Source organism: Cheilinus undulatus, linkage group 13 (genome assembly GCF_018320785.1).
Source record: "Cheilinus undulatus linkage group 13, ASM1832078v1, whole genome shotgun sequence".
In the NCBI taxonomy this organism is placed as follows: Eukaryota; Metazoa; Chordata; class Actinopteri; order Labriformes; family Labridae; genus Cheilinus; species Cheilinus undulatus.
In genome coordinates this window covers 33841961-33914049 of record NC_054877.1, presented here as the reverse complement: position 1 = coordinate 33914049, position 72089 = coordinate 33841961, and the positions used below count along the sequence as shown (strand labels likewise).

At 39.2% G+C, this 72089-nt stretch overlaps 2 protein-coding genes across 3 annotated transcripts; both read right to left on the bottom strand.

Moving 5' to 3' along the window:
• Positions 1–48: 48 nt before the first annotated feature.
• On the bottom strand, positions 49–22737 carry mfsd8l2 (major facilitator superfamily domain containing 8-like 2). Its single transcript, XM_041802362.1, has 11 exons — positions 22662–22737; positions 22253–22438; positions 19559–19621; positions 19326–19445; positions 19003–19082; positions 18236–18518; positions 11286–11359; positions 5569–5782; positions 4511–4633; positions 4198–4328; positions 49–129 (listed from the first exon to the last, which is right to left on the bottom strand). The coding sequence occupies exons 1-11, from the start codon at positions 22735–22737 to the stop codon at positions 49–51; spliced, it is 1431 nt and encodes a 476-aa protein (XP_041658296.1).
• Positions 22738–43766: 21029 nt separating this feature from the next.
• LOC121519829 (phosphatidylinositol 4,5-bisphosphate 3-kinase catalytic subunit alpha isoform) lies at positions 43767–70676 on the bottom strand. Of its 2 annotated transcripts, XM_041802838.1 has the most exons (22): positions 70326–70676; positions 68414–68829; positions 67964–68173; positions 67615–67865; positions 67052–67297; positions 66282–66367; positions 66071–66176; positions 62197–62349; positions 61559–61693; positions 61333–61457; positions 58753–58834; positions 56398–56562; positions 56149–56252; positions 55818–55989; positions 52347–52355; positions 51410–51516; positions 48765–48886; positions 48352–48430; positions 47996–48166; positions 44646–44763; positions 44370–44521; positions 43767–44184 (listed from the first exon to the last, which is right to left on the bottom strand). In XM_041802838.1, the coding sequence occupies exons 2-22, from the start codon at positions 68763–68765 to the stop codon at positions 43914–43916; spliced, it is 3216 nt and encodes a 1071-aa protein (XP_041658772.1). In that variant the 5' UTR covers positions 68766–68829; positions 70326–70676; the 3' UTR covers positions 43767–43913. The 2 variants fall into 2 exon arrangements, with proteins under 2 accessions (XP_041658772.1, XP_041658773.1); XM_041802839.1 differs by lacking the exon at positions 52347–52355 and having other exon boundaries at positions 70326–70675.
• Positions 70677–72089: the final 1413 nt, after the last annotated feature.

Here is a 72089-nt window from a genome sequence, read left to right as displayed (position 1 = left end):
CCAGTCCCTTCTGTTGGTCTTTAGTGTCTCCTCAGACAGACAGCAGCTCTACCCTGCACTGTCACAGCTCTGGGCACTCTGCACAGCCCTGGGCTCAGTCAGGCGCTCGTAGGACAGAGCTGTCATAACCTGTGAAAATATACATCATGACATGCCTTAGGAAAATACAGAAAACCAGGAAAAAAAAGTCGGTGAAAGATATGCTGAGGTAAGGAGGAGGAGGAGGGAAAAAAAGGAGGCAGAGTGTGTGTCTTGAGCCAAGGCTTTGACTAGTTTCTAATGAGGAAGGTACACACAGACATGGAGGGAAAAAAGAAGCACTGGGAATAAGAAGCATTAACTATGTATGTCAATTCCTGCTCCCAGAGAGCAAGAAATTGGAGCAGTAGTAGTAAAACATTTTGGGTTATCCTCTCAGTTGCATTCTTGCCAAGAGTTAGATAAGAGGATTTATCAAATTCTTGGCAGAGAAACTATTCTACTCATATTTCTAATATGATCAGCTGGTTATCTTTGCTTAACACGCAGGAAGTGACTTAGCATATAACTCCTTGTCAATGCAGACACTTTCCCTTTTAAAACTTTAATATTTTTTATGGACAGAATTAAAGAACTTAACATCTGACTGTGTGAAATTTAGCAGTGATGACTGGTGTAGCTGGGCTACCAGGGCTTATTCAGTGCAAATCAGCCTGTCCTGATTTCTTATATTTAAGTGTTATATTTCTTATGACACTTAAATGTTTTTTTTTTATTTTTTTATATAAGACGAAGATAACCTGGGTAAACACAAAGGGCACTTTTAATATGAGGATTACATCTATGAAGGGAAAAAGCCATCCAAACCTTAAAGGCTCCATGTGAAAAAGTCAAACTCCCCTAAACCTAATAGCTAGTTGTTCCATCCATGGCAGCAACAACTGCAATAACTGGCAATGAGTTTTTAACATCAGAATGGAGGAATTTTGGTCCCATTAGAGTACTCAATTTCAGCCAGATTTTTGCCCAGTTGCACCACAGTTTAATGTCAAACCTTGTTTATGAGAAAAAACTTGTGTAGTGTGACATAATAACAATGCATCCAAGACGCCCCACAACAGCGACTCAACAAGACTGGCATATCATAATTTTTCTTGCATCGTTGTCTAGTTTGACACGCTGTCCTGACATCGATGACGTATATCCTGACACCTACCAATAGTAGAGAATTTTTTCTCTCCCAAGGATCTATGTGTATTAGGACATGCTATCACATTAGTACCTTAACTTCTATTCGGAGCTGTTTCTAAAGGAGAGTAGGTACCAGATGTGTCCTGGCTCACAGATCTGTCCTAGGGCCTTTCCCCTACGATGACGTGTCGCATTATTATTGGCTGAAAGCTTACGTGGTGGGAGCTTTCTGAAGCTTTCACAAAGCTAACATTAGCGTTGTAACGTTAAAAATACTGTGACTTTCTCTTTACCTCCAAGTCATCCTCTTTCAACCCTCCTTATTTTTAGGTGATTTTGAGGGTGTGATAAACATCATTATAATAAAATAGTTTATTTCTATGACATTTACAGTGTCTTACATGGCCATGACCCCCTGTTTGCTCTTGCCATATATCAGATGGATAGATGTCTTAAAATATATTTCAACAAATGATAAAGCAATAAAATAATCTTTAAAATTGAGCAGATCTTTTGCACTGATGTGTCCCTCTTTTGCTTTATTAACCAATATTTTTAAAAACAAGCATCTTTCTAATGTGGAAAAAAGAAAGAATGGAAGAAAGTTCAAAATTCTGTATTGACAGTAAAAAGGAAATATGATCTTTTTTAAATCCGTCACTTTTAATGTAAAACATTAACAATACCTATCTTAAACTGAATGATTGAAATATCAATCCATCAACATGGCTGCATTGTGGTTTGTCAACATGTGTGAGGCCATCAGTGCAGGACCCCGGACAGTTTTGTCAGCCCAGACACATCTGGTACCTACACCGGTCCATGCTGTCCTCCTCTTGATATATCAGGAGGAGTCCATAATTGTTCATTGTTTGTTTTTGGTTTTTTTTTCTCTTTTCAAAGAAAAAGACTGCTAGCATCACATAGAGCACCTCTGTTGTGGCAGAAGTCTGACCCACTCTCTATGACCCGCACCTCAGATGAGCTTGGATCACGCTTGTTCTGTGGCCAGGCTGTCAGTCAAGACGGGTCAAGATTTTGGTTGCAAAGTCTGACATGGTGCCGTCATGACCAAAAAAAAAATCGCATAGTCTGAGTGGGCCTTTCAAGCCTGCCAATTTAAGATAAAACAGATGTCACAATGTCTGTCACACCTCAGCCTGCTTGGGCGCCGATAGTGGCATGATACTTACTGAATGTCAGTGCTAAACAAGTACGCTCATCCAAGAGTTCCCATTATGGTAATCTGTGTAGTGCACATTTTCTGAACGGAAAGTTAAGAAATCTTTAGATGTCAGTATGAGATCCCTGCAAATTATGAAGTGTATAAAGTAAATCCAAACAGAAGCACTTACTGGACACAAACGCTCTAGCAACCACTGATGTCATGATCCTCTTTACTGGTGACTTTCTAAACTGAATGAGATGTTATGAACAGCGAGGCTGCTTGTAAACGCCTCTTTGCGTCGTTTTCCATCATATACATTCCTGATTAGGATATTTTGACTTTCTAATGAAAATCTAAGCAGAGATATTTTCAAGAACAGTTATGTAGGCATCAAAGCTTTTGTTCACTTTAAATCACTGCCTCTGTATGGAGAATCACTTCATTCAGTCCAGCTTTCACAAGTTTCTCTGAGTGTCCTTGAAGTGACTCAGCTCATTCAACTCTGACGTTTGTGTTCAGTAGGCCTCTTCTGTTATGTAACTTTCTCTTTCATGGCTCACCAATATACTTCGAACCTATGTTAACACTGATAAATCAGTCTTTGACTGCAGTAAGTGATGGCATGATCTGCATGTGTGAACAAGTTATAGTCAAGTCCAACCAACTAAATATTTTAACTGGTAAATGTGTGGTGTTCGACGCTGAATACATGGTTTCATCAGTTAGGGCAAGCTGTTTAGGTCCTGAAGCAGCAAAGCAGCCCCATACCACTGCTTGGGTTTTGACTCTGATGAGGACGCAGTGCGCATCAAAACGTTCCCTGCACCTTGCAGAAAAGGACTCCAGTTTCTTCTTTGGATTTTTCTGTGAGAGAGGATCCATTGAAACATCTTTTGTATGTTACTGGTCCTTTCTGTGAGCACATACTTCCACCTTTAGAGGAGCAGAAACGCAAGAAATGCCTTCTTTATCATCAAACCATGTCTTTATAGTCCTACCTTTGTACTCTGGGGCACAGTCATGTTGGAATAGAAAAGAGCCTCCACCAAACTGTTGCCACAAAGTTGGAGCATTTCATGAATCTCCTGCCATTAATGGCAGTGGAAGTTCAGAAATCTTCTAATGACTGAGTGTTGGTGACTTTTACACACCATGAGCCTGAGCAGATGTTGACCCCAATTTGTGATTTTAGGTGGTCTTCTGCTTCATGGCTGAGTGTCTGTTGTTCCTAAACACCCCCACTCTCTAAAATCACTTCAGTTGACTGTAGAATATCTAGCAGGGATGAAATTTTATGAACCGTCTTATTGCAAAGGTGGCATCCTTTACAGTGCCAAGCTTGAAGTCATTAAGGTCTTCAGGACGACCCATGCTGTATCACAAATGTTTGCAAATTCAGACTACGTGGCTAGGTGCTTGATTGTGTACATCTGTGGCAATGGGTCTGATTGAAACACCTGAGTACAATCATTACCAAGAGAGGCCAAATACTTTTTTCCATTTAGTTTATATCCTAGGTTCCAGTATTCATGCTAAGCAAAGCTAACCTCAGGAGAAAAGCTTCATATTTAGCATCAAACATTTGAGAGGTGTCAATCTTCTTAAACACTCCCAAAAATCTAGAACTCAATTTTTTTAAAAGTAGAGCTCAGAGGAGAAAAAAGTCCTTTCCTGTCAGTAGTAAAGTGAAGCTGATCAGCTCCTGATGTTAGTTACATATGTGGTGAAAAAAGTGGTGAAAACTGTCTAATGCCACTTGTTTTTAGAAAGCACATGTGCTGTAGTCATAAGTCACTGTTGTTGTGTATAGAGTTGTAAAAAGTTTTCCATCAGGTGTTTCCAGTGTTGTTGCTACTTACTGAGATCATTAAGAGGAGAGCTAGCATCATGCCGAGCATAATGTACAAATTATTGGTCAATCCTCCCGCCCACAAAGGGCCCAAGATGGTTGCAAGGCCCCCCACTGAGCGTCTGACACCTTGGCTGAATCCTTTTGGTGAATCATTAAAAAAAAGGAAAATAAAGGTTACTTTTTCATCTAGAAACATTGAAATATGGCTCAGTAACACAGCATGTATAAACAGTTTATTTGCTTCACATATGCTGAGCAGCAATCTGTTGTTTGAATATGTTGAGCCGAGCAAACAGGGTGGCAGAGTAAAATGAGCCAACCTTGTGTTTTCTCTGCCGTCACTTTGGAGAAGAGCGACACCTGAGACACGGCCACGAAGGGAAGGCCCAGCAGCTGCAGAAACACCCCGATGATGAAGGCAGACAGCTCCCATCCATAACCACCTGGCAGGGGTGGAAAGATGAAACCCTGAATTACTAGATTACAGTTATTCGCTTCAAATTATGATTAATGATACATATCATTTGACAAATACATTTACAGCCTGTAATAATCTGAAATACACAAGATTACACCCATGAGTTATAGGTGTGCTAAAGCTACGGTAAAATGCTTCTTAATCCTGATCTATAGAGATTCTGATTCAAAGTGTGCAACAGATCCTACTTCAGTTATCCATCCCTCCTTCTGACGGTTTCTAAGATCTTTCCACAAATGGTTTGGCAGCACCAGAGATAGCTCTATCTGAAAATGAAACCACTGCCAAACTGGCAGTCACCACATTTTTGTTCTCTGCTGCTTTGCATCATGCACACAGACACGCACGTTTGAGTGAATGTGAGCCCACTCAAACTGTTGGATGGTCCTGAAAGCTGAAAGTCTTTAATCTTACCATCAAAACGCAATTTTACCAATCAAACATGTTTCTTTAGTGGACCAAGAGAAAACATATTTTTCCACAGGTATCTCCTTTCCTTTGAGGGTCTGCTTTAACGCTGACTGTAATGAATAGCAAACAAACACAGGATATGCCTTAACAAATAGCATTTTTGTCTAATTAGATTACAGTAATCCTGTTATATATACCCGGCTCCCCCCAGCTCCAGCACCTGTCACATGTAATGAGGGCGATAAACGTGACAAGCTGCAACAGACGCAGGCCAACATGAACATACAGGATCCAGAGAGCCTGTGTGATGTCCTGCTGGCCTGAGTGATATCATTTACAGAGCACGTTCAGCCTGTGTGTAACCCAATATGGCTGCCCTGGGCTTCCACACAGACGCAGAGAGCAATTTGGCTAAAGAACATGAGGCATTTTTAGGCCAGTGTGCATCTTTATGTGCGTCCTTGTATGTTTTCCCGGACAGGTTAGCACCTCGGGGGTTGCAGAGGAAGACGAGGCACCAGATACAGGCGGCACAGCAGATGACCAGGCCCACGGCCAACACGGCGCGGTCCGCCACCTTCTTACTCAACCAGCGCACGAAGAAGAAGCCCAGGATGACCTCCACCCCGCACAGGCTGTACATCAGGCTGTTGCCCAGCTCGCTGAAGCTGAAGTAGCGCTGCGTCAGAGGAGTCACCATCGTCTGGAGGATAGGGAGGGGCAGTTTTAGGAATTCACTAGCCAGTATTCAAATACAAGTTGAATCTGAAACAATGGCAATCTATGCACTGCATTAATGTCAACTCCGATATACCACTCACAGGTCACATCTCAAATCCATCATCTACAGCATTTGGAGATGTGGTATGTATTAAAGAGGACAGAGCATGGACATTTTGGAACAGGTTGTGTCTATTATTGAGTCAGGGAGCAAGTATGATTCATGTTAAGTCTTCTCTTCCTCTGTGAATCATCCGTACATTCACTGTGCTGTGGTGTGATAAACTTTCATGAACGATATGTGACATGACCTTCACTGCCTTCTTAATCACCAAAAGAAAGCCTTAGACCCATCACTTCTATTTGGATTTTATGTTCATGCCACGATGAGGAGATTTATGACAGGCTAGTCTAGATTTAGAGCAGAGCTGACAGTCACGACCGAAGATCTTTGATGCGATGAGATCATTACAGAACGCCACTGGCAATGGCTGCAGACTGCAGATCTGACGCCCCCTCTTGCAGACCACTTCTGTGGGATGCCACCTCAGTCAGACAAGAAGTGCCGTACACCAAGTGCCAGTGCAATGTAATGTTTTTAATTCAACTTAATTCATAAACAAGTTCTGGGCAGTTATGTTCATGAAAAACCACATTCAGACTGAGAAATATTTCATAAATGAAAATGAAAAAAGGTTAGAGGTGTAAACCTGTATTAAATTAATACATTAAATTAAATAAATAGGCCTGTTTTAGAAGTAGTTATGCAATTGATGGCTCACTCTAGCTTCATTAAAGCTAACATCAATCAATCAAACTTGATCTATATAGCCCTTTTCATACAAGAAAATGTAGCACAAAGTGCTTTACACACAGACAGATTAAAGGTACAATGTGTAGAATTTGGCATGTTCGCGACATCTAGCGTTCAGATTTTAGAATGAGCCGATCTGTTACCAAAACGTCACATCACTAAGCGACAAGAGCCTGTGAAGACCAAAAAGGATCGTGAGCCGGACATCATTTACAGCAGTGATGAGGTGAGGGTTTATTCATACATTTTTGTAACCATCATTTTTATAGATTATAGGTCAGTCTTCTTCTCCACCTGCCTTCCAGGTAGCTTTCAGGACCGGCGGGCAGGTTTGTATTTAAAAATCGCGTTTCGCTCTTTCTGTCCCCAAAACGTAGCCGTAGACAAAATGGCAGTTCGTTATGTCAGTCTCCGTGAGGATGACCCGTGGTAATGTAAATTTAAAAAGCTTTTTTCTAATTTTGTAAAAAGAAAACGAAAGTTTAAAGGGGATGATTGTGCACTTATTTTAACATACTACATAAATATATAAACATTATATCCCATGTACACCATTTCTGTTCGGTGAAATGCAGCCAAATTCTACACATTGTACCTTTAAAAGAAGATAAAAGTGGGTATGACCCAAACTCACTATGCCCGACCCCCTAACCCACTATGCCCGACCCCCTAACCCGCCCCCCGACAATCTATTCACAGTATTGGTTAAAATGCATCATAAATAAGACACTAGTAGAACAGGAAAAAATATGTACCCAGTACGTATCGAGGAAACGCCATCTTGAAGGTTTAAAATGAGTAAACACTGGAGGTTAGGTTAAAGTGTAAAATAATAAAAGGGTGCTGTAATGAGAATAAAAACACTAAAAGGTAACGACAATATGCTCAAACATGGAAATAAAACACTCAAGAAGAACTTAGGGAAAGACAGTAAGACAAGAGGATAAACTACTAAAAGATAATTCTGAAATTAAAACAAAATAAGATAGAACCGAATTTACTGAAACAGATTAAGATGAGCATATTAAATTCAAGTAAAAGCCAGACTAAAAAGGTAGGTCTTGAGTTTCACAAAACACAAATATATTTCAAAGAGCACGAAATATGTTTCAGGAAACCAGAACCAAAGGGTAGGACCCTGGTACTTGTCTCAGACTGGATGAAACCCAAGTCATTTCTTGTTTCCAGTGGATATCACAATAGCTGATCTAGTGCAAAATTTAAAGTGTTTACCAGGATGAAAGAGGACATAGAGCTGATATAAGGCAATACTTTGACAAGGGATATACATACTGTGTGATTCTTGAAATGCTCTCTACGGATCTACACACGATTGTGTCACTCTCGAATATCATTTCCAGTATGTCAGGTCCCAGCAGCTCTGATTATATTTCCCTCCTTATGATATGAAGAAGGCCTTTTTTCTCCTCCCGGAAATATATTTTGTGCTTTGTGAAATATTTTTGTGTTTTGTGAAATGCATTTCTGTTTTGTGAAATTTATTTTGCACTTTTAAAATATTAATCCTGTTGGCCTTCAGGGTCACCGTACTTATGATTACTTTTTGTCATAACAAGAATGTAGCATGTTAGTTTTGCAGTTCAAATGATCTGATATAAATTACTTTCTGATGTTTCTGAAAGGAAACTAGAAAAAAATGTAAAAACAAGACAGAAAAATCCCCCAAGCAAATGCACTGTTTCTGTTTCTCTACTATGTGTTGGCGTGGTGGTACGAAGTTTCTATGTGCCAGCAAAGGTAAACACAGGTGTGTCAGCATGTACATGTAGAGAACAAATAAAGCTTCTGAAATGGCAGAGGTTATAATTACACTGTGGACTGGAACCCTTTAAAATACTGTAGAACAAGTAGTTAAAGTTTTAATTTCTTGGTCATGCTAAGTCCTCTGACATTCTACTTTTCTTTGTATGTAGCGATACCCAACACTTAAAAGGGGAGCAGAGGTTATCTTTGTAACATAGCAACTGTTAGTGTTGATAAAAAGCGCTCTGCAACAGTGGTTGTGTTTATCAACATACACTAGCGTAGGAGGAGAAGGAATGGATTTCATGCTGGATTTACTGGCAAAACCTTTTTGAGAATGACATTTCAAGAAAAACCATACATCCTGAAAATGGTTGTCTTATACCACAGCTCACAGCCCTGGCTCAGTCTGGAAAAGGTTTTTGTGCAAGTTTAAATCCAGCAACTGTGAAAGGTACGTAGCTATTGGCTCACAGAGTAAGACAAATGTTGCATATTGATGGGCTACCTTTATTTACAACTGATCGAAGTGTGTTTGGAGTCATGCTGGGTTTGCAAACCTGAAGTACCTCACCAAGGTAGCATGGGAGCACGGGAGGTACTCTGAGAAACATCAGTGCTTCTGAAAACTTTGGGGAAACAGAGGGAATCTTTATCTGATCACAGTGCAGAGAAACAGAGAAACAGAGAAACAGAGCTCCACAGCGAACTCGTTTGACTCTTTAAAAAACAAGGTGAGTGGACATGGTTCTGCTGGTTGTTATGCATTTTATGCACCATTACTTGCTTACTTTTATTGTAGTTCTGTAGATTTAGTGGTGAATCACAATACTGATGATGTGAATTACAAGTCCTGGTCTGCTGTTACGTGTAGCGTCATTAGTGTTTTAGCTCAGAAGTTAGAAGTAATGTGCTATTGTCTGTTGAATTGTTGAATTTTTGTTTGAAATTGTTAAACAATTGCAGCCTGAATTTTGTCAACAGAAAGTACTTTTATTTACATAGGAACATCCCTTATTTGCAGGAAGTGTTTCTGTAGACCTTATGTGTTGCAACTCAAGGCTCCAGGATCCAGGACCCCCCCCCCCCCCCCCCCATAAAGATTAAGGTCAGAGATAGCAAAACAGAGAGTAAAAGTTAAGCTCTTTCAGCCACAGTGGCCTACGAGTCATTCAAAAGTATCGAAACAGAGAGATTTGTGCCAGAAAACAGTAAATTTAATGCAGAGAGCCAGGCAGCTGCGCTCTGATCAGAAGCTTTTTAAATTTGAGAAGCTCATATTCCTCATGAGTGGTTGTGGCTTCAGCTCAATCAATCGACACGCCCACATCATCCTAGAGCAGTGATGATGTTTTTCATGACTGAAATTTGGTCTGGTAGTTCATAACACAGCGGCCTGTCATTCAACAAACCTAAAAGACAGATTTTTTTTTTCACTTTACAGGGACTTTAATAAAGCCAAGTAAAAAGTCTGCTTACAGGAAAAAGCATGTCCTCCATGAAAACGTTGTAATGTAAATTACATAGCTCCATAAGCAGCGTAATCTACGTAGATAACAGAGCTATGTAGCTAATGTAGCTAAAGCTCACAAAGCTCATGGATATTTATACCAACCAAGCTACAAAGCTATTGTTAGCTATGGGACCAAAGTAACTACATTATCTATTTAGCTAATGTAGCTACGCAAACTTCTTCTATGTTTAGTAGAGCTCATGTTGCTGAAGCTAACTTTGCTACATTGGCTTATGTAGTAATGCTAACGATAAAGTGAGCATAGCTATGCTAGCTTTATCCTAACCTTACAAAGCTAGAGAGAGACATTGTTTGCATTTCTGCTTATTAAACAGGTTCATACATAATTTACCACTGGATCAGGGCAGTGGTTCTCAACTGGTCTGGCATCAGGATTCATCACCAGCTTTTTAAGAGAAATTGAACTCAAATTATGAACAGTTGAGATGAACTCGTAGAAATCTTGAACTAAATAAACTGAAACTGAAATAAAACTCTTTTATTATGAAATGTTTCTTTGTCCGTAATGATAGCAATGTGGTTATTTCATGAACGTACCTGCCAGACTCTGTTTATGATTAAAGTTATAAAAATAACTCTACAACTGGAAATAAGTTGGGCTTACAAATTACAGCACTTCTGTTCTGACAGAGGCGGTGTCTCATGGTAACAGTCCATGAGAGGGGGTGTTTAAGATTCATGATCTGCGGCCAAACTGCCTACAGCTGCGATGTTGTGGCAGGATGGTACAGTTGCAGTAGAATAGCACTGAAATGCACAGCGCATCACTGACTAACAGAAACATATCACATCTGAGAGCAAATAATATGCACTGAATTTTTTGTGTAATTATTTAATCTAAATTGATGTGTTATTTTGAATGAGACAATAGATCATAAATGCTAAAAAAGCTTTTAAATCAATAGCAATCTCCTAAATATTCTAAAACCATGGCCCATTTTTTACTGTTTGAATTTTTGATGATGATGTGAGTAAGCCTGGTTAGCTAGACCGAGGTGGAGATTCTTATTAGAGCAGAAAGTAGCACCTTTTAAACCCATCAAAGGCCTCACTCAGTCTAGATCAAAAGAGCGGTTCTGTTTTGAAATTTCAGTGATTACATAATCCCGGTCAGGATGGTGTCATTACTCAGAAAGCAGAGTTTAACGAGAGGAGAGGTGGCCTCTTTATTTCAAGTTAGGGGCAAACGGACAGATTATGTACCTTTGTTGCATCAGCTTGTCATATTATTTTGATTAGAGATTATCTTGTGAAAGAAAAGCAGGTAGTAGCAGGTGAGGTTCAGTTTGGATGAAGCTAGAGGTAAGATAGTGTGACACTGTGTGAAATGCTTGGAAACTCCAGCTGATGGATCTCAACGGTAGCTGCTCTCACCTCCAGAGCTGTCTGATTGAAGAGAGTGATGAACTGAGCCGTGAGCAGAACAACCACCTCCTCTCTCATGAACTCTGCACAGGAAGAGACACACAGAGAGAAAGAGAGAGATACCAAGGAATGAGAGATAATCATAAACCAAGTGGTGGCATTAAATACAAACTTTTAACTTTGGCTGGGATACAGAAGTCTGAAGAGAACAGAAAACCTTGAAATCTAGAAGTTGTAATCTTAGGATTGAAAGAAGCAGGCGTGATGATCCCAGCCAGTTGGTCATGTTGATCCAACAAACTGACTTCTATTTCTTTTTTACAGATAAGACAGATCTCTGTGTTCCCTGCTTCTTGTGGCCAAAACAGGATAACACAATAAAAAAAGAATAAAATCTAAATTTTGATACCAGCTTTTCCTGGAACAAAAACTCCCTTATGGTCTTGGAGAGGAGGAAAAATGAGCCGGGCTCGCTGCTAAATTTGGAAGAAGGTGCCAGATGGCTGGAGGAATGGCTTGATATTACAGTGTGTGATCTACTATGGTCCAGTTCTTTCTGTTCAGCTTTTTATATGAATACATTTACTTAACTACTGCATAGAAAGTGTTTATCCTACATGGCTTTATTTCAATTAACTTGTTTGTTTGGTAAGTTGGTGTGGGTTTAAACATTATAATATAAGATTAAAGGAGTTAAACAGCATGTGTTATAGCATTTCCACAAAGTCTGTGCACTTAAAAGAGAAAGTTTTTAAAAAATTCATCATAGAGATGGCAGATTTTTGTTCCCAAATGTAAGTGAAGCTCCAAAAACGTCATCTTAAATTACTCAGACACACCCTTACAGGCTCAACCATATTTCTGTCATCAGTGTGTGACAAAAAACATCTGTGAGAAATTTAAGTGTAAGATTAAAGTTTAACTCATTTTTACTCTGTCTTACTGGCTGTTGTCAAATGTGATTATCCTTAAGGGAGGAAAAGAAGGCTATTCTTCATGTGTAGAGTTATCAGATTTATCAGCAGATCTCAAACAAATAATCATAAACATAACTGAAGTGTTAGTGCTACTAAGTCTAAAGTGGTATCGAAATTTGATAATTTGATAGGAGAGTAAACATGGTATGTTGAAACTGAACATCTATGTCCTTATGTTTACCATTAAACTTCAATCAGTAATTCTTAGACATACGCTATTTTTGATGTCTATGGATGAACTACAGGAGAGCCACTGTACTTTTGATTTGTTGTGTTGCATAACAGTATAGTGACAATAAGGCATTGTATGGTATCGCACTGTATGGTTTGGTATGGTATGGTATGGTATGGTTTGGAATGGTATGGTATGGTTTGGAATGGTATGGTATGGTTTGGTATGGTATGGTATGGTATGGTATGGTATAGTATGGTATGATATGGAATGGTATGGTATGGTATGGTTTGGAATGGTATGGTTTGGTATGGTATGGTATGGTTTGGAATGGTATGGTTTGGTATGGTATGGTATGGTATGGTATGGATTGGTATGGTATGGTATGGTATGGTATGGTTTGGAATGGTATGGTATGGTTTGGAATGGTATGGTATGGTATGGTATGGTTTGGAATGGTATGGTATGGTTTGGAATGGTATGGTATGGTTTGGAATGGTATGGTATGGTATGTATGGTATGGTTTGGAATGGTATGGTATGGTATGTATGGTATGGTTTGGAATGGTATGGTATGGTATGGTATGGTATGGTATGTATGGTATGGTTTGGAATGGTATGGTATGTATGGTATGGTTTGGAATGGTATGGTATGGTATGGTATGTATGGTATGGTTTGGAATGGTATGGTATGGTATGGTATGGTTTGGAATGGTATGGTATGGTATGGTGCAAATCATTTGGCTCAGCTCAGAGCTGACTTGTTTTAAAAACAGCCCTTCATTTGACAGTTTGACCAGTTTGGCTTCATTTGGCCTGCCAAATTTATCAATGTCATAACATATGATTGATATTTGTACTGGTATCTTACTCCACCAGGGATGACTGCATGCATCTTAGAGGTGTACGCTGGGAGGATACCTGGAGAGATGGGGCATTAGCCTGGCGCAGGCCTGGAGGATGGCCATCAGGAGGCCTGAGCAGTGCAGGACAAAGGTTGACACAGCAAAGTGCAACTGACATATGCTCCCATGTCTAACCTAACCTATTCTTCTCCAACTATGCTCAATGTTTTTATATTGGTGAAAATATCATGTAAATATTTACTTTGACTAGTGAGCATAATCAGTTAAGAGATGTATGTAATCAATGTTCACATCTGCAAGAAAGCACATTCCCTAAAGTATTTTATATCAGTTTACATTTATCAACTGTCAATACTTATCTTCACTAAACTTAGGCTGTATATGATTCATAAACCCAACCAGAAAAGCAACAACTTGATGAAAGAAGGTGAGAGATGTGCCTGGGTGTTAAAGATTCCTCGCTCATACAGAAAAAGTCAGGGAGGATCAATAATTCAGAGAGTGTACACCAGACTCAGTGTAATGGCTAACAGACACAGCGTATCATACAGTATGAGCCAGAGCTGCAGACATCCTCCAGTTTCACCCCAGAGTTTCTCCTACTGTAGATTTTCTCCACAACAAAAAGGAATCAATAGGAAGACTGTTGGTCACATCACCAATTCTGTCTCCATTTCATCCACAAGTCAACCACAGCCAGCCAGTCAATAGAAGAGGAAGTCTGCAAGCCATTCCCTTTTGCCACATGTTCAAAGAGTGAGAGAATCAATGCAGAGGTTTGACACACACACTCTAACCCGCACACACTGCCACAAAGTAGAGAAAAGCTAATCAATAACGACACACAAGAAGCGTGTGCATCCTATGTAAACGTAATCCAATAAGACATCTGACATCATACATATACATACACAATGACATGAACCAGACACACGAGTGCAATCAATACTCAGGGAATCTGATCCCACGTGCTACACAGAATTTTTTAAAGGGACCTAAGGGATGAAAGGTGTGAGTAAGAAAAGGTATTTGCTCAGGTTAAAGTGTATGTGCAGGCATTTTCCTGAGTATTTGGTGGAATTTTTCAAGGGATTTTACAGCTGTTGAGGTTTTAGAAGTTTTTAAAAGAGATTTGTGGAAAAAATCCCCAAATTTCCAGAATATCCCAGGGTTCAGGCATCTACAGCTCTAGAGAATTTTCGTTTGAGTGTGTTAGAATTTCCAATTTACTTTCAAGGACTTTGTATGGGAAAATCTTGTAAGACACCTGGATATGAGATGTTTTTACTTTGAAGTTTTGCATACATTTCTAAGAGCTTCTCAACTTTTTGGAGGGATATGTTGAGAATGTTGTAATATTTTAGACATTTTACTGGGAATTTCAAGTTCAAATTTTCTCTGGGTTTTTGGAATATTTCCTTAACACATTTTTGAAAATTGTCTAGGAAGTGGGAAAACACTTTCTTGCAATCCTCAAGAGTAACTGTTGTCACTTTTCTGTGGAATTTTATAGAAATTAAAGTCCCAGAAGTTTTGGTAATTTTCCTGGAGAATCTGTGGAATTTCCTTGGAATTTTAGAGGAATTCAAAAAACATTTTTGATTGTGATTACTTTTCAGGGGTTTACATTCAAATGTTTCTGATAATTTTCCAGGGAAGTACAGGGAATTTCCCTGGTACTTTCTAGAGAGAAAGGAAAACTGCTGAATATGTACATAGGACTATTCCTTGGAAAAATATTTAGAAATTTAAGAAACATTACTGGAAATTTCATTAAAGATTTTTTTTCCAGGGAGGATCCTTCTTTATTTTATAGGGCATTTTAAATGAAAAATTCTAATGAATTTTGTTCTGTTTTCAGATACATCTTTAAAATGCAACACTAGGTCACATTATCAGTGATGTTACCTGGGGTCATCAAGTGTTTTAATCATCTTTCAATCATCATACACCCTCACCCAGGCTACACAACCAAGGCTGATCAGACCCCAGCCTGTGCCCTAGCAGCAACCCATGGATCTGCCCTCCCTTTTTTTTTTTTTAAGATTTATTTTTGGGCCTTTTCATGCCTTTAATTGATAGAGGAAGGGCAGTGGATAGACTCGGAAACAGGGAAGAGAGTGGGGAGAGACATAGGGCAAAGGGCCACAAGCTGGATTCGAACCCAGGCTGCCCGTGCACATGGGTAGCGCCCCAAACCACTCGACCATCTGTGCTCCCGGATCTGTCTTCCTTAACCATCTTGACGCTTTTTTCAGCTGCGTTTGTGGTGGTGTAAATGGCTCTCTTCCTCCTCTCTCCCATAATGCCGAGAGCTGCGTATGCACTGCAGAGTGACTGCCAGGGGTGACGCCAGACCCCCTTTACTGGGGCACGTGCCCCAGTATAAATGAGCTGTGCCCCAGTATCAGGGGCGGACTGGCCATTGGGAGCAGGGCTGGTTTTGGGCATAGGCGATATAGGCGGTTGCCTAGGGCGTCACGGTGAAGGGGGCGCCTTCATGAGCCCTGAACAAGGTCCACCAATGTGACAGATCATCAACTCCTGCACTCCTCTAACCTCTGCGCCCCTCGTTTGTGAAACAGTCCAGCCTCACCTCACCGCTCTCTCTACTCCATGCACACCCCCAGCACACGCTCAGTGGGAGCCCAGCAAGACGTTTAGTGAAAAAAAAAAGTTTGCTTTTTCCTCATTCACACAACGCTAAATTGATAGGACGTAGAGATGGAGTCCTGCGTCGGACAACTAACACACTACCTGCCCATTCCCCCTGATTTCCTGACCATTAACACCTGCTAGTGCAGTGTGTCATCCCTCTCTCACATCTGCACCTGCGCGTGCGTGTCCAATTCCTCCTAAAGTCTGACCATCCACGTGATGCATAGAATGACAGAAACTACGTTCAGTTTAAGAAATTATAATATTGCGTTCACTTAAGCGCTGCCCTTGAAAAATAAGGTTTTTCACTGTTCTAATCAAATTTTTGCACTGAATGGAGCATGAAAGAAAACACTCACATCCTCGTCAGCCATAACGCTCCAAAAACATTGACTATAACAGCTGACAGCCTGGACTAATTTAACCCTGGTTGTATCAATAAGAGTGAAGTCAGGGTCATATTTACAGACTTTATGTACACATCCTTTGTTTTTAAGCCGTAGGTGGAATTTTAAGTTCAAATTGTAAGTTCGCCTAGGGCACCAAAATGACTTCCCACGGCACGGTGAGCTCAAGCATGAGGACATTTTTTTGATGAGGCTGACCATTAAACTATGTCTGGCTGTAGTGTGGTCTCAGCAGTGTTGGAGGGGAACTGCAGCTGCTTTCCGAGGTCTGCTTCCAGCCTCCAGTCCTGTGCAGTAAAGAGCAGCCCAGATGCTCTTTGGTGTTGTGTTTATGGCTTGTCTCCTTCTTTAACAAAGTGGATGGTGCTGCTGGTTGGCTTTGTCTTCTGGCAGGTGTTGACAGTGCTGCAGATGGTTTCAGCAATTGTCCTGAGGACTTGATCATGTCATCACCATTAACTGCCATCGGCAAGAGCTCTCAGGCAGCAACTCAGGATGTGTTCCAGCGTGTCAGTCTTCTCACAGAGGGGGCAGGCTGGTCGTTCTACAAGGCCCCAGAAGTGCAAGTCTGATGGACTTGGAAGGACAGCATAAACAGCCTGGATGAGGAACCTGATGCTGTGTGGATCCATCTTCCAGAGATCGTTCCACGTGATCTTCCACTCCATTGCCTGTCCCGTTTTGTCCAGGCACCTTGCTGTCTCATCCCACCTGCTCTGCTCATCCTCTCTTCCTCCACTGCTCCCCTTATTTCTTCCTGGATCAACTGACGCTGCTCCCTGTCTTGCGCTTTGTCGAACTGTGGAGCTCTGAGCTTTCTCAAGTTTGTTGGTAGTTAAACAAAATTCCTGGGAATTTCCCCATGAGATTTGGCAAACTTCCTGGTGACTAGTAAGAACTTTAATGGGAAATTTTGATTGTCTGTTTATTTCAGGGATTTTCATTCAACATTTCTGATAATTATTCAGGGAAGTCCAGGGAATTTTTCCTGGAAGTTTCAATAAAGACTAATGACTCTGTCCTGGAAGAACCTTGTTTATTTTCTGGGAGAATTTTTAAAGAGAAAATTTCAAGGGAGTTTTGTTCTTAAATTTAGGGGTATTTAAACAAAATTCCTAGGGAATTCCCAATGAATATTGGTGTGTTTTTCCTGGTGACTTTTAAGAAATGTTATGTAATTATTTTTTTATGTATTTATTTATTTTGGTTTTTCATTCAAATTCTTCTGATAATTTTCCAGGGAAGTTTGGGGAATTTCCCTGGTACATTTTATATCAAGGGAATTTTTAAGGGAAAGTTTCTGGGAAATTTACCAGGAAATTGCTGAATATTTGTTAGTTATCCTGGGGAACATTCAGAGGAAATTTCAAGGGAATTATGTTATTAAGTTTGTGGGTGTTCACACAAAGTTCCTGGGAATTTCCCCAGGAATTTTGGTGGATTTTCCTGGCAGCCAAAGAATTTTTTTCTGAATTTTTGATAAATCTCATTAAAATTTTCACTGGAATCTTCTAAAAATCTTCATCTGGCAATTTTCAGGAAATTCTTCTGAAATGTTCAGTAATTTCTGGACTTTTTTTGGTAATTTTTCTTAAAAATGTAATAAAAAGAAATTGGGAAACCTCAGAATCCTCAGAATTTCCTGTTGTTTCAGTTGTAAATTGATTTAAATAGTTCTGGAAACTGTCTTGAATTGACATAGAAATTTAATTGGCTCTTATTAGCACTGTGCAGGTAAAAGCGTGTTCATGCAATAGAAACAATAGAGCAGATGGAAATGTGCTTGAGCTGAGACACCTACTGCTCTCTAAGAGCAGAAACAGAGTGGAGGAGAGCTGACAGTTATTGCTCAGGACAGGAAGTCAAACCCTCTCACTCACCTCTGCTAGCACTGAAGTTCTTGAAGGGGTTGAGACTCGCAGAGGCTCTTCCACAGGGCTGCATCTTGGATGAGGATGAGCTCTCCAACTCGTCAGAGCTGACAGCTCTGTAGGTCTGTGCTGGCTCTTCGTCGGACCCCATCAGTGGTGTCTCCTCATCATCACCCTCCTCTTGTTTCATCTCCAACATCACTGCTTCCCCCTCTGAGCTTATGGGTGGTAAGTCCCAGTACATCACCAGGACAACAAACTGGAGCAGCACCCACAATAGGCACATGAAGATCTGACAGAAAAAAGAAATCCAAAATCTTAACGTTTTTTGGTTCAACTGCAGAGAAATGCTTTTTTTTTTTTTCTTTTAGACAATCAGGGGAAACTCTCAAGGGAGATATTCTTTAATATATAGAGAGAGTTTTTTAAAAAAGTATCCCCGCAGAGTGTAATAAAAAGAGTTGTTCAGTGTCAAATTATGTGGAAAAATTGAAAGTCGGCATGTGGAGCTTTGTTCTATCTCATTTAAGCCTTGTCTCTTCTACAGGTTTTATTCACAGACTCATGAGATGAAAATTGATCGATATGAGTTGTTACCGGCCTGAGTATGGCTGCAGGCGTTTTGTATTTTTCTACCTCAGAGCAGAACAAAGAAACAAAATACATGTGAGAAAAGCCTATAGTGTAGAATTTTGAGCGATTTTTTCTGAGGATTGTTTCTGTATTCATAAAGCTTACACAGAGCCTCAGATTACTGATTATGTGGAAGCTGTTACCCCAGGAGAGGTGTATTTGTTCACAACAAAGGGCCCAAGTTTGAAATCACACAGCCGCAGGAACAGGTTGAATGCCGGCCCTGGAGAGACAGAGAAGGAAACACTTTAAAGCCTAGTTGGAATAAAAAGAAGATGTGTGAATACAGTAGCCTCCACCTCAGTGATTTTTATTGAGTGCCCTTCCTCACAGTTAAAACTGAACTTCAAAGAGAACATCACTAAATCTGTCCCAGTGCCTGAAGTTTCTGACAAGACAGAAGGAGGCGCAGAGAGGTGAGGTGACACCTCAACCTCTGTGGTAAGATGAAGAGAGTGAAACTGACCGACAAGGAGGCCAGCTTGTCGACAGGCCATTATGGCTGCAAAGATACCGGCGCGCTCCTCTGGACGAGTGCTCCGAGTAAGAAAACCGAAGATGGAGGAGCCCGCTCCAGCACCAACCCCTGAGAGGAAAGTATCACACTTCAGCTACACGTTCACAGGACCATGAAGTAAATGCTGAGGGTGTTGAATTATGATAAGCATTCATGTTTGGGTTTGTGAGAGGGTGTGTCACCTGCTACAAGCCGACTACACAACAACAGCCACTTTGAATATCCTATGAAGTACATGAAGTTACCTGAGGGGAAAAAAAGTCACATATTCATACTGTATCACCGCTGAATGGCTGATTTAGTCTTTGCTGTACTTAGAAGTTAGCCCTTATTAGCTTATGTTAGCGCTCTTACATAACGTTGTGTCTCAAATTGCACATTTCTGCAGCACAGAGCTCTTAAATGTCTCAAATCATGCACTGTGCTTTTGTACTAACAGGAAGTGACGACAGTCTAACTGCCTCTGTTTTCTTATTTGGCTTCTTTTTTTTTTTAATATCAAGTACAGGGTTGCCAGGTCTGCATTTTTCCCGCAGAATTAGGCTACTTTCTACGTACTGTCGCAGGTAGATTTTTTTGTTCGCCAGTTGAGCTAACCCATTTTTGATGTCCTATATATATGTATTTAATATGCAAAGCAGAATAAATTGTCACAGCTACCCTAAAATATAACTAAATCAATCAGCAAAAAAAGCAGGAAAACATAGAACCTGGCAGAAAAACAAAGATCCACTGCGCCACACAGGCACATAGACATACACGCCACACACAGAAGCAGCACGCCTTTGCACACACAAGCAATATGTGGTGTGGCAGAGGTTTTACTGGTTTATTTTAAATTTTAATATTTGGCTTGGTTTTGGGCTCTTTTGTAATCAGCCATGGGGATAATTTTGTCACACAGACCTAGCAACCCTGATAAAGTAATAAATAGACATAAGGGAATTATAATAGAAATTTGACGGCCATTTTCACTCACTATTAGATCCATACAACTTGTATTATATGTTAACATTATTCACTTTAAGAAAAATGAACCTATCTGTTCTTAAATGTTCTTTTGTTGATTTAATCTTCTGCCTTTGCTGGTAACATGTTAGCTAGCTAGCAGATGCTAACGTTAGCTAGCGCACTGGTTTGCTAACAGCATATGTCCACTACTACTGGGTGTGAGCACACTGAGTGAACATTTTTTATTAGTATTCAATACAGAGGTATGCAATTTGAGACACGATGTAAGATTTTAACACAAACAGTACACACACTATTGACTAGCATCCACAGATTATACTCATGAGCACGTTAGCATGCTAACATTTAGCTTAAGCCTCTCTTCAGTAGCAGTAAAAGAAGAGGAAGTAGCTGCTAGCATGGCTTCTTGTAGCCCATTTAACTGTATTACTGTGCTGTTTCATTATTGTGTTGTTGACCAGATTTTGAACCCTGTGGTTATAAAGCTGTGGGAAAATACCAGTCATAAAAATCCCTGAAAACTCACTGTTATGTTCACTTAGATTTTTTGCCCATAGAACTTCAGCTACACTCGCCACTTTAAGTTTTTAACAGAGTAAAATAAATTGATATTTTGGTAACTCTGCCTACTTTACATGTGAGCAAGCAGAATGATTAGCATCAACTCTTAGGTAGTTTTCTGTAGTTGTAGCATAACTGTAAACATTTAGCATTGTTTGTGTTGTACTGCTAGCAAAGCACCCAACAACACATTTCTGGGTTTTCTGTATTATACAAGACATAATGACTATTTGGTAAACTTAAGCTTTAAACCAAATACCTGAACAACCGGGGTATTGTGCATTAGTCACTATGACTGGGATGCTTTTATTACACTTTTACACACCTGTTTTTTACCTTTTATTGCAAATAAGTAAAGACGCTAGGTGCTGCAGGCGTTATGAATTACTACCCTCCAAAGATTTTGTAAAATAACTCAGAGGACTGGTAGGTTCATCATTTGGATGAATTTCAGGTTAAACTTGTGTCTTCGCATGAAATATTATATAGAAAATTAAAAAAAAAAATCCTGCTAAGTACTGAAATAGCTTACATAAAATTCCTTGTGCAGTTCAAACCAGTGCCAGTTATTTTTGCCCAAACAATTATTGTAATTTAAGTTTCAAACAACAGTTATTCATGTTAGTGTCTTTTTATTTAAGGTTTGAAAAATTTCAGGAAATTTGATTTGAAATCACGAGGAAATTAGAGAGAATTTTATGGTAATTTTCTAGATTTTTTTAGTATGAACTTCTATAAATTTCCAAGGATTTCCAAAGCTTTTATTGGCAACTTCCATCAGAAATTTGAGAACCCTCCTGGAAATTTTTCTGACAATATTCAACTTGATGTATTTTTTCCTCATGTTTTCTCCATTATTCTTCACGTTTTTCCATTTTTTTCTAATTTTTAATGTAATTTTCTTCTTTGTATTCATCATCACTGTCCTTGTGTCATACTTGTATAGCATAGGTATACCACTGTGTAGGTATATTCTGTTATTTCTCACCAATAAAGTAAAAAAAAGTCAAAGATATTTACAGATTTTCTTATTTTTTGGACATTTAGGAATTTGTCAGTTGTTTTTTTTTTTTAAGCAATTTGCATCTGTATCCAAGTTTGGAGGTAAACAGTCAGTTTTCTTGGGAATTTTGGGACTTTTGGGACCATCATCACCATCAAACTTTATTTAAATGTCAAGGATCATAGAGGTTTCCCTCATTTACAATGATGTTGACTTACAGAATTTAGAAGAAAAACAACGAAACCATTTTCAACTCTAGTTTACATCCCAGTGTTTTTTTTTTTTTTTAATCTGTTCTGGGTCCAATTAAGAAACATTGTCTTGTGCTTTAGTTACTCACCAGCAATCTCAAAAAGATTAGAAAAAAGGATGATGGATTTTGTAGTTTTGCTCCGGTCTGACCAGATGCCAAACAGGGGGCCTGTGAGCAGCCCACTCAGACTGAAGGCTGACAGACCCAGACCAAGGAAGTATGGGGGGGCCTCCAGGATCTGTAGATACCTCCATATTGTTGGCAGAATGACAGCTGAGAGCAGCAGAGCGAGATGAGGGAAGGAAGGGCGAGGAGGAAAATAAGGGAGACGAATAACTGACAAGCCTCGTTTAACCACAGCAAAACAGATTTCAATTAAAGCAGAGGCTGTATCCTCTGTGATGTGCTCTCACAGCCAAAATGTCAGGCAGATTCTGCTCTAATGAGACCATTATCTCGTGTCTTCAAGTCCATAAAGCTGTCATTATGAGCTTACCGTACTCGATGCCGCTCAGCATAAATATCAGTCCAATGGTGAGAAAAGTTAGGTTCCTCTTTTGGTGATAATCCATCCTGTTTCTGCCTTTTATACACCGAGCTCTATTGGCGTTTGATGCTCACAAACGGTCAGCGGCGTAATCAGATAACAGGAGACACTGTGCTTCCAATTACAACTGCTGGTCTGGGTAATCAGAGGAATTTGTCTCACTGTTTTTCAGGGTCGTTTCAGATCTTAAGGCCTCACTTAAAGTGGAGAATAAGCTGGGATGAGACCCAAAAAAACATGAAGAAATTCACCAATCAACAGCCATAACAGCACGGTCCGTGTTGAATTGATTGCAGCAGTTGGTTTCCATTAGACTTTTATGTTGAAGATGAAATTCTGTTTGAGTCACATCCACTGTGCTGCACCACACCATGAGCCTCACGGTCAAGGCAATGTCTCAGGTTACCAGGTGAGGTAAAGTACACTGAGCTTCATACATTTTTAATGGTGTTTGCTTCAGTTTCATCAAAAGTACTTGAATCCCACCTACAACCCTGTGGAAGAAATACACCTGCCCTGCTAGTTTTCTCTTATATGTCTTTGCACTTGTACAGAAAGAGACTCCATTTGCCCGATCTCTAATGTAATACATCATGCAGTAATAAAAACATACAGCTAATAAAATATATCAGATAAAACAGGATTACATTTCCCTGAATGTGAAGCCTAACACCAGAAAGTGTGATGAAAGGTTGAGGGAAATATTCAGAATCACTCGATTGTATTCAATGCTGAGTAAATGAGGTATGACACTGCTGTCTGTTTTATTGAAAGGCTGGCTCTATTTTCAAGCTGCTGTGCCGTTCCTTGCCTTGGGCTTGTTATATTAAACAGAACTGTCACCAAGTTAATACCTCCATATGTTTTTCTTTTCCAGAAACCCATGAATAATACAAAGAGTTTCGATTGTTTGAATAACACATATAAACTCACCGCACTCATATCAGACACCTTCGGGACAATCTGAGAGCTACAAGGACGATGAAATGTCACAGGACACACATGTTTAGGTCAGTATCTCCTCTTTAAGAAACCTGTGAAAAGGTGGATTATCTGTCTGTTTTTTAACCCGTCTGTTTTTTTTCCTGCTTTTATCAAACTGAGTTAAGGGGGGAAGTAATCAGCAGTGTGGAGAGTTGGGGGTTATTGAACCGCATGTAATAAAGTAGATCAAATGCATTTTGCAGGAGCCGGCAGCAAACTTCATTTAAATTTAAACAGTGATTTAAGTAGTTAAACCGCTTTTTTGCCAGTTTTTTGCAGTTAAACTATGAGGGATTTTCATTAAGTTATGAAACTGACTGGAATTAATACTGATGCCCGGGGGCGGAGCCAGAAGTGTTATATATCCAAGGCTTAACCAAAACTTAGGATTCAGAGCCATGCTCTCCTGGAATGTTTTTTCTCTATCAGGCAGATTTATTCAGTTTTCAAGCTTTACTTTATATAAATTCAGATTCAAAAGCCCCTTGAGATGAATCATCTTGTTTTCAAGGGTGTCCCAGATGTAAATCAGGTGAAACAAATGATTAAAAGAAGACCACTGACCAAGACCAAGTTCTATCAAGTTACTTTAAAGTCCATTTGTCCATGTGGGAGATCTTGAGCCTGGTGCCAAACCGCATGTGGATTTTTTTCATGTTGAGAGAGAAAAAACTGTTTTGGATGTTTTCAAAGTCAGTCTGGCAGGTATTTAACATGTTTTGGACCTGGAAGTGTAAATTACAGTGTCATCTGCATAAGGTTGAATTAGAGAATAAGACACATTTGTGGGAGATCATTAAAGACCCTGTGATGTGAAAATAGATCTGTATTTAGGTTTGTTGTATGATAGGTGACTGTGTTATGAACCCCCAGGTCAAATTTCAGTCAAATAAAACATCTCTAAGTTTATAAAATTAAGCTTCAAAATCATGAAAATGAGGCAGTAAAGTCTGCTCCAGGATGGTGTGGACTTGTCTGTTGAATGAGCTGAAGCCACGCCCACTCAGGAGAAATAAGATCCTCCCAAATTAAAGAAATGCTACAATCTGAATTGAGGAAAGCACTCACACCATCAGCCTGTCTCTTGACCTTTTGTTGACCTTAGAAGAAGAGACAAAGTCTGTTTACTGGCTCAAATCTCTGTTATGATATTTTAAATGATCCATAGACAACTGTGGCTGATAGATTTGACAAATTTACCTCACAATGAACAAAAAAAAACAGCATTTAACTGACTGTTAACTTTCAAAAAAGGTAGAGACATCAGCTAACAACAGACTGCACTAAAATGAACTGCTCTGTGATTTTATATTATTGTATGAGAGGCGTGGTCATTTCCACTGTAGGCTCATGACATCATGAGCCCACATATTAGCCCCGCCCAATTTAAACCCAGCCAGGAAAAACTTTCTAAACGTCTCAATCCAAAATTCAGTCACATGCAGATCTTAGTGTTTTCACATGTTTACAGCAACCAAATTTCAACACATCTAGTGTGTTAAGACAAAAACTTTGGATTTTACTTTACAGGGTCTTTAATAAAAATACAGAGAAGAAGGGAGCCTCAAGGCACATTGTTTGCAATAAATTTCAAATCTGATTGGATGCTTTCATGACTGATTTGCTGATGTCTGTGATGATTATATTGCTTGTTTTCCATGTATGTCTGTTTTTCGTTCTCATGTCATGTTCATGCATGAAAGCAAAAGATTCAGGGCATGTGAGAAAACATCTGGGACAGCCATCCCCTTACTCTGCCAGTGCTGATGTCTCATGTGAACTCCTGAAAAATTCCAGAAAATTTCAGGGGAACTGTGCCTGATGGCTTGGACTTAGCATTTTACACATGCCCCTCATAGAGAAGCTTGCCCTGTCAGACAGGAAGAGGATAATATGAAGGCACTTTTTGCCTTTATATCAGTGCTACATATACTTTGACTTATTTACTGTCTCGATTAGAGCAGAGAAGAAGATAGCAGAGAACAGAAACAGAATGAAGTGGTTTCATTAGGTTGTGTACCAATTGTAGGATAAAAACATTACTAACACTTCCCATACAGTCACATTGAATTATTATAATTATTATTTATCTTTACCAGTGAATTTCATGTAAGGCAGTTAAAGGTTCAGGGAAGATATTTTATTGAAAATAGCACACACACACACACAGGACAGAAAAGGAAAGTTCTTCATAGCTCAAATTACTTGAAGTTCAATAAGCACATATTGTATTTCAATCAGGAGGGATTAACAGTTTAACAATTATTTATTTTACAAATTGAATGGAAGAATTGTGCAAAGTCCTTAGTGATTAGACTCCACAGTGATGATTTAATGTATTTGAAGCAGTAGTGAAACAAACGGCAGGAATAGGATACCCCCTATGGAGTCTAGACACTTAGGGTGGTGTTGAGAGATGCAGGATCAGAAGAGGAGTAGATTTCTGAGAAGCTGCCCAGGAACCAATGAGGTGGCATAGAGGAGGAGACTGAGCTATGCAGGATGAGCAGGAGGCCTATGAGGATCTGGACTAGACGCTGATTAACTGAATGGAGGGGGCTGGGGTGGAGGAGGGTTGCAGCGTCTGCACAGAACGACTGGCTGACTGTGAAAGAGAGAATGACTGATTTAAAATCTGACAGGTGCATGATGATTGCTCAAATGAGGTTGTGGCAGAATCTGATTAGCTGAGTACTGAGGAGATTGAACGCCCAAAATCAGCTGATCGTCAGAGAGCAGAAACAGTCCTGCTTGAACTTTCACTGAGCTCCATTTATGTCTAGCCTCAGATACAAACATTTTATAATCCGAGGAAAATCCTTTTTCTTAAACTGTAAATGGACATGTTCTGATGACATGATGGAGCCACTGCAACTGATGTTATTTTTATTGTTGCCATGGAAATACTTGATGGTATGTGAAAGACCATTGTGCTGCTTCTGATTTTAAAATGTATAATTTACAAGTGATGTAGTGCAGAGTATACCCATGTAGTATACCTACTTCTCAATCTGATGCACATCCTTCAGTTTGCTGCTTTTTTCCAGGGATGAGGACGTCATGACCTGCCTTGCTCTGCCCCTTATTAGCAGGTACACATTATTGCCTTCATTTTTTGGTTGGCTAAACCAACCACAGGCAGAGTAGAGCTGGTGGTACTACTTCTTTCAGCTTGCTTCCCTCATCAAAATTTCATAATGAATCTCACTACCTGCAGCCAAGAAGCCAAAGTTGGAGGTCACTGTGCAAATCCAAAAGGCCCCTTTAAAGGGGAACTTAATATGCATGATGTGTCTAAAAAAACAGACCATTTATCCTTTGCTGAATGGGCTGCTAAAAATGTGAGGTATAAATTAAGAGTATACCCACTTCTATATCCTCAGCCAGAGTGAATTAAACCAAAGAGACAGTTAAGACTCTCTCTGCACATCTCTAACACCAGAGGTTGATTATCTCTGGGGCCAGTGGCCTGGAACAGGGTTAGGGTTATTGGTTTTAGTCATAAGCTATCTTACTGCTTTCACTGAGTTTTCCTCTCTGTCTCCTGTTCAAGTGTTGTATTTTTTCTTTTATCACAAGGCTCTAATTTTGGCATACATGCTCTGATAGTAGTATGATTATCAAGGTTTTTTGTCATTCAGATATCCATTGAGCAAAACAAAATTAATAAAAATAATAATAATAGTTGCTTGCTTAACTGAGTAATTCCGCTTTATGTAACACAGACAGCTCTCTGAGTGATGTACTATGAAATTCTCTGGACTGAGTGACAGTGGGGCATCATTTTTTCATATCTATATAGTTGCTAACAAGCTGGAACATGGGGGATGCACAGTGGAGCAGTGGTTCCTGGTTCCAATTCCCATCGGACAGGGTTAAGTGTTTAGTTTGCATGCTCTCCCTGTTTGTTCTCACCAAGTACTCTGGCTTCCAAAGTTGAAACATGCTCCTTATGTTAATTGGTGACTCTAAATTGCCCATAGGTGTAAGTGTGAGAAAGCCTTTTTATTTGCATACCTTGCCTCTTGCCCGATGATGGCTCGAATCAACTCTAGCCCCCATAAGATTAGCGACAAGCTTATAAATAATAGATGGAAGTTGGGATTTTTTGTTCCACCTTAGTTGATTGACCCTTTTGCTTAAATTTGTTTTTACACCCTGTTCTGTTGATGTCTTAGTTTGAGTTTCTCAAACATAGATGTTAATAACTTCAGTAAGATATTGTATTTATCCCATAAGTAGCTTTACTATAGTGTTATTTTCTTGTTTTAAGTAATTGTTGTAAAGTATCTTCTCCATCACTGTCAGAGTCTCCATGCTGTTCCAGTCTGGGTAAAAAGTTGATAATGAGGAAAGGATTCATTAAGCTTTTCCATGACAAATGACTACATGCAGCTGAGCGTCACGGGCCCACTGAGAGGCCATTAGCATCCTACCTGCCTTACCTGTGGTGGTTTCTATAGAAACACACATGAAGGTGGAGGTGTTGCTGCTCACCTTTGAGCCCGTGTAAACAACAGGGAGTTCCCTGGGGAATAAAACAGTAATCTGGTCCACTCAGTCAGTCACAGCCCTGCACCGGAGCCTGTATGAGACATGAGATGATGAGCTGTCCACGGACGGACATTTGACTTTCAGATAGAGTCGAGCTTGTTAGCTGGATGTTCAGACTCAGGATAGGAGGGGGCTGAGATACAGACAGGAGTGGGCATGTTCTTGAACACAGCTTCCCCTCGGAGGTCGTTCAGCATCCCCATTAACATCAACCTGCAGGGTGCTCGCAGGAGGCAGACACGGTAAGAGAGGACCATCGACCGAGCCAGGAAGCTTTGAGCACACAGATGGGGCTTTATTATGGAGGAAACACACAAGGGGAGTTTAACAAAGCTTTATATGGAGTGATGATACACACTGTATGTAAGGAAATAAAAAGGTTGAAAAGCTAGATGCATAGATTTCATAGGTGTGGAGTACACTCCACTCATATTGCATATGAGGACCACTTCAATGATTTTGCACATCTTTAGTTAATATGAAACACAGAAAACGTCCTTTTAAAGCTTTTTTAAAGGACGTTTTCTGTGTTTCTAAAAGAGCTATTCAACAAAACAACACCTGATAAGGTCATGAATTTGTGTTGGGCTTGAAACTTGATATCTTTACTGAACCCTGCACTATCATAAGGGTTTTTAGAGTTTAAAAATATGGCTGTCACATGTTTAAAGATGTTATTTTACAGCGCAGTGATCAATTTCTGCTTTTATATTTTGGGCTTTCGGTTACAGCAGTGTTGATCAAGGAACATCTGAATTATTTTTAAAAAATGCATGAATTTAAATTCCATTCTATTGATTGTACACAAATATGGACAACATACCTCTATTTTTCTTCAAAAGTGAAGCCAAAACAGCCTCATTAAAAAGTGCTGACATATTGTGCTTGTGAAGTAACTTGAAGCTAAAACATGCAGAACTTACGCCATGCCTCCTCCATGGACTACACCATGCATTTTTCCTATAGGCTTTCTGCAGATGATGTCATACAGCAGTGGAGAACACCCCTGCATAGAGAAACACTACAAAAAAGGCCATGTTTGACCTGTTAAAAACTATGCCAGGCATTCAACATGCAAAAATATAAATATTCTTAATTTTTAAGCTACTTTTGTGTCCCAAAATATAGCGAAATATTCAGGCAAAAAAATGAGAAAAAAGTTTTAAAAACTGGATTAAAGACCGACAAAGGATGGAGGAATGAAACTGGCACTCAGACGAGAAAGAAAAAAAAGGGCACATACAGCGCGTTCTCGCTACTGAAGAGGACACTAAGTTTGACGTGTTTTTGAGGGCACTTTAGACATGTTTATATGTTATACAAATGGCACATTATAGAGCCTTAAAACAGACTAACTAGACAGACTATTCAAGTTAGTTTGTAGTTAGGATCAGCATCCACAAGAACTGTGTAGATTCAACCTTGGACTGTGAAGAACACACAGAAATAAATAAATCCCTAGGGGGTCTGGGGGTCTCCCCCCAGAAAATTTTCAATTAAGTAGATGCCATTTCCTGTATTCTTGTGCATTTTAACACCATATTAACACCAGATAATCCCAACTGGTTCTGTGAGATATAGTTCTGGCTCAATATAGTTCAAAAAAGGGCCCAACATAAAAGTCACTGCAACAGTAGTGTTTTGCCAACTGGGAGGGCAATTAAGCACCCGTTTTTACCACCCAAGAGGGCAGTTTATCATGTTTAAACCAGCCAAGAGGGCAATTAAGTGGGTTTTTTTTTCACCCAAGAGGGCAGTTTAGTGTGTTTTACCAACGAGGAGGGTACCTAAACACACCTTTTTGCCACCCAAGTGGGCAGTTTATCATGTTTTAACCAGCCAAGGGGGCAGTTTAGTGTGTAATTTCCACCCAAGAGGGGAGTTTAATGTGTTTTGCCAACCAGGAGGGCACTTTAGCACGCATTTTGGCTCCCAAGAGGGCACTTTAGCACACGTTTTGGCTCCCAAGAGGGCACTTTGGTGCGTGTTTTGCCTCCCAAGAGGGCACTTTAGTGCGCGTTTGGGCTCCTAAGAGGGCCCACTTTATGACTTTATAGCAAAGGGTAGGAATCATTTCAGCGTATGTGAAATAATTTTCTGATGATTAATTCAGAGAGGTCCATTCAGAGCTGTAAAGTATAACCTTTCCTCTATTCTCATTCTTTCCTAATGGCTTTTTTATACCAAATAAATGATTAAAAGAAAACTAGTCAGAAAAATGAACGCCCAGACATAAATCAGCATGAACCATCACTACAAATTCCAAGTTAAAAAAAATGAATTTGCGTGTATTTCAGCCTTAAAGTTTGACTCGTTTGTTAACATGGACATTTCTGTTAACACTATGAAGGCAGGTGTGTTTAACAGGCATAGTGGCCAATGGCTTTCTTTATTGACACAGGTACATTTCTGCTTTTCTGCAAGGCTACATTACTGAACACAGCACTCTACAGTGCCTCCCCGCCACCTTCTGGCAGTTACAAGTAACAACACAGAACCTCAAAACAAGATTGGCATTTAACGATGCATCCTTCTATTTTTTACAACTATGCATTGTTCTTGAAACACCACAGCAGAGTTTATGACTTATACCACAGCAAGCCAGCAGAGGGAGCTCTAAATATTTTGGCTTCACACCCAGGCAGCTGTAGCGCCATTCACCTTAATACACAGCCTTGTTTACAGATACTCATTCTCAATAAAGTAGTGGTTTTCAAATGGAAAGCAAAGTATCACAGTGAGTTCTCTGAGGGCGTACACAGTGCAGTTTTCAGAGAATCCAGACACAAACTGTGCAACTTACTAACTTGTAAGTTATATTGTTGTTAGATAAAAATGAACCAAAAAAATTGAATATAAGTGAAAATGAAATAGTTAATGCACTGAACAACAAAACATTTTTTTAACTATTGGATTACATTGAAAGATGTTTGGAGTCTTTGCATGTATTCATTTGTGTGTCTGCCTGTATGAATGTGTCTGTGTCTGTGTGTATGAGAGACACAAAGAGCTTCTCCACACATCCACAGCTCAGGAGCGGGAGTACAGTAGGGGGGCGGACGGTCATGGGGGGCAGCGGGCTCGGACTCAGACGCTTGTGTCCAGTGTTGGGGAGGACCGTGCCGTCCTGCTGGGCTTCACCATGATGGCTTTCTCTGTGCTCATGTTCTTTGTGGTTGGCATCACCATGGTCAAACCTTACGTCAACAGGTATACCAAAGTACGGCAAACATGGCCGGGATAATAATGAAGAGTTATAACTAAGATATCTTTTATAAGTTCAGTTGATATTGGATTGCATTTTTGCTTGATAATTGGATCATATTAAGTAAATTTGTTGAAATACTCTGTATCAGTGGTTCTCAACTGGTGGATCAGGACCCAAAAGTGGGCTGGAAGCCCTTAGTGGGTCACAGATGTGTGTCTGCAAAAAAAAAATAAGGTAATTTGTCTTTGAAATTCTAAAAACAAGCTTGTTTTGTCCTTTTTCTTTGTTTGGTCTCATCTGTCTGAGGTCCAAGCTCGACGGTTTTGTTTGAAATAAATCTGAATGATGAAAAATGTCAAAAAGTTGGGTTGCAATTCTCCTTGAGGAGTTGATAGTGGGTCTTGAGACTCGACCAGTTGAGAACCACTGCTCTATATGGACAAAAGTGTAAAGGGGAAAAAACCTTACCTTACCCTTGCCAGTACAACCAATTCTGTCTTTTTTCCCCCTTTCTTTTAAAAATAAAGTTTTCCTGGTACGGTCCTTTTTCATTTTGCTTACGTATCTCTATTTAGTCCTATCTTGATCATGTGTTAGACACCAACCAGCTGAATAACCCAGTTTTAGCTGTAAACACACCGGGGGCCTCTGCAGACTAGGCCAGCGCTCCACGTTCACTACACAAAGATTCAAAAACCATTAAGATATTTTAGAATTTCTGTAACTTGTTGGATTTATCTTTCATTCCCTCACATCTTGAATTTTACAGTTGGATACCTACCAAAATAAAGACAATAACCATTATTTCAGGGATCTGATAAGAATTCCTCCTTGGAGAGAGTGCTGATTGTTGATAATAAAGGGATTGTACGTCTCCCTCGTGTTCTGCAGTAACTGGGAGGAGGCCAGCTGTGTTGTGCTGCACTCTAAAGTCATGGAGGAATGGGTGGACTGCAGAGGCGTGAGCTCTGTACCCTGCCTCAGGGTGAAGGTCAACCTCACAGGCTCTAATCAGACCGCAGCTCTTCACTACGATGAGGAATCAGTCCTGCTCGCTCCTGAGGTAAGGATGTACGGCGGTAAAGTCCAGGTTTGAGGTCTTACCTTAAGGCTTTAGGAGCCTCAGGTTCAGATCTGTTTCTCACCAGGTGTTGTTTGTAAACTGTAAGAGGAGGACAGCTTTAGGATGTAGCCGGAGGAGGAGATTTGAGCATTACAGGTATATGTCTGTGTGTACTACAGCTGACATGAAGGACCACTTTGTGTAGAAGGACTCAGTCATCATGTAAGCCATGTGAGAGGGGAAGTGAGAGAGCACCTGAGAAAGCGGAGGAGGCAAAAACCTGACCTGAACTCGCTGACTGGATGGAAAACTAGCAGATTACTGCACCCTTGTGAAAAAGCCAGAAGACATTATTATGGGATGTTGTCATGCTGCACTTATGCTGCATTCAGGAGAATAGCATGAAACATTATTCACTCCCAGCCTGTGGCGTGTCAAGACCTTTTTAAGACCATGGTGGCCTGACAGAGGCACTTACAGGAGCAGAGTTGTCCGTGTGCACACATTTTTCAGACTAACAGCAATGTTTGTCTTCATTAATTGAATCTGCTTTAACTCATTGAGTGCTAGCCCTTTAATGAAATGGAAAGTGGCTTGTGCCTGCATTTTTGGCCATTTTGAGTCATCTTTCAAGACCCACAGAATATTTTGTACTATGATTCTGAAAACATCAAATAGCTCAAATGAAAGCAGAAACTCTTTATTTTATCATGGAAAAAACCGTTTGTTTGTAGTTCGTTCCGTTCTTGAATTATCATAAGTTGAATAGAGGCTAGTTTCACCAAAAAGACTACTTTTTTTTCTAGAAAGCTGAGAAAAATGCATTTTTCTGAAACAGAATCTGTCAAGCAGAACAGTGATTTGAATGTTATAATTTTGCCTTCAATAACATAAAAGATATCTGAAAATTGTATTACAAATATTATTTTATTGTAAAATAAATAACAATGCTTCCAGTCACTGTCATGCCTTTCACACTCTGGAATTAGACGGCCTCCAAGGGCCTCCCTATATGCCCACGTCCTCTCCTGCTTGTTGCTGTATGCATCCAGCAGGCGAGAGGCTGCCTTATTTCTCCGATGAATGGGTGAGACCTCGCGGCATTCTTTATCCTCTTTGCCGGCTGAGGCAGATCAATAAAAGAGCCGATCCCTGGATTCGCTGTTGTTAAGTTCAGTGTCGGTTTCAGTGAGTAAGCGATTTCTCAGGCAAAAGTTTAAAGTTTCTTCCAGAGTCTAAGCTAGAACTTTTAGCTTAGATTATCTCCGTAACGATCACTCTGCTCTTTGACCCCAGGGTCTCCACCTCTGATACTTGATCTACCGTCACTTCCAACTGTAGTGTTCCGACTACATATCCCAGAAGCCCCAAAATTACTCACAGGGACCGTGAGTGCTCCCCCTTGTGCCAGCCGCCGAAAAAACACTTTGACGTATTATAAGTCAATGGCACTCAATGAGTTAACAACAAACAATGATGTTTCACTGGTGATAGAGGTTAGTGGTTGTATGTTAAGAGTATTAATTCAAAACACCACAGAGTGCCAAACTGTGTTCATCTTTCTGACACAAAAAATACGAAAAAGATATGTAAGGCACAATAAGTGACTGCATAAATATTCATCCCCTTTAAAGTGCCTGACTTAATTCAACAGTTGCTTCTAGTAGTCTTACAGCTAGTGAAATTGAGATCACCTGAGTGATATGATTGTGTCCCAAGTGATTGTAGTGTAATCTCACCAGTGTCTGGAAGTTCCAATCAGTACTCCTGGCTATCATTACACCACGAAGACAAGACACTATGTTTGGCAGACACCAACCACTGCACATCACTACAAGCACACCAGCCACACTGTGGAGCACAGTGGTGGCAGCATCATGCTGTGGGGATGCTTCTCAGCAGCTCTAGGCAGCTTGTCAAAGTAGAGGGTAAGATGCACCGGCTGCTGTCATGTGAATGTTTGATTAGATAGACCCCTGAACCCCCCCTCACCCCCACCCCCACCCGACAAGTTACTCTAGAAAATTTAAGCACAGTCTGTCCTGAGATTTTCAAGAATTTTTCACAAGTGCATGTGGGAAAATAATTTATGATTGTTTAAATACAAGTACAGGCTTGTAAGTGATTATTTAGCTGATCACAGTTGAGCAACTTATGGGTTGGCAATTGGTGTGACACTTAAAGGTCACATATGTTACCCTTTCAAGTCAAGTTTATATTGGTGTCAGAGGTCTCCAAAACATGCCTGTGAAGTTTTTTTTGTTGAAATAAACACTCCTGTATTGGATTGTTGCATGTCTAGAAACCCCTCTGTTTCAGCCCTGCTCAGATTGAGCTGTTTCTGTGTCTGTAGCTTTATATGTTACAGAGCTGTCTGACTCCGCCCCTCTCAGGAAATGGATGTGGCCTCAGAGAAGGATCAGGGACATCATGAGGGGAAAATCTGAAAACGGCTTTTTTCAGCACACATTTTCTGAAAGGTGGAGAAAGAGAGGATTCAATTGTGGACAGGCCAGGGGCACATATTTTTTGTTAGAAAAGCCTGAAAAAAGTGTATTTTGCATAATATGTGACCTTTAAGATTTCAAAGGGGGCAAATGCCACCTCAGGTCACTCCTGGACAGTCCCTGGTATTACAGAGGTACATGAAAACTAGAGAGGGTTTATTTAATATAAAACATGGCTAAAACATCTTGCAACTCATCCGACAAATTGTCACCAGAACTTAAATGCCATGCCACTTGATGGAAATCACTCTTGTATCTATTTTCTTGTCTTTAAGTGTTTCTACATACCTAAATGTCTGATGGACAGAACAGAGCTTCAGAAGGAAGTGGAGAAGGTGAAAAACAGCATAGACACTCAGCTGGGAGTCACCTCGTCATGCCTAACTGACCGCACGAGGCACCCCGAGGATGCCATCTTGAACAGGAAGTACACCTATGAGAGGGCCCTGTTTGCACTGCTGTGGCCGTGTCTGATGCTGGGGGGCGGGGCTCTACTGGTGGGCCTGGTGAAGCTGACACAGTACTTAGCACATGTGTCCTCTGAGATGTGCAGCAGAGAGGCTGCAGGCAGCAGGCTGACATCCAGAAACACTCAGGGTCAACTGTACAAGCTGCTCCGCAAAGCCAGCATAATGTCTCCCTCATGACTTATCCAGAGTTTACACAGCAAATAATGTCTGTACTACTGTTACTGACACAGAATATGAATCAGCACCCATATTTTATAAAGATTTTCACAGTGAATATTTGTTCTCATGTGTGGGAAAAATCCAGCAAAAAATAGATTCTTATTTTCTTAATTCAAAAAGATTCATGTAGTTGACCTAGATTGTCTGGCCTCAGCTTCAGCTAACAAAGCTTAAATGAGCCACTGTTCTATTGTTGAATCTACTTACCTCCAGGTTAGACCCCTGACCTTTGTTACTGAATCATAGTTACTTAGTCTGTAATGTTTTCAATGTATTTAATTCATGAATGTAACTGTCAGACTTTGTTTATGAATAAAGTTGGATTTAAAAAAAATCTTAAGCTTGAAATACGTTGTCCTAGCAAATTCCCGCACTTCCATTCTGACAGAGACGGTGTCTCACATTAACAGTCTTCAAAAGAGGGCATCTGAGATCCCTGGTCTGCGGCCAGACTTGTGTTTTATTTTGAAATGGCGCCTTGAATCAAAATAGCAAGTAAGCTGCAGCGGTGAGTAGAGTTGAGCAGAGTTGAGTCGTGCATCTCTGCTCAACTCTGAAACGTCTAGTGGGGCCACAATGCCATGGGGGTTGAAGGGTGTAGGGTGGGGTTTACATGCTTGGGTTACAGAGAGCGTGCAGCTGACAGGAGAGAATTATCACAGCCTATCAAAGGTAAGCAGCATAAAACATGAATGAGACACAGCGACATAACAGCAGCTTCCAGTAGCGGTTCATGCTTTCTCATGTAGCAGTCTTTGATGTGACAGCAAGCATTTCCATGGCATTGAAAAATATTGTGTCTGTCATGGTGGCCACAGTGATAAAACACGGGCCGCAATAACTATCAAAAACAAGACTAAAGAAATCCCCTGGCTTTGAAAACAATGAAATATGGATGAGATCATGTAAATACTCAACATAATTAACATAGAAGTCATTTCTTCAATAATCATAGATGTTCCATTGCTTTCAAATCTGGAAATAATATCAAAGAAAGTTTTAAGAAATGCCTCAATCCATGTCAGCCTCTATTCACTCTGATTTGAAAAAGACCATTTTAAATGGCCTCTCTCTGTTATGTTTTTGTTGTTGATTTTAATGGTCAGTAGAGTCTTTCTGGACAGATATATTCACCTTCTGAAAACTTTGTTTTGCTGACCTCCTGGCATGTTGCTTGGCAGCCTGCTGTACTGATGCAGACGTGTACTCAAGGATTTGTCAGTGTCACAGTGAAATCACTGTTTAATGCTTTTTAGCCAAAAGAGAAGTGACTAAGACTGCATGACGAATATCACAAGCAGCATATCTGATGTAAAAACCAACAGCCAAGGTCGCCCTCTACATTTTTTCGTGTCTTAACACTCAGATACTTTTTATATTTCTCAGTTTACTGTCTTAGAGAATAATCATGAAAAAGTTTTACTTTAGTTGTCAGCCTGAGCCAGTATTGATTACTAATAAGCTAAACAGAATACTCAAACACACTTAAACTTGCAAAAACTGATTGTTGCAGTTATGTGTATAAAAGTACTCTATAATGATAATGGCAAGAGAGATGGACTATGGGTTAGACTTGTTTGACTAAATTCCAAAAGCCGCCATTTTCCTTTAACATCCCATGCTTAGTTTAAATGCTTTGCTGAAGAGATTAAGTTTGATAGCTTGATAACATCCCATATTTTTACTCCCCAGTGTCTCAAATTTACACTACATGGACAAAAGTACTCAGCCACTTCACCACTACCCCAAAAGGGAGTGTAATGACATTGTATTCAAATATATGTATTTTGATATGGAGCTGGCACCTATGAGAAGGCCCTTCTTTTGCAGCTTTAAAGTGGGGGTATTGTGACTTTTTTTCAAGGCTTTAAACATCTCTCTGATACCCACGCAGTAGCTTTTGTTTTGTGCCTGCCCTCTCCAATGTGGCTAATGTCACTATGCTAGAACTTGTAAACTTGAATGAACCGGTCCGACTGAGTAAAACATGGCGAAACTTGATATACACCCATACGTGTTAGACCCGGAGTCTGACCCTGATAGTTTGGAGATAGAGGGGGAAGAAAACCAGCAGCAGCAGTGAAGGATAGAGCGGGACGTATCTGTTTGGTGTTACTGTGTTACTAAATGGCTAAAAGGCCTTGTGGGGGCGGTCTGTTCCGCTTTGCCGGCAGCACGGACGAACCAGTCAGGAGATCTTATTGCGATGACCTCATCAATTTGCTCCCTGTTCGCTCCATCAAAATCTCGTCTCGGGAAGATCTCGGAGAGATTCCCAACGAACTGTTTTCATCAGTTTACACTTTAATTCCAAGATTTCTGCCACATATGTTTATCTTGCGGTTCGAAAATTTGCATATGTGAAGTATGGACACCCAATATTGTGACTTTATGTTTTAAAAATCGGAAAAGTATAATACCCCCTCTTTAACAGTCTCCACTCTTCTTTGAAGGCTTTACACAAGATTTTGGAATGTTTGGAGAGCCCACTCATTCTTTACAGCATTTATGAGGTCAGGCACTGATGTAAGATTAGAAGACCTGGCTTGCAATCGCTCCAGTTAATCCCAAAGGGGCTCTGTTGGCCAATCAAGTTTTTCCACACCAAACCTATCAAACCATGCCTTTAAAGTACTTGCTTTATGCACTGGGGCACAGTCATGTTGGAATAGAAAAGGCCTTCCCCAAACTGTTGCCACAAAGTTGTAAACATAGCATTGTCCAAAATGTCTTGGTATGCTGAAGCATCAAGATTGTCCTTCACTGGAGACAAGAGGCCCAAACCCTAAAAAAAAAAACAGCCCCATACCATTATCCCTCCTCCACCAAACTTCACAGTTGTTACAATACAGTGAGGCAGGTAACGTTCTCCCGGCATCTGTCAAACCCTGACTCATCCATGTGACTGCCAAACAGAGGAGTGATTTGTCACCCAACAGAACATGCTTCCACTGCTCTAAAGTCCAGTGTCGATGTGCTCTACACCACTTTATGTGACACTAGGCTTTGGACTTAAACACAGAAACCCTTTACATGAAGCTCCTGCTATTGTTCAAAGGTATTGGTTTATCAAATATGCTGTATGTTAAAATATCAACTTCTGCTTTTCCACAATCAATTTTCTTATATTTACCAAATGAAAACTGTGAATTATAACTAGTTTTAAGTTCCCCCAAGTTTTCTTTTAACCTTGAAGAGTGGAGATCATCCTGTTGATAACAGTACCTGAGTCTGACAGGGGAAAGGCTTCAACATCAATACTGTGATTTATTTTTCCTTATTTTACTTACATGTCACTGTGATGTGCCTATTACATTTTACTCTCAGTCACTAGTACTCACAGGGCTTATTTTGACTCTGTAATCTTCTTTTGTGTTTTGTATAGGAAGATTCTTACTTTGCTCTATGTAATGCCAGTCTACCAGGAAGCACCAAGATGTAAAAGTGCCTTGTAAATCATAGTTATTCTACAAAGAGTGTAAAGTACACAGTGATAAAAGAGCCTGTAAATAAACATTGTATTTTTATAGGGAGAAATGTTTTTATTCATCAGTACAATAAATGAATGCATACAGTTTCTTTTCAGACATGGTCATATGAGGATGACGAAAACAAGTATTTGAAGAGGATTTATGATATATATACAGATGAATAGATAACTAACATATGAGTATGGTTCTCTATAAACATGCAGGGTAGCTTCTTCCTCCTCTTTGTGCTTACAGACTCCCTCTCCGGGCGAGAGATCGCCCCCTCGACAACAGCATCGAGTCCTTGTCCTTCATTCAACAATACACCTCTGCTGCTTTCTCATTCATATCGATTCAACAACTAGAAGCTGTCTACTGGGGGAATTTCTATGAGGATAGTGCATAAATGCATGATTCCTCCATTTTTTTCTTTTTTGGTTAGCAGTTACATATGCGAGTTTGCTTACATTTTTTTAAAAATACAAAAATATATTACCTCTGTAGTTATTCAAGGAAAAAAAAGCATTTGCACATGTAGTAGCAGTTCTCTGTTACCTTCATTGTGACTTTGTTGTACCTCACACAAGTAACAAGGTCATTTTTTTATACATGAAATTCAAGTAAACAACATCAGGTCAAACAAACAAACAAACAATTGGATATTCGAGGACCTCATGCATTATGCAGTGTGAGAAACAGAAAAATGACCATAACATGTACGTACAAAGGGAAATAGCATCATTTAGATAGTTCTTCCATAAAGTATAAGGGGATTATTTTTCACTTTGGGTCCGGCCCGTCACTCTGTAGCCCGTACAGAAGCAAATGCATCTCAGTAGGAACAGTATCCTGGGTGTTTTTAAGTCCTTACAGATGTACAGAAAACATATATCGGACTTTCAGACATACAAGTGTCCAGGAAACCGCCCTGTTGTGTTTCATTTGGTAAAGCTAGAACATTTACTGACCTCTTACGCATGTGTCTGTGCAGTGTAGCAAACCTGCAGACTTTTCTTCCACACATAAGGGTGACAATCATAGGAAAGAGGGAGGGAAGACACTCTGAGAGTTTAAAACAGTTCACTTCGGCTGCTTTTCTTTACTTGGATGTCACGATCTGAGACCAAACATTAGGGAAAGAGTGTTTCAAATCATCTGTGTGATCGAGAGCATGAAGACAGGAGAGGAACATTTTACAAAAGGCTTAGGTTGAAGCTCTAAATATAAAGTTGGAAAAGCAAATAAAAGGAGCAAAGGCCTTTCTAACTGCTGTGGTTTTTGTAGGGAAGAAGACGAAGATGATTCTGTTACAGTGCAGCATTTTTTTCTTCCATGTACTGTCTGGGTAAAGTCTGCTGACACTGCTCTGTGTTAGCATGAATGGGGGAGATGCACTCTGTATCGCAATCTGACATCACCTTTTTGTTTTTGCAGTAAACAGTACATATTAGAGTCACAACTTGCATAGTCTAACAGCACAGCACACAAAAGGAACACTGCACATAATTCTCCCGTTTCTCACCTCGAAACTGAACCCATTCATAACATCACACAGGAGAGTTTTGAACTTTGATATGGTATTGGTAAACAACATTGATACATGTTTCGATACCACAGCAAAAAACATAACTTCCTATGCACCCAAAACTGGTCTGTTTCTTTTGATTTCAAACCTGCACATTAGAAAGGGGCAAAAAATACAGACCAACAGTTTGACTAATGCTCAGTAATCCAGGAGAAGTGCATATTTAGATTCTACTTCAGTCTGTATTTTGTATTTCTATTTCTATCAGTGTTTCTGAAGTGGTGTGAAATTCACAGCCAACAGCCTGCACGTTGGGATTTAGAAACTTTAAAAGGCTAGGTATCATCGCTATCTCGCCTATGCTTCCATATGTCTGCAACAGAAACTTAAGTTACCTTTTGCAGCTTTTCAGAGAAACTTTACAGAGCTTAACAGCAGACCGTTGAGTGAGAGCAGCTAGCGGGGCAGAGGCTGTGATGAAGGATAGAGCAGGCAGGAAGGAAGGAGCACAACTTCAGCTGCAATTTAAAAAAAACCTGCAGTTTACTGCACATTAGTGCAGAGGTGTTGACGTGTTTCTAAGGCTGGCCACACACGACACGATTTTAGGCCAGACTACAGGCCAGATTTGCCCCCACTGTGATCAAGGTGCATGTCTTGAGGTACCCAAACCACACCCAAGTTGGTATTGTTTGGGTTTTTTCTGATATCAGTGCTAAAAAGTACTTTTTATTGGGTGCTGGTGTCTAAACGGTACCTGAATCGATACTTACGAGAGAAAAAAAGCATGCTTAAAGTCAGTGGGACTATTAAAGCTGTTTTGGTATCGCAAACAATTCTCAGAAATATCTTCACAAGATGCCAGTCAAACATGGGATAAGAAAAGGAAACCGGTGTAACTTAACACATAAATCACACAATTCTTTAAGTATTTCTGGCTTTTCATTTAGGGTGGCAGGGGCTCACATTGGGATGGGAGAATATCAAAATGGAGAATTGATCAGTATTGTAATTAGTCCAGATGGTACTGGATATAGTGGTACCTGTACCATGTCGGGACCGCATTTCGATACCCTTCCCGGATTATAAATTGTCTCTGTATATAAACTGCAGACTGTTTTTTGAAAGCTCCCAAGGGGGAACATGTTTTTGTAAGCATCCTCCTGCATTAGGATTTCCATTTTGTTTGTCAAATTTGTCTTATGTATTCCAACATGTTATGAGAAAAGAAAACTTTGAATACATGATGAATGAGGTTAAATTTTTAGTTACGGTCCTGTGCAGCGTGTGACAGTGGCAGCCGCGGTAATTATGTCTCGTGTCTTAGCACTTTAACTGGTAGATAGGTCCTCCTGGTATCTAAGCCAAAACCAACAGTTTAGATTGAAATACAGGCAATAAAAGTGCGGGTGACCAGGTTTTATAGGGTTTGATTATAAACTCCTCTAGTGTGTGGTGTCCACACAATTATATTACAGCAACCAATTGCACTGAAACCTCCCCAGCCTTAAATCCTAAAATATCAAACACGTTTGATGTTTTAGGATTCTTGTTCAGCAGACAGAGTTGTGTCTCGAACAAACTGAGTAGTGTCACCAAACAGATATTTCATACACAGGGTTCACAAACATAAAAATAACTTTACCTTCATCTCAGGCAGAATTTTGCCCTCATTCTTTGATGATTTTTTTCTGCAACTGTAACACACGACGGGACATCACCAAGGATTTCAGTTGTCCTCAATGTTGGTTTTTCTTCGAGGTCAACAGAAACTAAAGTTAGAAGTTTATTTAGTTAACTGTGTTTGATATTGTAAGGTTCTATGAGATCTGGTGTGTGGGGAATCTTCACTGTGAGGCTGTCGCTGCAGACGGCAGATGTTTAGTCTCATGGCCTGGCCGAGTCTTCCAACACGAGCATCTGGGGGATTATAAGATTTTAAACGGTCCTTACGGTGATCACAGATTTTTTTTTACAAATGTTTAAGATTTGACAACTTTTTAGTGTGTTTAGCCTTAGTTATTTAGAGTGTAACTGATGTGAAAAAATCGTAAAACGGCATCCGATTTGTCAGTCGTATTGTCCCTCTTTCTACTTTATATTAATGTTGATCACCCATTATTGTATGCTTGTTCCCACCCTCTTTCTCACTTGCAGCAGTCTTTTTTCATAACTTTGGCAATATACTGCACTGTCCAATGTACAAAATAAACAGATATTGTAGTGTTTAAAGCACATGGTATCGAAAAGTACCCATATCTCATAGCTGACAGTTTTCCGTCTGTGAAGCAACTGCTCAGGAGTCTAATGACGCACACTTGTGCCACCACATCTGACAGAATAATACTGATAAACAAAACAAAACAAACAAAAAATACTGCAGAGATCAGTGCTATGAGTACACACAAGACTTGGAATAGTAGTGACTTTTTTGTTGTTTTTGTTTTGCTATAAGACTGCGGAGTAGTGGGGGTTACATGTCTAGTACTCTGGCTCAGTATAAAATAGATTCAAAAAGGAATATGTGCACCGAATGCATACAAGTCTCTGGATATACTGCTGTACAAAAGTCTGTTACCTGTGGTGGCTTATAAACTGAGGACAAGTCATCTGTAGGCTACAAAGAGAGCTAAATGCTTAACAACACGTCTTCTTCCGTTTTACTAAGAGTGTTTGCGGCTGCTTTTTATGACTAATTCAGTGATTTGCAATCTCCAACGTCTTCATCAGTTCAAAATAGGTAGTAAAATAATGCAGTTTAACTCTGTAAGTTCATAGAAAAATCAAGCGGTGCTAATGTTGTACAACTTCATGGTGTGTTTTTCTTAATGCTGATGGTTTCAGATGTAGTGAATGAAGTTTTAAAAAATAAGAAAATAAAATTTATCCTTAGATAGTTCACATGAAGAAGGCCAACGTTGCTGAGGTCCATCCCACTTGTTCAGTGCCTATGAAGAAGACTGACAGATCATGGCTCCACCCTGCTTTTTAAGTTCATAGTGCAGGGAGAAGACATTAAGAGACCTGCAGGAGACTTGAGGCTCTAAAACAGGCCTTTCTGAGCACCCTTTGAGGTGCACTTGTAGGGATAAGTATCAACGAGGCCTTAGTGTGTTTGGGGAAATACCTCTCTCACGTCTCATTTTTCTTTCTGCTGCTGCCGTCACAGTCCTTTATTCCTAATCTGGTATAGTCCTCGTTCTAGTTCATGGCGTGCTGGCGGATCGTGTGGAAGATCCAGTCCATCTTTGTAGTCCAGCCACCATGGTGAGCGTCGTTCATCTGCTTCATGAAGTAGTCCAAAGCTTCCTGCTCTGATTTGTCCAAGGCCAGGGTCTTCCTGATGTAAGCGATGTCGTCGAATGACTGCAGCTCGGGCATCCCTGAGCCAAGCATCATGGAGAAGAGGTTGATGAAGAGGTTGGCGTGCTGCCGGATCGCAAGGTAGGCTTTGTAGCACATCTCCTGGAACCTGAGCGAGGATGAGAAAAAAACATGGAAAAACGGAAGAAAAGAGGAGACAAAAACGAGTTAAAGCCTTTCATTCAATGCTTGTCCAGCTGAAAATTGGGTCAATCAATTACATTCCTCTCAACTCTTGTATGCTGTATAAGCAAATTTTTTCTTTTTCACAGCCCATGCATATTCATGTCTCACCTTTCAAACTCCCTTGTTTTGGTGCACTCTTGAGTTCCTTTACTAATAACAATCAGGAAGTCCTGTGTAAGCACGAATGGTACACGTTCTCTCTTGTACCCAAACTTTTTCTTCTTGTGATCGAGGAAGTGGCCAAAGTCTATGTGAAACAGCTGCAGAAACAGAAGAATAGTAAGAAACACTAATTAAACAAAAGCAACAGTAAGGATGATTAAAAATAGACTTTTAATAATGTGCAAATAACATAAAACAGAGCTGTTAAAATATAAACCTCACCTGTCCATCATCTTTGACCATAATGTTGCTGTTGTGTCTGTCACCAATGCCCAAGATGAATGTGGCTACACAGTAACCAGCGCAGGACCGGGTGAACAGATCTATGGCCTGATCATACCTGAGACATCCAAACAAAGAAAATATTTCAGTCTTGAAGAAGATTCAAAGATGTTTAAAGCAGTGGACCCACAGGAAAAGAGATACAGTGCTATCTAGAATTAGCAACAGCTTTAACAATAAGCTTCAGAGCAAACAGAGCCTCTAAGACCCCCCCCCCCCCTTCAAGGAGAGCTGAATTCAGGTTGGGAACCAGTGGCTCAAAGTACCAGAGGGTCATTTTATTTCCCATATTGAATTCCTGCTAAGTCTAAGTGGCAATTAGTAAGCACATTGATTGTCATTTGCAGCAGCCAACAGTGCTTCAGTTGCCAAACCCCCATCCCACAACTGCAGGTCATCTTTCAAACAAAAACACAACAATGATCCAAGCCTCTGAGTGATGGCAGCACTGCATAGCTACAGGCTGACATTACTACTCCTTTAATGACTCACAGAGAAATCTGCCTGGCAAAATATTCATAAGGACCTAAAAATCTTTGAATGTTTGATTAGAAACAAAAAAATCTTTTTGGGGGGAATAAATGAGCGATGCCCCCATTAAAGAAAGAGTCATAAATGATGCCAATGCTGATACTGACAGGTTTTTTTAATAACATTTTGGCCAATATTGTTGTAGATATCGATGTTTTTGCAGTAACTGTTGTTACTTGTTTGTTTTTTTGTGATTTTTAACTTCCTCATCTAGACCAGGACCAACATTAATTTCTTGTATTGAACAACAGAATAAATCTATTTTTTTACTTTAGAGGGGACAAATTCAACCCTAGAAATCCTCAACCAACTTTTATTCAAACCCTTGGAACAAAGAAAGATTGTGGCATGGACTCTTTAGCCTGAAAAAAATCACTCCTTACATTTTTCAAATCAACCCTTATCTCTATTATTATTAACAATACTATTCAACCCTATATCTCATATAAAAGTACAGTGGTATTGTAAAAATATGATATGATGCCCAGCCCTACCTCCAAGTCTGCTTCTTGGTAAGATGCATTTTTCCCTACAAAGATTAGCATCTCCACCTTGTTGCAGCTCAGTCTGTTTCTCTTATTATCTATGTTGTGAGAATGCTGCGTGCTACAAACTCTATTGCTTTAGTCATATTTCAACATTTTCTCTCAAAACCGCACACACTTTAGAGTGGTCTACTTTCACATTTGACATACATGGGCAACTGTCATCGGCACATGTTGAATTTTTGTCGATGGGCCGATGAGCGTCTGTAGCGCAACTATGGGCCCCTCAATACATTGGTACATCACTACTGTTTCGAGTAATAAAAGGAAATTAAGATTTTCCTTAACATTTTGTTGGGCATAACTAAAATCAAACATTTTCTCTAAATTATCATTAATAGATCGGATTGGGTGAAGATAGAAATTCTTTAATATTTTTTCTTTAAATTCTTTGGTATTTTTGGTACCATGAAAAGTAAAAATAACAGATATTTTACTTTAAAAGTAAATGGTATCAAAAACGTATTAAAGCATCAAAAATATTAACATATTAACAAAATAATAAAATTTCTCAGTATCAGCATCTGAAATGTTTTCCTTGTGTTATTTTTTAATTACATGTGGGTTTTGGATGCATGAAGGAAAACTTCTAGAGCACACAGTAAATTCAGGAATTGTTACTATAGTGGAAAACCACTGATGTTTTAACACTGCAGGTGTCTTCTTCTGAATTTACAAAGAGCAATGTATAGAAGCTTTAAGCAGACTACCCACATATAATTGTTGCTCTGTCATTGGTGGGGCATATTTGGTAGGTGTTCCCAAGTGTGGGCTATAAGAGGCCATTTACATTAAATCATAAAAAACAGAAATATAAACAGAATTTAAAAAATGGAGGCCACCTTTAAATTACTGTGAAATACCTGGTTGGAAGTTAATATTTTTCAGATCTCCCAGAGCTAACAAAACAGACAGAACTTTCAACTTTCATGTTACCTTTTTCTGATGTAGAGAACCAGTGTCAAAGTTTGTTCAATTAACTGGTGACACTCCATTAAGCCTTCGTACAATCTGCAAATTTTATCTGATTCAGACACAAATTTGAGTAGCACACATGGAAGTCGCACCAGTGTATGCCCAGCTTTAGACATTCTCAGACGAAACTCGTTCCCTAATAGAGGATTTATCAGCTACTTTAGGAACAAAAGTTACGAGGAAAGACTTTGTTGAGTCCCAAAGAACTTTTAAGGAGATGAATATTAGAAAACAAAATAAAGGTAACAGTGCTGATGCCTGATCAAAACTATATAAATAGTGGTGGCCTATCAACTTTACTGTGTGAATACATAAATGCTTCCCTACTATCATCAATGTCTAAAATGTCAATAATCTCTAAAAACAAAGTTTGTTGTGCTCAGGAAACAATTCAGGTTTCAAAATGGAGCCGCAGCATACTTAAGTTTGGGAAAAGCTGCGGAGGGTCATCCATACAGCCCATGATACCCCAATATAAAGACTAAATATGAAAAATAAACCAGCTGATGAACACAATAAACTACATATGGAACCAATCCGGGAAAACAAGAGAAATTCCTTTCCTCATTAAACCATAGGGGTCAGTGGTGGTCAGCGTAATATTAGATGAGCTTCTTTTAATAGAAGTTTGTGAATAATGTCACTGTCTCTCGATAATGAGGAGATTCTTTGAAGGACGCCACTGACCCAGGTTTTGCCTGATCATCATGCTGAGCCATCGCATAAGCTGCAGCTGATAAAGTCGTTGATTATAAAACTTGCAGGTGTGTGAGTGTGCGAACTCTTTGATGTTTGAATTTGATAGGTGGCCGCAGTGACCACACTGGTCAAATCCTGCAGGGGGAGCAAGAAGCTGGGGGGGGGCTGTCAGAGTGGACTAGACAATCTCTGAGCTTGTAGGCACGACTAAAGGTGATCAAAGAGGGCTTTCTTGGAGGGATGCATCACTCTAAGGGAAATCCCAGTGTTAAAGAATAATGTGTTTGATCTTGCTTGCCATAATGATAAATACTGTGGAAGAACAGAGCTGTGGATGAGACTGAGGCTTGCTTTTGCTATTGTTGACAAAAGGGTGTGTCTTTCAGACCCTGCTGCTCTGTTACAGTCTGTCTCTAAACATCGAATTGGTCCTTAAAACAAGCTTTAATTAAAATTGATTTAATGTTTTGAAAAATCGTCATATTCTGGCTTTTTTTACATTTTCAAGTTTATAAAAGCTTTCTAAATCACTGCACTCACATCTCTCCCTTGTTCTTATCCTTGAGCCACTGATGCAGTGTGTGGCTGTTGAACTGCAGCGCCCCCTTCAGGCCTCCTTTACACTGGATCTGCATGATGGTATGAGAGTTCCTCACCACCTCTATCAGGCCCACACAGTCTCCGATGGACAGACAGCCGTAAGGCAGCATCCTGGGAGAGGAGGGACAGGAGACATAAAGAAACGGCAGAAGTACTCGGGGACAGCAGCGACATCAGATGACTTGAGGTGGTTTCCACTAATCTGCATTCAGGTATGAGGGGCAGAACATGAAAGGACCCCGCGCCTGTTAATGTGCACCTGCATCCTCGCTGTCATGGGGAAACGAGGAGCCTACCTGAGATCAAGGCCTTGGTTCTGCCAGATGTTCTCCATTATCCTAATGATCTGCAGCGTCAGCATGTCCTGCCTCAGATCTGCAGAGGCACAGAGAGAGACGAGGAGGAGGATGACAGTCAGGTGATTATTAGCTCCTTAGCTCCACTTTGATCAACTGCACCATGCATTATGGAGCAGAGCTGTCAGAGTCGCTTTGGTCACAGATGGTGCACCAAAAAGACCGAGCTGCTGCTGCGGTAGAGTGTGAGTCGAATAAGAGGACTTGTTCTGAATCCTGCATTAAAGCCGTATACGGATGTGTCTGTGTGGCATGATATGAACTGTGATGCACCTTCAGAGAGGCTATTTTAGTGGTATGAACTTATACACAGCAAAGGACACAAAAATAGAGAGACAAGCAGCTGAACTCACCGTCTCCATTTTTGAAGATGATTTCGTTGTTTTGAAAAAGCAGCTCTGACATCATATCTGGGTTTTCCCAGTTAAGCCACAGCGGTCGCTTGGCTGACGACATCATCCTGCATTCTTCCAGGCTGAAACAGCAGCGAGGATATTTTCAAGAGAAAGCAGGAAAGGAAAATGATTTTAACTTTCAATTAATGTAACTAGTGAAAACACATTTTATTCATCTCTTCAGCTCTTTTTGGTCATATTTAACCACATAATGAAGAAAATGAGTACATCATCATTAATTGTACCTTACAGAAGTACAACAGGCTGTTAATGATTACCAGAAATCCTCAAATAAAGACTTGGGCCTTTATTTGCAAAACTCCGCACTGTACCAGGCCTTTATGAGGCGGCTTCTTATGTGGAGTCAGGCCTTTATTTCTAATGATCATTACGAAGAATAAGTGCTCATATTTTTATTCTCATGTATGAGAATCGTCCACATTCAAGTACAAATTGTGACGGTTTTTAGTTGTTTGACTTTTCTTTTGCTTTAATTTCTGGGGTGCCAGCCAGGGATAAACCTGGCAAAATTCAGTTTTGGTCCTTAAGTCGCCAGTTAATTTGAATAACCAACACAAAGGATGTAAAAGTATAAAACTCAACAACCCAATATTTTAAGTAATAGAAACCTGTACCAACCTTCTCAGTTAAATAATAAAGTCTGTATTGAATTGAAGAGAAAAAAAACACACAAAAAACAATAATAATGAAACAAAGACCCTTAAAGCAAAATTAGTCAGTTTTCTCACCAAACAACTCAAAAATACCTTTTATAGAACCCGCACAGTAGTAGTATAAAATAAAATTTCCCTTGAAGTGTAGAGTAAACTTCATGATATCAAAAACCTTTAAAAATCAAATTTAAGACTTTTAAAGACCTTTTAAAGGCCTGAACTGAGAAAAACTAATACCACATTTTGTGCAGCAATTGTTAAAAACTGAAAGAAATGACATTTCTAGGTACACCAGACCAAGGCTGTTTTTTAAATTTGATGTACAGTTTATGAAATGTTTAATGAGTTAGGAAAAAACTTTTTTTTTGTCCACAAATGTCAAAATTTAATGATTCTTGGTGCATTTAATGCCTCTATTCTATTTGAATGCTGTATAGTTTTATACATCACACACCAAAACATTTGAGCTGGTGTGCTGAGCTGATTCAAAATAGTTTAAATATTAAAAAGAAGAATTATGTTGTTTTTAATCAGGGAGGACAAGTTAAAATAAGGGTGAGCTGCACAAATTTGTAAGTGGGCAACTTGGTAACCCAAATGTTAGAGAACTGGAAAAGTGTTCACAACATTAAAAGGTCTATTCAAACACAGAAATATAAAATAAAGAGAAGGGTCTGGGGTTCCCCTCAAGGAAATTCAGAGCATTCAACATGGAATTCCCTGAATTCTGGAGAATATTTATACAATTTGTGGAGGAAATTCAGTTAGAAATATAAAACAAAATAATTAATACCTATTTCAAAGCCCAAGAACACAATTTCCTTTATCAACTTATTTTCAACACTGTAAAAATTATTTGAGTCTGTTTACTGCTGTTTAGCACAAAGAAAATGAAGACTATCTACAGCTAACCTTTCATAAAGACAAAAATGAAATAGTATAATCTAAAGATTAACATGATAATGTTCTCAGAAAGACTTTAAAAGTCTAGCAACTTTAGTAGCTCTGACTCACTCTCTTCCTGCATCAGTGGCTGGTTTTATAGTTTTTCAGATGATTTCTGTTGTTTTTGCTGTTCAGTTGTGGATAAACTGTTTAATAACTGGTCAATAAGGCAGGGAATGCATCTTCCGGTACGTTGTAGTTTTAAAATACTGCTGATGTGTTAACATAAGATCACTTCTCTAAGCATAAAAACCATGGCACTAAATGGACTACCAGTTTTGTTGGATAAACTGGCTCATTATTATTATTACACTGAGAAAGAGGGAGTGATGCAGACATGAGCAAGTATAAACACATGACTCACAGACTGACAGCTAGGTTATGTACAGGCTGCATTGCTGTAAATGACATTAATTGTAATGTGGATGAGCATTTATGCAAGAAAGAATGATCTAATATACATATAACGCTGGCTAAGAAACAAGCACTAGATACAGACTGGTGCTCTCTAAGATTTAAGACCTCTCACAGGTAAAATTAAGACTTTTTAAGGCCTTAAATTTCAAATGTCCAATTTAAGACTTTTCAAGGATCCATGGGAGCCCTGAATATTCTTTTTTTAGTTTTCAGTAGGTAATTGGAAGAGTAGCGTCACGTGTGAGGCGTTCGACCTTAAAGTCAAGAAAAGCTGCACTATTTCAAATAGACTCCTATTGAAAGCATTTAAAGCTACACTGTTTAATAAAAAAAACGCACCATAATTTAGAGGTTACTCTTTTATTATACCCCGGTTATCAAAGAGGGTCCGGCCCTTTTTTGCTTGAGTGAGCCACGACTTCAGCCATAATACGGGGCCCAGTCGCAGTTTGACTCCTGGTTTTTATTAGAGGAAATATTGTGTATATGACATATAAGGTCAAACATAAAACCTAAAGAGGTCTGAACATTTAACTGGAGAGGTTTAATAGAGGAGAGCTGATGTACCGGAGGTTCCCGAGCTGATGAGCTGGATTCAGCGGGGAGGTGAAGTTCTGCAGGGCATCCATGTAATCAGGCCGTCTCATCTGCTCTACCAGAAACTTCATTTGAACCTTTAAGAACAGAAAAAAGCAAAAGTTATTAAGAGGAGAAAATTGTTTTTTCTCAGCAAACGTTTAAGACAGTGCACACTGAGATCACACAATAACTCCTTTTTCATGTTTCATATCTGATCATCTGTCCTTTTTTCACACACAACTATGATTACAGGTCAGATACCGCTGTGTTTAGGAACTAGATTAATTGGCTAGTTTACCAGTGTATTTACTGAGTAACCACATCAGTGTTTGCTGTCAATATCTCTTGGCTATAACTGTCCTATAAACAAATGGAGAAGCTATAAAGATATTTGATGACTACAAAAATCACAGTTTAAGATGAAGGTTATGAAAAGTATTGTTTTGGATGCAATATGTTGGAAAAGATCAAATTTACCATGTGATAGTATAGAAATTCCAATTACTGAACTAAGAGGTATAGTCTTTGATTTGAAAATCAAAGGAAGTGACGTGAGTGAGACAGAACGAGTGGTGGTCCAGTGAATCAAGCCAGTGGTTCCCAACCTTTTTCTTTGAAGCCCCCCTACTTGTACCTAAGAAAAGCTGAGCCCCTCCCAGGACACATGAGAAGTGATGATATGTTTTTAGGAGTAAAATCTAAACTTGCACACTTTTACATACAGAATTTGTATAAATAATCCAGTAAGAGTGTTATCACGATATTAGTTTATGTGCATATTTAGATTTGATAACTGATCATTCAGAGTCTCACGACCCCCTTAAATCTTTGTCCCTCCCCCAGGCGGGCCGGTAACCCCAGGTTGGGAACCAATGAAAAAAATCAATGAATAAAGAGAGGCGTCTAATACAGACATACAAGGTACCTTTATCGTCTGTTGCAGACACACAGACAGCAGAAGAGAGAGACAGAGACAGCAATGTCAGAGTGACACCTTCAAGTGAGCTGTACGGCAAGATAAAAATATAAATAAGTAGAGCAGAGATTCTCTTCTGGTGCAGACACCACAACACACGTCAAGGGGATCATCAGAGAAGGTTGAGAGGAATCTTTTTTGTGCATTCTTTAAGCAACATCCTTGATAAATCTGTCAGGATCAAAACCATCTTTATTGGCCAGATATGTGTGCACAACTAGGTGATTTGATTCCAATTAACTTTGCTTTTAATGGACAGGCTTTAACAGCTTCATATCAAACATATACAAACATATACAACAGTAGTGCGGTGATGAGGAGTGCACTGATCAAAGATCCTGAGATACACACAACTGTCTGAATTATTTCGAGTGTGCTCACACACTTTGTTACTACAGAATAATAATTTTGTTTGTTGCACTGAGGACTTCATTGTCATTTTTTCTGCTGTTCAAAGAGCTATCCATGTTTTTAAATTAAAGATCTCATGAGGACTTTCATTCTGTGTCCATTTTAGTGCCCTGTGTGGAATAGTTTTTGTTTTTAACTGATAACAGTATCGCTCATTAAGAAATCTGACCATGACAATATAAATAAAAGGCCCCTTTCCTGCAGTATTTTAGAGGTTAAAAAAAGAACTGTAAAATCCAGCTTATAGGTCCCCCTCTGTTTTGGGGTTTCTACTGAAGAGAAGAAAGGTTTGAACTAGGGATGCATAACTTCTACACACAAACAAATAAGTTAGTGAAGTTTTGTCAGCTGAAGTTGTTTTTTTTTTCAATCACTTAAAATTCCTTACTTTTTAAAGTCTGAAATGTGTTACTTTGTTAATCCTCCAACTTTAAAATGTGTATTTTGAGGACTGAAATTTTAGGTGTGAACTGCATTCAAATATCTGTATTGATATCAACAGAAATCCAGGGAGGTTACCACTTACAATTAAAGATATAAGGATATACCCTAAATCAGCTAAAAAGCAATACAAATAAGTGGGTATTTAAATCGATACAGCACGATTTGTGTCATGATACTCTGTTTCAACAGTTTTTAAACTCTGTCTGTCTTTAACTTCACTTATTCAACGTCATAAACTCTCTTCCGCAGACCTGAGAGCAGCAGATAAACTCAGAACAGTCATGCCAGAAGGTGGTTAAACCTTTGCAGTTGTGGACATATTGTCCTGGTTTAAGTCAGAGATGCAGATAGTGTCTCAATAAAAACGGACGGCAGGGACTCTGATGTTCACAATAATAACCAGTGAATGTACAACAGCACATTTTGTTTTACAACTCGTCCTCTATTCGATTCATAATGGAAGAAAACAATGCTGAGGTCCTGTAGTCTGCTATCACAGAATGGAAGCTTGAAACAGCAAATCACAAGATTGCTTTTGTCATAGCGAATGTAAAACCTTGTTGGAGGGAGGCCGGACTAGCGCCGCACATCAAATGCTTTGCCCACGCGCAATTTGACCCCCCAAGCGGATCTGCTTGAACCCCGCGTCAGTCATTTGCTGGGATGAGTGAGGCGAGATACAGTTTTCTTCACAGAAAATACTAGAACTGCCCCCACACAAGCTAATCATCAACACAGAACTACTCTGTCCACTCAAGTGGTGGATAGAAAACTCTGATTTCTCCTTTAGCAAAAGCATGTTTCTCCATACCAGCCACTTCTGTCCCAAGTTTTTTAACCAGTGTAAATGTTCAGAGATCAAGAAAAAGAAATAATTTCAAGCCAGAAACAGAAACTGCACTGCTGCTTTTTAACCTGAGTTAAAGAGGTCGTTTTATATTTTCCTTGATTTTTTTTGTGGGAGAATTGGTTAAAAACAACCTTTTTGCACTTAACAGATACTTTCAAAAAAGAGATCATCTCTGTTTATTTTTTTTCAAGGTAATGAATACAAAAAAATCCCTTTTGTAAAGTTAGAAAGTAACGTTAAAATTGAAAAAGACTACTTTATGTAAGAAAAAAAAACATAAGAGGAATATTTTTTTTTCAAAGTCTCAAATGAAAAGTGAAATTTAAAAAAAGGGAGATTCTGACTGTAGATTTCTTTAAAAAAAAAATGGTATTTGAATCAAATTGTGGGTTGAGTGTATCCTTGCATCCCTAGCTACAATACAAGAGAAAGAAAAGTGAGTTCTTAACTGAAGCTAAAAATGATGGCAGAGGCATGTGCAGTAATGACGGCACATCTTAGCATTCATACTGAAATAATGGTTGCAACAGTATAAAATACACAGCCCACAATTAGATGAAGATTTAGGTACTAAAAGTATTTAATATGATGGATTTTATGCCTTTTTTTTTTTTTTTTTTTTTTGACATAAAATACGAACAAAAAAATCTTGTCCTACCTCAATTTTTAAAACGGATGTTTCTGCATTGCGCTATTTATCACTTCATCTGACACAAACCCGAAGCAGTGGTTTTTGACTTCAAAATAACTTAACAGAAAATCATAATGCTGATGGCCTTGTTTCCTTTGTGGGTCACAAAACAGCATTATTATTCATATCAGTCCAAATCATCCTTCCATCCATCTTCTACACCGCTTATCCCATTGAGGGTTGCGGGAGGCTTGAGCCTATCCCAGCTGTCATTGACAAGAGGGAGGGTACACCAATGCAGTCCAATTCATAACCAGCTTAATACTCTTTATAGGTAGGGAGCTTAAATTAACATCATACCAAAGGAAAAACTCTGGTTTTGTAGCAGCCATATCATAAAGATACATTTCTACATGAGGAAAGTCATTCATATTAATTTGATTCTTAATTACTGGCCGTTTTAAATGTCCGTCCTTTTCATAGCACATCAAGAAGACAATAGCTTTTTGTGCTGTAGAGCATCATTTTTTGTGCTTAGCCTTGTTTCTATAATTAATTTCATCACACTTTCATACAGATTATCCCTGTGCTCTGATCTGCATTCTTCTGCAATTGCTGCTCTTCCACTTCCCCCGGGGCTTTTTTTACTGAAACTACTGAAAGAGTTGACCTTTACAAACAGCAGTTTAACTGTTCATAGCAAAAAAGAAAACAAAGCAGCAGTAAATCAAGAAAATTGTAACTGATATAAATACAGCTGGGGGGAAAAAGGTAATAAATGCAACATGATCTCAGGTCACACTGGCCCTCTTTTGCTTTTTATTCACGTAGTATCAGCTTTTATTTGAAAAATGTCCATGTTATTTTATGGCTCTTACTGTAAGGACCACCCACCTTTTGTTTTTTTCCTAGACTGTCTATATTTAGCTCCAAACAATCTGGAAAAACAACCGTGCGAACTTCATCGCTCTATCTACTTGACTGATGTCGTGGGATCTCTGTGGTCAAATTGGACCAGATGTTGTCAAGATTAAACTCAACTGCTCGGCGGATCACAATTAACAGCTGTTGGCTGTCGGCTTACCTTCTGGGCTTCATCTTTTTTCTCCTGTTTGAGGAGGTCGGTCAGATTGATGAGCTTCTCCATGGCCTCCACCTGTCTGCTCAAATGCTTTAGATACATGCCACAGGCTCGGCAGTATGACTCCAACAGTAGGCCGAATCGCTGGCTCACTGTCTTGTTATGCATCTCTGATCTAAAGACATGATTGCAAGAGAGAAAAACATGATGAGGAGGAAATTGTGTCATGTTTTGACTAAAACACACAAAGACCACAGACAGCAGCTGCAGGGAAAATTCCTGAAAATAACACAATTTAGGACCAGAATAATAGGTCCTTTTTACTTCAACTCACTTTAAATGCCAGAAGAAGAAATGTCCTATCCTCTGATTGGTTAAAGCCCTTTTAAGCAGGAAGCGTGCAAGTGGGTTATCAAGGTACTGCTCATACTTTAGAACCTGAGCACAGAAAACAAATACGACACCACAAAACCATTATTATTTTCCTGTGAATGAAGTGAAACATAAACCTTCATGCTCTGATGACAACAGTTCACACTGTTTAAATGAATCCAGTTCAAAGTAATTCAATAGTGAAACACACCTGAACCAGTTGAATGAGGTACTGTGAGAGTTTGTCATCAGTTAGGTATTTCTCAAGGCACTTTACAGCAAACTCTCGGATCATGGGATCAGGGAAGTTGCAATCGAGCAACTCCATGGCTTGTTCTGGCTTGATAGCAGGCCAGTCCTTCAGAAGGCAGTACATCTGAAAAGCAAGAAAGGACAATGAATAACTACCAATCAATTTTAATTGTATATATTAAGGGTTCATACACATTTTGTCTGTCAACAGTAAAGACTCATTGCAGTAAGTCATATTAATAAATCTAATTCCACACAAAGAAGACAGACTTCAACAGCAAAATTCAAATGAAAACTTGTATATTATTACCGTCGGACGCACGATGGACGGACGAATGTGCATATAAGAGCGCAGGAAAAGCGAGGAAGTTCGCTGGTGGTGCGTCTCTTCAGTAAGTTCATTCATTAAGGTGTGTTTTTTTGTGTTCTAATTGAAGCGTCCAATGCCCTCGGTTTGATTTCTTCAGTCACTTCCTGCCAATGCTCTCCCATATTTGTATTTGATGACAAGTTTTGCGATGCGCATCATCATCAACAAGCCAAACACACACGGATCACATTTTTAACTAACTAGAAACTAGAAAAGCACTCAGAGAGCGCAGACCTCTGCCATTAGCCCTCTCTCCCAATAGTAAAGAATCCTTCAAAAAGTTCCTGGATCCAGACAGTGATCCGGATCACTCCCAAAATAGAATCAGTTCTTCCTTATGCCATTTCCTGAGAATTTCATCAAAATCCATCTATAACTTTTTGAGTTATGTTGCTAACAAACAAATTAACAAACCCTGCCGATCACATAACCTCCTTGGCAGAGGTAATAATATAAAATTGAGTAAAACGATTTGGGGAGTGGGGTGGAGGGTGGGGCTGCAGGTGTGAGGCAGGGCCAGTTTAAGCCATTTGGAGGCCCAAGGCAAAGACCAATATGAGGCCCCTCCCCCTTTAGCTAAAAGCAATAATAATGAGAGGAAAAAAATTAGAAAGCATCCCTTTAAGTTAACAGAGTCACAGAACTACAGTTAATGTCCAAATATGAAATATAAATATCCAAACAGACACCCATGATTCATCAGCTCTTTGAAAAGCTTCTCATAGCTCTAAGTCAGCACATTCTGATATTTTAAAAAGACTTTAGTCCAGGTGGAACTTGCATAAATAAAAACATATGCTTATTATCGGTGAAAAATCCTTTCTTCTGGCACTATGCAGACATTTTTATGTAGCCTATTTCATCCCATTTAACAACACAATAATCCACCAATTTACTGTTTCATTCAAATATGAACAGATCGATCATCACGTCCCTGGTTTTCGAATGTGGCTCTCACAGAAGTATGTTTGAGACAATGTGGCTCTTGGGTAGAATAAGGTTGAGTACCACTGTTCTAAACAGTTATTACAGTTAAAAACAGATTAATACTTTAACCAGGAGAGACCTGTTAAAATAAGGGTGGGCTGCAAGATTTTTTAAGTTGGCATCCTGGTAGCCCAGCTGTTAGAGCACTGGACTAAATCACAGTGAGTCAGACAAAATCAGAGAGGGGTCTGAGGTCCTCCTCCAGGAAATTTAGAACATCCAAAATTGAATTATGGAGAATACTTACGCAACAATTTGTGGAGGAAGATTATTAAAATTTTGTAAGGTTGGCTAGAAAACAAAGACTGGTTAATGAAATGTCTTACTTAAAGTGCCTGGTAAAATTTAAGACTTCTCACTGATAAAAATCAGACTTTTAAGACTTTTTATAGCATTACATTTCAAATATGCAATTTAAGACTATTCAAGACTTTTCAAGAACCTGCAGGAACTCTGAATATCTGTGCATGAGACAATAGTTTCCAGAATTTTAAATTTCAATATGCCACTTAAAAAACAATACTGATACTAGCTTTAGTAACATAGGAGCAGAAATAGGAATCCCAATAACCCGATTATGGGTCATGTCTTGGCTTCAAACACTGTCTAGACCGCATGAAAAAAATTGTTCTCTGCAATTTCTACACCAAAATTTTGCCAGTGTTTTCGTGTAATTTAGACAGTATAAAGGAGTTTTCCTGGATTTTTTATAGATTCAGTCCTTTTCTATTTCTGTGTTACGAAATAGATGCAACTTTTAAAAGTTTTGTCTTTTGTACACCAGCAATCATTACAATAACATAAACTGTTTACTAATAAAGCATTAAAACGAGTCAATTCATTATATGTACTTAAATTAGTTGATGTGAATCAGCATAATACACAAGTAGGGAACATGTTCCTGTGTGTAGTGTCCGTCAAAATAAGGGCGTATGAGCAGAACAAACATGAGCTCACCTGTGCGATTTCATCTCTTGAGTTCCACTTCACAGCCAGGAGGATCTTGGGAAGGATCTCTGGCATGTTGACACAGTCTTGTCTAAAATTGTTGAGAAGAGAACAAAAAAGTTAAAGCCTTTACTTATGTAGGCATTTAATGAAACCTCATAATACAGCTGAGTCAAAATTAATAGGACAATTTTTACACAGAAGAATATATTGCAGTATTTCTTTTTTAACAAGCAGTGACCTCTATTTGCTTTGTGCTTGTCTGGTTTCAAGTATAGGACCAGCAGAAGCAAGGGAAAATTTAGCAGCAAACTGTTTCAAAGCTTATATTTAGATCTGAGATGAGCAGACGAGACAAAAACTTGACAAAACTACCAATATGATGTATTATGTAAAATGAATCACACTGCAAAGCTCCAGACACCAAACATGTTAAGACCATATGCTGGAGAGTGGATTTGAAATCCTGATCGCCTAAACGAGTGAAAGAGCCCCAGAGATTACTACAGGCATCCGTGTTTTAAGGATTTGAGCTCATGATTAAAACATAAGAGCCCGTTGTAATGACCCATTTTGTTCAAATGAAAATTCAGAAAGTTGAGAACGAAGAAGAGTTGTTGAAAAGATTCTGTGCTCCAAAGGCAGCAGGCTGCAGCTCTGTTTATTTCAAGATATTTTCCTTTTTTGGGCTATAAATATTTTCATCAGATATGAATTTGACTTAGTCTGTTGTTCACAATAGTATTTAAAGTGTTCTCGTGAAAAGATATTTTTAATGTTACTTTTTATAATAAAAACATTTGCATTGTTTTACCAGTAACTATATGTTCAATATTTCAAAAGGATTACTTTAAAAGAAAACAGACAAATACTGTGCAATCTTCTTGTCAGAGAATTGAAATAAAGGAATCCCAATTATTCATATACTTCATTCATCAGAACATGGAGCTTGTGCTTGACTGATTTTGTACTTCTGAGTTCTGACAACTGGCAGTGTTGCTGTCTGTTTTCTGTAAACAAACATTTTGACAAGCAGAATTTGTTGACACACTTTTTTCAATGACTAAATTTAGATGACAACATAAATGATAAACTTGTTTATAAGTAAAATAATTATCTAAATTCATAATGCCCAGTTGAATAACATCTCAAAGCATATCATCCTCCAATAATCTTCAAGCATCAAATCCAGTGTTAACCATCAGTTATACAGACCATGGTGCACTGTCATACGTCAACATCCCAGGGAGTGAACCCATAGTGCATGTGAGCTGTGTTGAACAGAAAGAGAATAGCTCCAGAGCATAGGGCATGGATGAACGGTCTGCTCTGTGTGGTTGAGCTACAGGCACTCAAAGCCTATCTGAGACAAAGCTTTGAAACATTTCAGGTAAAACACAGAACTTTCTCTGTACTTGTTCCTTTCTACCTCACGTCCAAGTGTCAGCATGGATTTTTGCCCTCCTGCCATGTTGCACTGTAGGTTACGCTAATTTGATAAATTATCTGGTAATGTTCTCATCTTAAGTGACAAAACATCAGCATTGACAGGGTTGAGCTTCAGTCAGACGTATCATCACTTTACATGGAGAAAATTTCTGTAAATTTGAAAAGTTAAAAACTCCTCGCACCCACAAATATCATTTACTGACTGAGCCAGGGAAAGAGGCCGTCAGGTTGTTAGTGCTTGGGTCACATTTATCACTCCATTATTTCTTCCTACATTTCTATTGGTTTGTTAGTTGGTGTGATTCAGCAGTCACACTGTGAGATGGTCATCCTAAATTTCTGACAGTGTCAGAATTTTTTTCCCAAACTATCTCTGTCAACCTGTCTCACAGTGTGACGCAGCACTACCGTTTTAGAACCACAACCACGGATATCGCCAGGAGTTGTCATCTTTTGTCTGGGACAGCCTAAAATCGCACCTATATACCAGGCTTATGACAGAAATTAAATTCGCACATCATTTAAATAGATTTTGTTTAACTTAACTAACAAACATAAAACAACAACCCTAGCATAAACTATGGAATAAAAGTAAATAAGAACAGAGGAAATAAAGGGTGTGACATAATTTTCTGGGGGTGATTAGATTAAGTTAAATTATGAGATGGTCATGTGACCTGCTACAAGTGTTTTTTTTAAATAAACTTTGAAAGACAGTCAGTGTTTTACAATGAACATAAAAATAAAAACCCATTAAAGACAAGTTAACAGAGAGATTAAGAAAGGAAAATCTGTATCATCCAAAATCTTAAAAAGAACAAATTTTACACAGATAAAGCCTCTTAAATTTGATGCATTCAGCTTAAAAACATAAAACATTTTCTCCCAAATGACCAGCTGGGTATTTGTCTTGTTAGATATAAACAGGAAGTTGTGACGTATGCTTTTTTTTTCTTAAGCTTATTTTGTTACTTTGCATATCTTGACCATCACTGGTTGATTTTACTGACTTTCATACATGAAAGATAAGGTATATCAAAGCGGTCTTGTTGCCCTTACATTTTCAGTATGTGTCCCCCGGTGAAAAAGGTTTAGAGGCCTCAAAGTGCTCATGTAATGACCGAACTGCAAATACATTACCTGTGCCTCCAAAGAAAGTCTTTCTCCTGCTCAGTGATTTCAGAAAGCGGGTCTCTGTTGGACACCTGGCGTAGCTGCTCATTGTCAGCGTCAGTCAGGGGGTTGTCCCTTGCCAGTCTGTTACTCTAAGACACCACAAAAAAACAACTCAAAGGTTAACATAATGACCTGAACTAAAAATAAAAAACAAAGACATCGCATTTAAATAAAATGCTTGCTATCTTACCAAACCAGTGTGGCAGTAATTGAAGCCAAGTTCTCTGGAGATGTTCCAGTTTGCATGATCTTCGATGATGGTCATATCAGGGTACTTGACAGGGCAACTGAAGTGGTCAAACTCTAGCTCCAGACAAGGGGTTTCCTGCATGTTTAGAAAGTTCAGGGAGGGGAGGGTAATGTTTATCTAAGTTGTTTACTGTTATAAAAGAGAGACAGCTGTATCAATGAGTCATTATTAAGTGGTATAAAGCACTCTTTATTTAATACATGCAGCTTAAGTGTGACTGAGTTGTCAGATGCTGGATTAGAATTGGGTAATAAGGCTTGGAGGTCAAAGGAATACACAATAACTACACATTTGAAAAGCTCAAAATATTAATAAAAATATGACAATATGTGCTTTCCATTTCTGTCTTTTCATTGTTTTACAGTAGTCTGTAGAGGTTCATCTATATCATTGTTTGTGATTAGAGTTACTGCTTATTATGCTTTGCATTTTTATGGCAGGACAAAAAAAATCTTCAAAAGTTTCTCCACCAAAACCATGATATTCCACATAAACATCCGAAATAGAATTTATGGAGCCTCTGAACACTTTATGAGTGAGTCAGCATTATGCCTGCAATGTTGACATTAGTTGTTTACCTTGTTTGGGTTAGATCCTGTGACGCCGATAGGGTTGAGCAGGTCTTCCAGGCCGTGTGGGACCGGCCATAGGTTGAGAGCCATCTTCCCTGCTACCAGTGTGTGGGTGTAGTCAAACAGGTTGATGTTGCCCCAGGCGAGGGGACAGTGCTCCTACAGGAAAATACCAGCAAGATGATGCATATGAAAATGATTAGAGACAACAGCCTGGAGCTACGAAACAGACAGGTACAGAGCAAAACAAAGGGAAGGTTGTTTGTATCTCATGCCTGTGGTAACCGACCAAATACAGCCTGACTATTTTTTTTTTACAAAGAAAACATCTGAAGACACTATAGAAGTATTTAAAGGTTTGATCCCAAACATTTTTATGAAATCAAAGCCTTTCAACGATCTCCCATTTTTTTATCTCAACTCTATACAGCCTTTTTTTTTTATTGTTGGGAGTAGGAGTCACCATTTACATTTACACAAAAATGATGCACATTTGTAAACCAGGGTTACTGATTATTCTCACAGATATCAGCCTCTCTTTTTCATGTTTACTTTACCAAGCTTGTTTCAGAGCTATATCTGAAAAAAAACATCATTTCTTACTGTGGAAGTTTCTGAATCACAGTTTTCAGCTTGTTGTTGCTTTTGTTGAGCAGACATGGGAAAGCAACTGAGGTTAATACTGACTGCAGTGGTTCATTTGAATTATGTCTCCAAAAAACAGGCATGGATCTTTTATTTTTGCCCCTTTAGGCAGGGTTCAAATTTATCTTTTACATAGTACTAATAAAGAGGAAGGAGTCATTTTCACAGATAGAGAGTGCCATCCCCAACTCTGCAGCTAGATAACCACATTGCTGTTGTGTGAAAAAGTACTTGCAAAATGAGCACCAAGACATCAGACCGTAATTGCTTGAGGCAATATGGAAAACAGCCAAAACCGATTGACTTCTTTTTTAGAACAATGACACTTTGTTTTCCTGCGCTGTGAACAGCGGTGCATTTTTGCCAAACTACTGAGTCAAGTATTTACAACAGAGGGATGTTCCCTGAAGAATAATTTCAAAGTTCATTAAATCTTAATTTAAATTCAGACTAGTCGACCAGTCTTCAGCTAAGGAAACCTTCAGAAAAGAGTCCAACCTATGAAATTCAAAATGAGAAATTTCCCTTTCCAAAAACAATGAATTTTCTCAGTTTCAGCATTTAAAATGTTTTTTTGTACTTTTTAAATTAGATATGGCAATTCAACGTTTCAAAACATCATAATCTGTTCTTATTGCATTTTCAAAATGTCCTAAATGTTATGCAACTCTGCAAGATCAGCATACTGCCAAACTGCTTTGTACTTTATGTGACGGCCCCTCTGATCTATACGCATTACTGGTGCTTGGTCTGTCTCCAGGCCCATGTATCTAGGTGGGCAGAGAAATCGGCAGGATGAATGCACCTGGACCCAGTGTGCTCATGCTTAAATCAAGGGTAGCAGCCAGTTTTTAGTAGACCTCAGGAGACACCTCTTCTACCCACACACCTTACTCTGTGAGTCTGATAATCTGACTCTGTCCATGTTCTGAACCTCAACCTTTAAGCCTCCAGCACTAACTCATAGCCTTAAACACAGCACTTTTAACCAAAGAAAAGCCTCATATTTCAGTCTCAGGAAAGAAATGTAGTTTCGTGAGCCGTACCTGTTAACACACAAAGCAACAAAAGATTACGCTGTGAATCTGTCCATCTCCTGCTGTCATCTACTCTCTCAAACAATAAAAAGAAGCCGCCAGGATCACTCACAGTGAGCAAATGAGAGCAAATTACTAACTGCATAAGATGCAAATGCAACACTGAAAATCAAGTTTGCCGAGGAACGGATGGGTGCCCTTCGTCTACTGTCCTGGTTTACTTCCAGGCTCTACAGCCTGGAAGTAAACCAGGATAATAGAGCTACTGCCCAAGCAGGTTGTGTGTGGCTTAAAAATGAAGTGCTTCTAACTTAAAAGGAACCCTGCATGATCAGACAAGTTAATCTTGCTGGATAGATATTTGTATGTCTCAAATGTATATTAAACTATAAAACTCACTAAATATCCCACATATTTGCATTTTGAGCTCATTTCAGCTCATAAACTCACCAGGAGACCGCCATTTTTTGATCCGCGTCATGTTAGTGTGACGTCACGGTTCCACAGCGCTCCTCTCCATTGCTAAGCAGTAACCGTTTTTCAGACGGTTTTGTTACTTGCAGCTGTTGCTTCCATGAGTTTGCTGCATGTTGGTTTTGTCTCCCTGTTGTCAAAGCTCTGTTATTCTTCTAAGTTTTGCCTCAATAAAGCTCCCTACAATTGACTGAATTCAGTATATAGTGGAAGTGTGCCGGGAGCTTTTCAAAATAAAAGTATTACTTCTTCTCCAAAGAAATGCTAAAGTGGACTTTTACTCTGAAAGGTGCAATCCGGAAGTCCTTTCGGTCTGTGTTTATCTGTGTTTATCGGAAGCTTCATAAAGAGTAGAAGTTCGGGGAACAACTTTAGTTAACATTTTAGCTCTTGGCCTTCATCTGGTTCATCAAGAAACAGATTTCAAACATTTTCTACCCATGTGGACGTACACATTTTCTACAACAAGGTAAATATGGCTCTGTATTTATCATTTTCCTGTCTAGATGGACAGATAACCACTCGTGGTGCAAATATAAAATAGAATAGACCTCAAATTTTCAGATCCTCCATGCGTGAGACGTGCTGCGTTTCTGAGATGCAGCCCTAACACTGGCTGCCAGTCTGAAACAGATTACTGCATAGGAGCAGTGAGGATCACACCACGGAAATGTGACGTCACGGCGCCAGCACGGACCAAAACATGGCGGTCTCCTGGTTAATTTATAAACTCAAATGCTCAAAATGCAGATATCTTGTGAGTTTTTTAGTTCAATAAGTATATGAGACATACAAATATCTATCCAACAAGATGAACTTGTCTGATCATGCAGGGTTCCTTTTAATAAAGTCATTATAAATAAAGTTATTTAAATGGTGTAAATCACAAGTTTGATCATATAACTTAGGAAAACAACATCATATTATCCATTATCACAAACTGCCACAGTACAATTTCAATTCAATATAGGATCTGAGATTAACCAATTTTATGCACTAATTTCAAACTGTTTTGGCAATTTAACTGCTGAAAGGAATCTATGTTTTAATAAAAAGCATTTTTACAAAAAGACCTGTGTTTCACTGCAGAGTACTATTTCTTCAGTAAAATAGGTATGGACAATCGTGTCATAACATTTTGCTTATAAAACATCAAACATATTAGTAGCGAACATTTTGCTTTCCTTTAATGTACTCTGATCACTCTAAAGCAATTTGTACCTTTCCTGCAATGTTTCATAATCATTATCAAGTAATTTTTTCCCCTATTTGAAACTTCCTCTTGAACAAGTTTAAATACATGTGGACCTAAAAAGTTTAATTTTGATTTACAGCCATCATAAGTTTAGACAACAATCAGTGTATCAAATGAGGCATGAAATGGCTTTTCCCTCTCTGTTCAGCTGCAGAGCCTGAATCGGGCACCACTCACTACTAAAGTCATGGATAGAAAACAAGGGGAGAGTGGTTTTTAAGCCTAAATTATCTCATATGACAAATATGAATGGATAAAAAGATGCAAATGCAAGTTTAACCACATGGCCTACATCAATATATTTGAGTTTTTTCTTTAAACATCTATTAATCTGGTGCTGACAAGCGAGAGTGATGGCGTAATGATGGTAGTTGTTATCTCCAGAAGCCCAGTATTTGGCCAAATCAACCAAGAATGAAATCTTTACAGTCACAAATTTCAAGTAGCTTTTTATAATCTCACTGCTAACCTCTTTAGCTCCCTTCCTTCCCTTCACAGAGCAGATGGAAAGACAGAGGCGGGCGGCACGTGGGATGTCTGGAATGTACATGTCGTAGTTCAGCCACTCGTTCCACCTGGAGCAGGCAACGAAAAACATCAGTAACAGAATTAATCACGATAATGTCATGAAAATGAAGCAAGTATCAGAATATGAAACAGTATTTGTCATCGAGTGCTACCTGGGGTTTGAGCAGGGCACTCGCTGCGTGTTGACATTGTCGCACAACTGTTCTCCACCATGGTAGATCCCAGTCCTGACATAGATCTAGAGCAGCAATAAAAAATGTAACCAATCAAGAGAGGAATACTTACAGTATATCTCTCACAGCCAGATTTCTTTCAGTCTTCATAACAGTGATTATAGAAGTATTTCAGCTATCATGTTTCTATTCAATTGACTTTCATCCTATCAAAATGTTTCTTTCAGTACCCATTTTAACAAGATTAGTCTTTTCTTAACAAAGAAAATTCCTAATGGCAGAAAAGCTGTTTTTTTTTTAAATTGTCCTTTCTGTGGTATAGCGTAAATATGGCATTGCAAGATGGCAGAGTCTGTGGAGGGGAACGCTGCCTCTGCATGAATTAAAGGGTTATTCTAAGTTAATAAAAATGAAACTATGTTTAAACAGGTGTTAAAGCAAGTGATTAAACACTAATTTCAACATACTTGTAAATATTTAAATTCATTTTTACCGAATTTGTTCTGCTGAATGCAATAAAATGTTATGCACTGTACCTTTAAAGAGTGTTTTAAGGATCTATGTTTGAGGTTTAAACTCCCTTTAAATATCAGTATCTTTATCGGTATCAGTTAAAATAAATTTGTTTCTTTCTGCAAAAATCAATTTTCATGCCTCCCTAACTTCAGTGCAGCCAACCAAAGCACAGACTATGAAAATGAAACAACATGAAGTCGTCACAGCACTGCACAGCTCTACTGTTTGTGTACCTTGTCAATGTCTCTGATGTTGACATTGACGTAGGTGGCGCACAGTATCTTGATCCTCAGTGTCCCGTTGATCGTCCACAAAGACTTTGTGGCTGTTTCCCCGTTCATGTAGGGCGTTGCTGTGGATATTCGCCTCGCATAAGACGGCATGGTGAAGTTGTCCATGGGCAGCTGGGAATACAGACTGTCTTTGGACATTAGCATCAAGTTGGGCATCCGTCCCAGCATGATACAGCTGCGCACATACTGTTGAGGACAAAGTGACATTTAGAGTTATTCATACTGCTTGACATTTTGAAGCATAAAATTCCTAGATTCAATAACATTTAAGATTTTTGATTTTTAAATAACACAACAATAACTCAAATTTAAGTACTTGAGTGATGCGTTCAGATGATTGAATCTGCATTCTTTTACAAGCAGCATATTTTGTATCAAATCTAATTTCATGATATAAATGCCCAGCACATCTGTGTTGGATGATAATTTGATGTGAAGTGAATCTCTTCCCCTCTAAGCACAATAGTATCCGATGCAGCAGGCCTGAGATTAAATTAGATTACCTTGTACTGACTCAGAGGGTATTTCTCCAGTAAGTACTCATCACAGCCGCAGACTTTGAGGATGTACTTTCCCTGATACTCCTGCACACACATCTTTAGCTGCTCCTGGGAGAGCAGCATGCTGCGAGTCTTTTTGCGGATGGCCTCAGCTATCACCTGTTCTGGCACATAGTCGTGGTTGATCTTCAGTGTGTACTTCTGCTTGTCATTGCTGGGTGACACAATAACCCATATAACCACAATAATTTGACCTGGGGGAAGGTAAACAAAATGATGACAAATTATGCAGTTGTTGTTTTGTTTTGTTTTTTTACATTGAGCATCTGCTTGATCTGCTCAGATCTCTTACCTTTGTCCAACTTGTTATAGATGTGCCGGGGAAGTTCTGCAGAGGATTCTACATTGGGAGGATAGACGTACAAAGCTCTGCTGTGGGGTCCATTAGAGTCTCTAAGGTCCACAGCCTCTTTACAAACATTTAAAATGTTCCTTCTAAAGTCCTGCACTTCTGAGTCTTTCACCAAGTCAAACTCACAAATGGGCATTCCAATAGCAAAACCTGAAAGTATAAGCAAGAGCTTGATTAAAGTGTGCTGTGTGATGTTGTCTTTTGTATTTTTCATGACATGTGAAATGTGAAGCTTGGTATACTACAGTGCTCCATATAAAGCAGTATAAATTACAGCATGTCAACACTTTTCTTTCTGAGAAGAATTAAACTGCAAAGGCATACACTTGCTACGGTAAGCATTGTAATATATGTTAGATTTACAAGTGTGTAATAATTCAAGAAAATTACCAATCTCTCTGTTGAGGATCTTCTCTTCTCTATTGCCTACTGGCTCAATAACTTTAAGAAAAGCCTGGAAAAGCCTTAGGTCACACAACCTTCTGGTCTCATCATAAAACTCTTCCCGCTCCGCCTCTTGGGTGACACTGACAAAGATGTAGGAGCTCTCCTCCTGCAGCAGATGGTACAGAGGGTACTTCCTGGCCTCTTTAAAGAGATCATGCTTGACTGTGATCAGTGTGGCCTCCCGAAGGCACTCCAACGTGAGAATCATGCCATTTGGCAGAAGGCAGTCCACTAGGATGCTGGGGGGCATCAAGTGCATCCCCCATAGTTCTCCTGAGGAGGGCCTGGGAGGCATGGTCGTGCCAGCAAATCCGCTCTTTTCAGAGCCTGGTAATTATCAGATGAGCTACGTCAACCAACTGTGAGGAAGAAGGAAACAGGATTATATAAGAACCACTGACCTGTGCACATTAATGCAAAACGTTTGTGGTGAATATTTTAAGGATGCTGGGGTTGCATGATGATGGCATGTAAAAATGCTACATGCACTGACCTGGAGGAAAGGTTCTCAAAACTGACAATACTTTCCAATGACATGGTTTTTCTCTGTTATTTAAATAAATGACAAAGTTGAAAATCTGACAGATTCAAGACCGGGATGCTTACTTCTCTGGTGGTAAGTGTGGAACCAGTCCTATTAAAAAAACCTCATAACTGTTATTTGATCTCTTCTGTGTTACTGGAGAAACATGCAAAATCCAAGATGGCAGAGTCCATGTAGGGGCAACCCTATGTATGAATAAAAGGATTATTCTAAGATATTAGAAATTAATAGGGACGCACAATTTTATCACAATATCAGTATCTGCAGATAGTGGCTTAAAAGTAAAAAACCTGTACCAGCAGCTATGAAACTTTCTGATAATATTTTGGCTATAAAAATCTGCCTGTGTTCTCCTCAAACTTCAAACTGTGTACTTTAAGGACCAAAAATTTAGGTCTGAACTACTCTAAATATCAATGTTGTTTTCAGGTAAAATGATTTAGCAAATATCAGCATATCAATATTGGCAAAAATCCAGTATGTACATCCCTTAAAAAAGACAATTTATACATTAATTTGATAAAAGACTTAAATATATTGGCCTTAATATAAATATCATGTTTCAATTTTACCAAGTTTGCTCCAGTAAATTCTACTAAGGTAAATATTACAAACTGCACCTTTAAGGGAATAGTTATCCGACTAAATTTTGCCCAAGTTTACCAAATACCCCCTGGGATTTATAAGGTATCAATAAATTATTTCTGCTAATGGGAACAGACTTTAGTGTTTATACCTGTAAGGCTTTCAAATCACACTTCGACTTATCACTTATCAATGTACTTTTCATCTATTACAATGTTGTGAAGTCAAAAATAGATTGTCATTACATCCAAAACAGCACAATCTATAATAAAGGACTAAATTTTAGTGACATGGTGTCAAAATAACTTCAATTAACTCGACAAAAACAGCAATAAACTTAAAAATGCTTTCTTATTTCGAGTGATATTACTTTGATAACCATGTAAACAAACTAGTAAGCCTATTAAACTAAACACATTAGTCAATGAAGGAGTAAGCTGCTAGTATTTAGCCTGGGTTACACAGGTATATCGACTACAGCGTGTTTTTCATGGGTTCGAGGAAGGTTTGTTTCTTAGCCAGCTAGCTAGCTTATCATGTTAGCCAAGTTCAGTTGACAGATCAATGTCATTTAGTATATGAAAACATCGACTGATACTTAATCAAATATGAATATTGCAATGAAAATGTGCCACCTTACGGTGTGTGCTGTGAGAAACTTGGTCATAGTTTCGGTAAATAGCATAAACGGAGACACAAAAACACACAAAACAATAATAATGCTACCTGTGTCAGATAGCTTACGCCAACCGGTTAGCCGTGAAGCTAATCAGCCAGCACCACCATTAGCATCGGCTAGCTGAGGAAATCCCATCCGTGCCCGCTCGGGAAGTCTCAAGCAGCGGTGCTAGCTCGGACGTTAGTCCATCCAGACAATGATCCTGGAGGGTCGCACAGACCCGCTTCACTGACGAAAAGACGCCCCTATCTCCCGGTTATGTTGTCAATATGATGTAGCGGGATAAGTATAAAATACTTAATGTTCTTCATCGTGCTGTCCCGAAAATAAACTGCACACTTTGGTAGCACGCTAGCTCTACACAGCTAGCCTGCTCGAAGGCTGCTAGCAGGCTCATCATCATGGATGGACCGCCCTCCCACACAGTGAGTGAGTTAGCTGCTGGGGAGTAGTTTGTCATGAGATGAGAGTAGGGATTTCAGGGGGAAACCGCTTGTTCACTCTTAGGAAATACCACGAGAGAGAAAAAAACAGTGTCAGAATTGTTGTTTTGTTGCTACGGACAGTCACATGTAGAGACCACAGCAGATTCTTTAAGCAGGATGGACCCTCAGAGAAAACGTGGACTGAGAGAGAAAAACTATCCCTGACTATTCTTAATTTTACTACACATTTTGTTTTATTGCTTCCAGCTGGGATCTATGATTTCCATGCTGCTTTGTTAGTTAAACTACAATACAACCTTTCAGTGAAGCATAGTGGGGTGTGCATCACAGAACATCAAATCTGCACACCCATCCTTGTGCAAATAGTTAGGCTATGTATCTAGGACAGGAATATTCTGCTAATATCACAGCTGTCATGCTGGGATGCAGCTAAAAGCAGTTTTTGTGAGTTGTTGCAGGCCTGGAAGTAGACTTAAATTTCTAAATCCCCTGTACTTCATTAATTGTAGGGGGAAAAAAAAATGAAAGTGCAGTTTTTACAGAAGAGTGTGTTTGTTCTCAGAGCTGAACAGAGTTTTAGCAGCAGGTCTGAATGTATGGTGGTCTGGAAGTGCTAAAGTTACAAAGTCTTACACACTTTTACAAAGCTTGAAATGCATTAAGATCAACCATGCAATTTTTGCACGGAATAAAAAAAATGCATTTGCAAAATGCTTCTACAAATGACACAACAAATTTACAGAATGTCTGATAAAAATTACAGAGTTTGAAACACTTTAACAAAACTTGACAACGTCTGACACAAAATGACAAAGTCTTAAACACTTTTACTAGACCTGAAGCAAATTTACAAATTTCAACAAAAATTTACAATGTGCAATACAAAATTACTAAGTCTGAAACACTTTTGCAAAACTTGACAGAATTTTACAAAGTACAATACAAAATAACAAAGACTTAAACACTTTTACAAACCTTTACACAAATTTGCAGTGTACTGACATTTGGTACATTTTCTTCTTTAAGGTACCTTTGTTTGTGAATTTGTTTCAGAATTTGTTCAAGGTGTTGTGGTATAAGTAAGTTTTTCTTAGCTCATGTAAGAGTATTTTGTAAGTTTGTTTTGTAAAATGTATTTGTAAGCCTTATTTGCCATTTCTGTGGAGAAACTCACCTTCTTTCAACCGAATTCTTTCTTTCTGAAATTTTCCAGGCTCGGGTACACAAAGAATCAAATCACTTTAAGGGAGATTTTCTGAGATGAAAGTAATCAGGACTATGACAGTGGAGAGTTACAGAAGTCCTGATGAGCACACAGGCCTGATATGAGAGCCATGATAGCATGAGCTGGAGCTGATACATGCT

Coding starts and splice junctions, on each gene's coding strand:
- LOC121519829 (XM_041802838.1), bottom strand. CDS start 68,765: ATGCCTCCCAGGCCCTCCTCAGGAGAACTATGGGGGATGCACTTGATG. Junction 66,368..67,051: donor ACATCAGAGACATTGACAAG/GTACACAAACAG, acceptor TTGCTGCTCTAG/ATCTATGTCAGGACTGGGAT. Junction 58,835..61,332: donor GACTTTCTTTGGAGGCACAG/GTAATGTATTTG, acceptor CAACAATTTTAG/ACAAGACTGTGTCAACATGC.
- mfsd8l2 (XM_041802362.1), bottom strand. CDS start 22,737: ATGGATTATCACCAAAAGAGGAACCTAACTTTTCTCACCATTGGACTG. Junction 19,622..22,252: donor TAATCTTTTTGAGATTGCTG/GTGAGTAACTAA, acceptor TTTTCCCCTCAG/GTAACTTCATGTACTTCATA. Junction 4,329..4,510: donor GACGGCAGAGAAAACACAAG/GTTGGCTCATTT, acceptor ATTCACCAAAAG/GATTCAGCCAAGGTGTCAGA.